Here is a 72,089-nt window from a genome sequence, read left to right on the forward strand (position 1 = left end):
GGAAGATTAGCAGTGGAAGGGTAACCGTTCATTAAACTTGGTTACCTTGCTCCTTAGCAGGGGCTACTTCCCACATCTAGAATATTTATCTCCCAGCTTCTTGCATGGCCGGGTCATCCTCAAAATTTACCATCATCTCAAATGAGTCTCTCTCAGGCTTGCTTTCCCTGGCCACTGCACTCTCACAAGCACAGACCCTGATACAAAAAGTGCCTAGAACCTTCCCTCTGTCAAAACAATAATTATAGTTATAAAAGTGGATAGATGGAGAGGGATAAATTGGGAGTTTGAAATCAATATATGTATACTACTTTATTTAATAGATAATCAACTAAGACCTACAGTATAGCACACGAATTCTGCTCAATAATCTGTAATATCCTGTATGGGAAAAGAATCTAAGAAACAATGGATACATGTCTATGTATAAGGAAATTAATTTCTCATGCAACTAATATTAATACAATGCTGTAAATCAACTACACTCCTATATAAATTAAAACCTTTTTTTTTTTTAATGCTTACATGTAGAAACTCATGGAGTTTTTTAGACTCGCAGGATTTCTGATATGATGCTGGATATGGCAGAATGGGTGCAGAAATCTAGATATTATCTGAGGTTGCATTTTCCTGAGCTTTTGTGTCTTTTGCTTCTAGTGTTACCTTTGATTTGTCTTTAGAGGATCTAATACAAGAGCTTCGAGACACCAGCTGGTTGTTAGTTGAAGAATGAGAGGGTGGCGCTAATGGGAGGCTAGCTCCCTAGCCTTGGGTTGGGGCAAGTTTGAGGCACGACTTATATCCCAATTTCCCTGTGAAAACAGGTTGTAGGTTCCCTCTCCATGACTTGCATGATATCAGACCCAGACTTTTTTTTTTTTTTTTTCCTTTTTCATGTCCTGTTTCCCCTGAGACCTCACTGCTTTCTCCTGGAGAATTTTTTTTTGGGGGGGGAAGCACTAGGTCTTCATTATATAGAAGGCAATGGCACCCCACTACAGTACTCTTGCCTGGAAAATCCCATGAAAGTAGGAGCCTGAAAGGCTGCAGTCCATGGGGCCGCTGAGGGACAGAAAGGACTGAGCTACTTCACTTTCACTTTTCACTTTCATCCATTGGAGAAGGAAATGGCAACCCACTCCACTGTTCTTGCCTGGAGAATCCCAGTGATGGCAGAGACTGGTGGGCTGCCGTCTATGGGGACGCACAGAGTCGGAGACGACTGAAGTGACTTAGCAGCAGCAGCAGGTCTTCATTGCTGCTCAGGACTTCTCTATTTTCAGTGAGTAGGGGCTACTCTGTAATTGCAGTGCGCTGGCTTTTGAATCCTCTGCTTCTCTTGATGTAGATCACAGGCTCTAGGGCACTCAGGCTCAGTAGTTGTGGCCCTCTGGCTTAGTTGCCCTGGGGCATTTGCAATCTTCCGAAACCAGGTCTCAAACGCACATCTTAAGCTCTGGATCAAAAGGGAAAGTGCTGGGAGCCAGGATGAGGAATCCTGCCCATGGCAAAGGTCATGAGGAAGGGGCCTGATATGCAAAGGCGGGATCAGGCCTTGTGGAGCCCCCCTGGAACTTCTCGAGCATCTACCCCAAAACCACAATCTGTCTGTCTTATTATTTTTTGACTTTTACCAACTCCTCTGATATTAACAGGGTCTATCTCCGACCCCCTTTCTCGGGGAGCTTCAGTTAACAGTCTCCTGCATATAAAAGGAGTGTGTCAGCTCAAATCCCTCTGATGGCTCTCTAACTTGCCTATCAGGTTTACCCAGACTTTTACAATTATGCATGTGATTGTTTACAGTCCCCCAACTGCAAGAGGCATGAAGCTTAAAACATCTTAAAGATATAGAGCCTTTTTTTAACAGCTAAGAATTATATTGGCAAAGGGCTTTCATTGTTGAGTTAATGATTGCTGCCAGGCCTCTATATCCTTTATCTTTTAGGCACCTGGAGGATATTAATCAATGTAATCAGGATGTAGAAAAAGGAATATAGTAGTTTTGATGTTAGCAATACTAGACTTTGAGTTAATGAATTTTCTCTTTGTTATAAATCACTGTACTCCTCTTTCCTTGTTGTAAATTATTGTATCCTTGCTATGTAAGAATGTAACCTTAATTAGTGCTTTCTGAGAGTGGCACCAGACTTTAGTAAGAAAAACACGTTTAGGGCAAAAAAGTTTTCTGGTTGACTGACCCTTATCAAAAAAGGACCATAAAATGCTAATAGGCCTCCTGGCCAGAAGATGATGTAAATCACCTAAGACTTGTGTATACAGCTAGGTATACAGAGAGAAAGCCTGGTCTCGATAAGCTCAGGGCTGCTGACCCTGCATGACTTTGTATTATCCATTGATCTCTATGTACAACTTAAAGTATAAAAGCTTTCAGGAAAATAAAGAGACGGACTAGTTTCTCAGAAATCTGGCTTCCCCTGTGTCTTATTTTCTTTCTTACTCTATTTTCTGGATGATCCCTGGCTGGAGCATAGAGGCGCGAAGTGTCTACTTATTTGCCTGGGCTTCTAAGGCCCATGCGAGAGGGAGCCCAAGGCGGGGCACCCTCCGCTATTCAAGCGGGTGCCTGCAGTCCACATAGATGGTGCAAGACCCTTGTCTCCAGCTTTATTGGCTTTCTATGTAAACAAAGGAAAACAGCCTCTTTTCCTCCTCTGTTTTCTCTCCTCTCTCTCACTACACTATTCTACCCTAATCTCTCTTTATATCTCTAATTAAATCATTCTTTCTTAAATGCTGACTCCGGCCCCGCTTCGAATTACCCTGGATCCACCGGGGCTGGACTCTGGCAGGAAAGCACTCTGGAAGGATTTTGAAATAAATCACTTTTACATGAAACTTGGCACCATGGACTATTTATGAGGAGACTGATAGAGAATTGTCCCTGTTTCAAGCAACCTCCTGAGGTCAGGACTGATTGAGTTTCCCCTCCCCAGGGTTCCTACAGGATCTTGAAGCTCTCCTGCCATGTGGCTTTGTTCACTCTTCAGTTACTAAATCCCACACTAGACCACAGCTTCCAGAGAGCAGGGCTGTCACTTGACTCACTTCAAAGTATACATCAGTAGATACCGTCTCATTCAGACCCTAATGTCAAGACAAGGCTAAGACAAAGATCAGCTATTCTATGATGAGTGTTATGTTACAGGTTCAATGATTGTAATCAAAAGCTAAGTAACATTGTCTTAACTACAATACAATTTCAATTCTCTTTCATATAATGTTAGTGCAGGTCTCTCCACAGAGATGAGGGCCCACTTCTTTCTTGTCACATCTTCCACCTGTGCTACTTACCTCTGGTCTAACATGGCTGCTCCAGCTCCTGTCATTATATCTGCATTCCATCTAGTGGGACAGAAAATACTACTTCCATTTGGAAGTGACATATCACCTTACTCAAATTCCACTGGCCGAAGTATCTTCCATGATCATGGCAAAGCTGAGGTTGGTGGGCACACAGAAGGGCAGAGGAATGTGATCCTACTTCAGAACATTCATGATGAGTAACAAGGGCCACAACCCTTCATTCATGTCTCTGTAATGTGTTCTTCTTTGGTTCTCCCCACACAGCTCTCAGTCTGTTTTAGCTTGCAGATATGGCTGTGGATGAGGTTATAAGAGAGGACATGTTACAGGCTGTACAAATATGGGAAAAACAAGAATTGAAAGAAGATAAGAAAGTATAAAAATTCAAATCCATTGAAAGCATGCTTACAATAATAATTTTGCATTTATACAATTTAGGTGTAATGGTTGATGAACTAATTTATAAAATAAAAAATTAGAGAAATGTAAAATATAAATATATTCACTAAACCCAACAAAATAATAAGACAATATCATAATAAACACATAGTAGTATCAGGATTAAGTTGGGAAGCACATTGCAAAAAAACTAAAACAACTATAACTTTAGCAAGATAAATTTGATTTTTCTCTCCCACTGAAACACAGCTGGAGGTGGGCCAGCCAGAGCTTGGGTGGTATCCATCTCCAAGGTTCAGTTCAGTTCATTTCAGTTCAGTCGATCCATCATGTCCGACTCTTTGTGACCCCATGAATCACAACACGCCAGGCCTCCCTGTCCATCACCAACTCCCGGAGTTCACTCAGACTTACGTCCATCGAGTCAGTGATGCCATCCAGTCATATCATCCTCTGTCGTCCCTTTATCCTCCTGCCCCCAATCCCTCCCAACATCAGAGTCTTTTCCAGTGAGTCAACTCTTTGCATGAGGTGGCCAAAGTACTGGAGTTTCAGCTTTAGCATCATTCCTTCCAAGGAAATCCCAGGGCTGATCTCCTTCAGAATGGACTGGTTGGATCTCCTTGCAGTCCAAGGGACTCTCAAGAGTCTTCTCCAACACCACAGTTCAAAAGCATCAATTCTTCGGCACTCAGCTTTCTTCACAGTCCAACTCTCACATCCATACGTGACTACTGGAAAAACCAAAGCTTTAACTAGACGGACCTTAGTCGGCAAAGTAATGTCTCTGCTTTTCAATACGCTATCTGGGTTGGTCATAACATTCCTTCCAAGGAGTAAGCATCTTATAATTTCATGGCTTAAGTCACCATCTGCAGTGATCTTGGAGCCAAAAAACAATACAGTCTGACACTGTTTCCACTGTTTCCCCATCTATTTCTCATGAAGTGATGGGACCAGATGCCATGATCATTATTTCCTGAATGTTGAGTTTTAAGGAAACTTTTTCACTCTCCTCTTTCACTTTCATCAAGAGGCTTTTTAGTTCCTCTTCACTTTCTGCCATAAGGGTGGTGTCATCTGCATATCTGAGGTGATTGATATTTCTCCTGGCAGTCTTGATTCCAGCTTGTGTTTCTTCCAGTCCAGCGTTTCTCATGATGTACAATGCATATAAGTTAAATAAGCAGAGTGACAATATACGGCCTTGACGTACTCCTTTTCCGATTTGGAACCATTCTGTTGTTCCATGTCCAGTTCTAACTGTTGCTTCCTGAGCTGCATACAGATTTCTCAAGAGGCAGGTCAGGTGGTCTGGTATTCCCATCTCTCTCAGAATTTTCCACAGTTTATTGTGATCCACACAGTCAAAGGCTTTGGCATAGTCAATAAAGCAGAAATAGATGTTTTTCTGGAACTCTCTTGCTTTTCCATGATCCAGAGGATGTTGGCAATTTGATCTCTGGTTCCTCTGCCTTTTCTAAAACCAGCTTGAACATCAGGAAGTTCACGGTTCATGTATTGCTGAAGCCTGGGTTGGAGAATTTTGAGCATTTCTTTACTAGCATGTGAGATGAGTGCAATTGTGCAGTAGTTTGAGCATTCTTTGGCATTGCCTTTCTTTGGGAATGAAATGAAAACTGACCTTTTCCAGTCCTGTGGCCGCTGCTGAGTTTTCCAAATTAGCTGGCATATTGAGTGCAGCACTTTCACAGCATCATCTTTCAGGATTTGAAACAGCTCAACTGGAATTCCATCACCTCCACTATCTTTGTTCATAGCGATGCTTTCTAAGGCCCACTTGACTTCACATTCCAGGATGTCTGGCTCTAGATTAGTGATCACACCATCGTGATTATCCAGGTAATGAAGATATTTTTGGACAGTTCTGTGTATTCTTGCCACCTTTTCTTAATATCTTCTGCTTCTGTTAGGTCCATACAATTTCTGTCCTTTATTGAGCCCATCTTTGCATGAAATATTCCCTTGGTATCTCTAATTTTCTTGAAGTGATCTCTACTACTACTACAAAGCTGCTTCAGTCGTGTCCGACTCTGAGACCCCATAGACGGCAGCCCACGAGGCTCCCCCGTCCCTGGGATTCTCCAGGCAAGAACACTGGTGTGGATTGTCATTTCCTTCTCCAATGCATGAAAGTGAAAAGTGAAAGTGAAGTCGGTCAGAAGTGTCCGACTCTTAGCGACCCCATGGACTGCAGCCTACCAGGCTCTTCCGCCCATCGGATTCTCCAGGCGAGATTACTGGAGCAGGGTGCCATTGCCTTCTCTGGAAGTGATCTCTAGTCTTTCCCATTCTGTACTTTTCCAAGGTTACATTATTGTCAAATACAAGTGCAGGAGTTCCAGACATCACAACTAAAATCCAGACAACAGTTAGGAAGACAGTAGGGAAGAAAAGAATCCCATCACTCAGCTACATCAGCTCCTTGAAGGCAGTCTTCCAAGAAATCCCTCTTACAGATCTGCTTGCATTTTTAAGTCACCAGTCATGACTAAGAGCACGAGTGGGTAGGGAGTGCAGTCTTGTAGCTATTGAGCTCATGGCTATATAACAAACTATTTTCAGTTTTGAAAGAGAAGCAGAGAATAGATCATTTTGTACGTAGCCTGCTGCACTTGCCTTAAAGAACAACAACAACAACAACATTAGGGTGTTGTTGATTAGGGTGAATGTCTGGGCACAGTGTGGAAGCCAGGAGAAAGGAGCAGCAATGAGAAAGAGCTAGATGGATCTGCACTGTGCTCCAGAAAATAGAGGCAGACTGGTCAGTAGAGATCTTCTAGGGACTGAAGTGAAGATTACACATACCACATGACCCAATCTGGTTTGAAAACTGCTTTTTCAACTCAGGTCTCAAATCTCTCTCAATTCTTCACCTTCTAAATACCTTGTCTTTGTTACCTCACATTCTGACCTACCTGTCTCACCTTCCTTATTTCTGTTCACATCACTTCTCCATCTAGTCCACCAGCATTACAAGATCCAGCATTGAGAACTTAGCAACACTTTCTAGAGGTGGGTAGAAACACAATGACTATTTCTACTTTGGTATTTGTTTGTCCTGATCAAGGTCTTTTGAAAAAAACTGAAATGACTAGAATTATGGAGATCTCATGTTTCCTGTAAAATCCCAACCAAGAATGTGACTTCCTTGGACCTGGAGGGGCTGTGTTCACTTTTGGATCTACAGGTCTTAGCAGAACAGTAAGTCCCCTTTATATGAACAAGTTACATTTGAAAAAGGTGTTCAAAACTCCCAATTTCTTCAAAAATCCAGCAAAGTTACTTAGGTAGCCAACTAAGACAATTGGCTATATATTGCTGTAGTCTATTAGCTTTATAACACTTTTCACAGAAATAATACATTAAAAAACAAACGCAAACTTTAAAAGAAACATTTTACTCTTGCAGTACCTGGATAGGGCATGGCAACCCACTCCAGTATTCTTGTCTGGAGAATCTCCATTACAAGAGGAGCCTGGCGGACTGCAGTCCATATCTTGAAAATCAGACACAGCTGAGCAACTCTGCACACCTTTAAAAATAGAAAAGTAGTACCATCTTCACTACCACTGCATTTATGCTTCTTTGCAGACAGTGTAGGCTTGAAGTAGTGCACTATTGTACTCCATACTGTTCTGTACTGTAAAGTACACAAATGCATGCCAACTTTTTTTAGATGTGCCCGCTATAAAATGTGTCAGATCTGTGAACTAACTAATGTGATTGCACATGCAAATGCACTTTTACATTTTGAAAGCTTTATACATGAATGTTTATATGTAACAAACTTGCTACACAGGTTTTCAGTGAATGTATGTAGTGAAGGAACAAGAGAGGAGAATAAGGAGCTGCCTGGTTTTTCCCCTTTTGGATGTATTATGGCCTCTCTAAATAGGAATTTCATTGGGTGTAATTGAGGCCTGGTGTATGGGAACATTGCTGCAATTGACAAGACTGGAATCCCAGGAGGTAGGACAAGAGCTGTGGTTTCTTGAAAAGAGCCAAGAGTACGAAATAGGAGGAAACAAGTTTTCACTGGTTCATGTGAAGGATGCTGCAAATGTCATCTGGCTTTGTGTGTATTTATTGAGCTGTGTGTTAAAGCAGAAGTCCCTCTTGCCCAGGATGAGCAAGCGAGAAGAAGAGAGAGGAGACTGAACCGTGAAAATCAAACATGAATGTCTAGTATTGTTTATGCATGTCACGTATGTCTAGTATTGAAGAGATGTAAGTCCTGTCAATTTTTCTGTTCCCTTCTGAGAAGAATTAGAGTTGTAAAAGAGGGAAGGTCCACACTATGCTAGCACCTTATTCTTCTGTCCAGTGAACATTGATTTCTAATGCCATCTCTTTATAAACAGAAGATGTACTTTGTATGATTGAAGTCTTCTAATTTACTGTTCCATATAAACTTTTGGTGCTTTTCTGCGCCCAGGCACACAGGGCCCTGTTGCCTGACAGGCTCTGTTCGGCTACACTGTGCAGTGTATGGGGATCTGCTGTCGTCTGGGCCCTGGGTTATATCTTCAATCTGGGTTCACATCTGAGGGGGTAACTCTAGTTGGCATTAATTTGATCATCTTGCTCTTTATCTTCAGTTTGTCCCAGGTTCTTTCTTTCCATGTCTCTTTTTATCCCTGACTTCTTTGTGATAGAGTAGTTTTTCTGATTCCTTTTTATGTCCTTTGTCACTTTATTAACTGTAATGGTTTTTTAAGTGGTTTTTAAATCCATGGTATGCATATTTAACTTCCTAGTCTATAATTATTAACTATGATAATTTAAAATGTTTTATTCATTTATCATTTCTTTGTCTGTACTGGGTCTTAGTGTGGCATGCAGGATCTTCCTTGTGGGAGGGACTCTCTATTTGAGGAGGGCATGCTTAGTACTAGCAGCATGTAAACTATATTTGAGACATGCAGGCCTAGTTGCTCAGTGGCATGTGGGATCTTAGCTCTCTGGCAAAGGAACATACCTTTGCCATTTTCAAATGCTTTGCATTGAAAAGCAGATCCTTAACCACTGGACCAAGGAAGTCCCTATATTTACCTTTTAATACATATAACATGTTTATCCTTTTGGGTACTGTTCATTCCCCTTGTAGATCTAGAATTTCACTTGGTTTTAAATTCCTTCTGACTTGAGACCTTTTAGAAAACACTTGTTACGTTGGTCTGTTGGTGGAGATTCAGTCTTGTAGTTGTTGTATGTCTGAGAATGTATTTTATCTTGTTTTTGATATGTATTTTTCTTGGGTATAGAATTCTGAGTCAATTATATTTATCTCAGCAACTAAGATGTGGCACCAGTGTCCTCTGGCTAACATTGTTTCATTTGCCTAATCTGCTGTCATCCCCATTTTTTGTTCTACTGTGTCTGTCTTTCCTTCTAGTTACATTTCTTTGGTTGATTGTCTTAAACCATGAATTATGATGTGTCTTTGTATAGTTGTCATATTTCTTGTCCTTGAATTAACTGAGCTTCTGTGTTAATGGGTTACAAGCTTTCATCATACCTGGAAAATTTTTCAGCCAGTAATTATGAAGTCCTTCATTTATTCTCCCATCTTTCACTTCCTGTGGGATTCATTTTTACATACATTTTAGCATTCTTAAATTTACTTCAAAGCTCTCTGTTGCAAAATTAGTTTTTCCCATAGTTTCTGCATTTCTATTTTACATGTCTCTATTTAACATACTCTATATTCTTCAGCTTCATGAATATAAGGATTATTGTTGTAGTAAATTCTGAAAGAGATGGGAATACAGACCACCTGACCTGCCTCTTGAGAAATCTGTATGCAGGTCAGGAAGCAGCAGTTAGAACTGCACATGGAACAACAGACTGGTTCCAAATAGGAAAAGGAGTACTTCAAGGCTGTATATTGTCACCCTGCTTATTTAACTTATATGCATAATACATCATGAGAAACTCTGGGCTGGAAGAAACACAAGCTGGAATCAAGATTGCTGGGAGCAATATCAATAACCTCAGATATGCAGAGGACACCACCCTTATGGAAGAAAGTGAAGAGGAACTAAAAAGCCTCTTGATCAAAGTGAAAGTGGAGAGTGAAAAAGTTTGCCTAAAGCTCAACATTCAGAAAACGAAGATCATGGCATTCGGTCCCATCACTTCACAGGAAATAGATGAGGAAACAGTGGAAACAGTGTCAGACTTTATTTTGGGGGACTCCAAAATCACTGCAGATGGTGATTGCAACCATGAAACTAAAAGACGCTTACTCCTTGGAAGAAAAGTTATAACCAACCTAGATAGCATATTCAAAAGCAGAGACATTACTTTGCTGACTAAGGTCCGTCTAGTCAAGGCTATGGTTTTTCCTGTGGTCATGTATGGATGTGAGAGCTGGACTGTGAAGAAGGCTGAGTGCCGAAGAATTGATGCTTTGGAACTGTGGTGTTGGAGAAGACTCTTGAGAGTCCCTTAGACTGCAAGGAGATCCAACCAGTCTATTTTGAAGGAGATGAGCCCTGGGGTTTCCTTGGAAGGAATGATGATAAAACTGAAACTCCAGTACTTTGGCCTCCTCATGTGAAGAGTTGACTCATTGGCAAAGACTCTGATGCTGGAGGAATTGGGGGCAGGAGGATAAGGGGACGACAGAGGATGAGATGGCTGAATGGCATCACTGCCTCGATGAACGTGAGTCTGAGTGAACTCCGGGAGTCAGTGATGGATAGGGAGGCCTGGCGTGTTGTGATTCATGGGGTCGCAAAGAGTCGGACACGACCGAGTGACTGGACTGAACTGAACTGAACTGAACTGAAACATTTTAATGTACTTCCCTGCTAATTATGTAGTATATATTTTACTTGTGTTTTTACTAACTGATTTTTCTTTGTTATGGATATGTTCATGCTTCTTTACACATCTGGATTTTTTTTCTTTTTAAATGTAATTATTTATCTTAATCAAAGGATAGTTACCTTACAAAATTGAGATGAAACTGGGACAAATACTTTCACAGTTTATATGGAAGTTTTAAATTGGTTTGTGGATGTGGTCAATTTACCTTTGGATGCCGGAGATTTTAAATTTTTATAAATTATTCCTTTCACTGTTTGCAAACACTGTTAATTTCTTGGAAACAAATGCATTTTTTGTAGGCTTGCTGTAGCGTGTTTTAAGCTGAGATGAAACCAGCCTTTAGACCAGGTTTACTATTCCCCACTAGCAAGGCAATATTGTCTTCAGGGCCCTATTGATCTCATGAGAATTATGAGTAATTTCAGGGGCAGTCCTAAGATGCTAGAGGAATAGGACAAAGAGACCACTTTCTCCCCAACAAATTTATCAATAGAACATTTGAACTTGGAACAAATTCCACAAAACCACTTATGAATGCAGGCAGAGGACGTCAGGCACCCAGGGAAGCAGCTCATTGTCTTCAAAAGGATGTAGGAAAAAATGTAAAAGATAAAAAGAGAGACAAGAAAGGTAGGCATGAAGATGTGTCCCAGGAAGGGAGTCTTAAAATTACAGAGGTTTCCAAACACCAGGAAACACTCACTGGTGAGTCTGTGGTGAGCCTTGGAACCTCTAGGGCAACATAACTGGGAGGAAAAATAAATAAATAATTTAAACCCACAGATTGCATGCCCAAAAGTAACTCCCAGCATAGAAGCTGTGCAGATGCCTGCATCCAAACCTAGCAAGTGGGAGCTGGGCAAGGAGGTGTGGGCTGCATTGCTTAGAGTAAGGACAGGGCCTGTATGGCCAGAGGGCAATCTGAGGGAACTAACATGAGATAGCAAACCAGATCCTGGGATAGCTACCCCAGCAAAAAGCGCTAAACTAAGACACCACCAGGCCTGCTCACAGAACAAAGGAGTGAGCAGAGGTAGCTGGCTGCAGACTGGCACATTCCCTGCCCGGGACGGGGGAGCGAGGGCAGCCAGAGCTGGAAGGGGGCAATTGCAGCCTCAGAGAGACATCATCTACCAAACTGCAAACAGGCTTCATTGCTAACCTAGATTTCATGAGATTCTGAATGGTCAACCTCCACCTGAGAATGTGAGCCAGTTGTACACTCAGAAAACCAAGCAGAAGGAACAGGAGAGGTGACAAGTAAGAGTGACTGAACTCGCCAAACAGCTGGTCACCTGAGCAGCTCAGACCAGGGAAGGGCACAAAACGAAGGCCCAAAAGTGTCTGCACCTTTGAGGTGTACCCGAGTACCTGAACCTGAGCAGCTTAGACCTGGGAAGCACATGCAACCCAAGGGCACACTGCAGACATTTCCCAGCAGAGCAGCTTAGAACCTGAGCAGTGTAGACTGGGAAAGCATACACGTCATGAATGGGAGCAAACTCAGTGTGGCCAAATTACTGTGAGCATACGCCAGTGTTATCTGTTTGCAGTGTCCCTCCCTCCCCACACCACAACTGAACAAGTGAGTCTAAAAAATTGTCCACCACCACCCCCTTGGGTCAGGGTGGAAATTAGACACTGAACAGACCAGCAAACAGAAGAAGCTACAACAGAGGGAACCACCTTGGAAGTGACAGGTGCAATAGATTAAAACCCTGCAGTTAGCACTGACTACATAAGAAGGGGCCTATAGATCTTGAGAAGTATAAGTTGGATCAAGGAACTATCTGAAAGTGAACTGACGCCACATTGTCCAAAACAACACCAGAGAAATCCTAGATATATTTTTACAGTTTTCATTCTTTAAATTTATTGTTTTTTGAAGTCTTCTACTACTCCTTTAAATTTCATTTTTATAACCTACTATTACTTTGGGGAAAAAAAAGGACTCTATTTCTTAAAGCAAACTTATATATATATATATATATATATAATTCTTTTGATTTTTTCTTTAATATTATATTTTTGAGAATCTAACCTCTACTCTAGATTTTTAATCTTTGCTTTTATACCTTTAAGAACTGAATCTTCAGTAACCATTTGTACTTGGGAGCAAGATCACTGGCCTGATTGCTCTCTCCCTCTTTGGCTCTCCTTTTTCTCCACCAGGTGGCCTCTATCGCTTCCCTCCCCCTTCTCTTCTCCACCCAACTCTGAATCTCTTTGTGTGTTCTGGACTGTGGAGAACACTTAGGATGGATCTGTCTCTCTCCTTTTGATTCCCCCTTTTATCCCCCTGGCCACCTCTGTCTCATTTCTCCCTCTTCTCTTCATAACTCTGTGAATGTCTCTGAGGGATCCAGACTGTGGAGAGCACATAAGGAAGTGATTACTGGCTAGCTTACTCTCTCCTCTTTTGATTCACCCTCTTCTACTCCTGGGCTTCCCCGGTGGCTCAGAGGTTAAAGTGTCTGCTTGGAATATGGGAGACCCAGGTTCGATCCCTGGGTTGGGAAGATCCCCTGGAGAAGGAAACAGCAACCCATTCCATTACTCTTGCCTGGAGAATCCCATAGAGGGAGGAGCCTGGTAGGCTGCTAGTCCATGGGATCACAAAGAGTCTGGTCACCTCTATCTCCCTCCTCTGTCTTCTCTTGTAACTCTGTGAACCTCTCTGGATGTCCCCCACTGTGGAGAAACTTTTCATCTTTAACCTAGATGTTTTATCATTGGTGCTGTGTAGATGGAGAAGTCTCGAAGCTACTGTAAGAATAACACTGAAAACCAGAGGCAGGAGGCTTAAGTCCAAATTGTGAGAACACCAGAGAACTCCTGACTCCAGGGAACACTAATTGATAGGAGCGCATCAAATGCCTCCATACCTACAATGAAACCAAACAGCACCTAAGGGCCAACAAGTTCCAGAGCAAGACATACCATGCAAATTCTCCAGCAACACAGGAACATAGCCCTGAGCTTCAATATACAGGCATCCCAAAGTCAATCCAAACCCACTGACATCACATAACTCATTACTAGACACTTCATTACACTTCAGAGAGAAGAAATTCAGCTCCACCCACCAGAACACTGACACAAGCATCCTTAATGAGGAAAGCTTGACAAGCCACCCATCCAATCCACCCACAGCAGGGAATCTCCACAATAAAGAGAACTCCACAAACTGCCAGAATACTGAAAGGTGACCCCCAAAACAGCAATATAAACAAGATGAAGAGTCAGAGAAATACCCAGCATGTAAAAGAATAGAATAAACGTCCACCAAACCAAACAAAAGTGGAATAGATAGAGATCTGCCTGATAAAGAATTCCAAATAATGATAGTGAAAATGATCCAAAATCTTGAAAACAAAAAGGAATTACAGATAAATAGCCTAGAGACAAGGATTGAGAAGATGCAAGAAAGGATTAACAAGGACCTAGAAGAAATAAAAAAGAGTCAATATATAATGAATAATGCAATAAATGAGATCAAAAACACTCTGGAAGGAACCAAGAGTAGAATAACGGAGACAAAAGATAGGATAAGTGAGGTAGAAGATAGAATGGTAGAAATCAATGAAATAGAGAGGAAAAAGAAAAACGAATTAAAAGAAATGAGGGCAATCTCAGAGACCTCTGGGACAATGTTAAACACTCCAACATTCGAATCATAGGAGTCCCAGAAGAATAAAAAAGAAACACCATGAGAAAATACTTGAGATAATAATCAAAAACTTCCCTAAATTGGGGAAGGAAATACTCACAAGTAAGTCCAAGAAACCCAAAGAATCCCAAACAGGATAAACCCAAGGCCAAATACCCTAAGATACATATTAGTCAAATTAACAAAGATCAAACAGAAAGAAGAAATATTAAAAGCAGCAAGGGAAATAACAACAAATATCACACAAGGGGATTCCCATAAGGGTAACAGCTGATCTTTCAATAGAAACTCTTCAGGTCAGGAGGGAATGGCAGGGCATACTCAAAGTGATGGAAAAAACAAAAAAAACCCTACATTACTGTACCCAGCAAGGATCTCATTCAAATATGAAGGCAAAATCAAAAGCTTTACAGACAAGCAAAAGTTGAGAGAATTCAACACCAGCAAACCAGCTCTAAAACAAACATTAAAGGATCTTGTCTAGACAGGAAACACAGAAAGGGTGTATAAACTCGAACCCAAAACAATAAAGTAAATGGCAATGGGCTCATACTTATTAATAATTACCTGAAATATAAATGGGTTGAATTCCCAAACAAAAGACAAAGACTGGCTGAATAGATACAAAAATAAGACATGTAAATATGTTGTCTATAAGAGACCCACCTTGAAACAAGGGAGGCATACAGACTGAAAGTGAAGGGCTGTAAAGAAATATTCCATGCAAATAGAGACCAAAAGAAAGCAGGAGCAGCAATCCTCATATCAGATACAACAGACTTTTAAACAAAGGCTTTGAAAAGAGACAAAGAAGGAAACTACATAATGATCAAAATATTAATCCAAGAAGATATAACAATTATAAATATAAAGGTACCCAACATAGGAGCACCACAATATGTAAGACAAATGCTAACAAGTATGAAAGGGGAAATTAACAATAACACAATAATAGTGGGAGACTTTAATACCCCACTCACACCTATGGCTAGATCAACTAAACAGAAAATTAACAAGGAAACACAAACTTTAAATGATACAATAGACCTGTTAGACCTAATTGATATCTATAGGACATTTAACCCCAAAACAATGAATTTCACCATTTTCTCAAGTGCACATGGAGCCTTCTGCAAGATAGATCACATCCTGGGCCATAAATCTAGCCTTGGTAAAGTAAAAAAAAATTTTTTTGAAATCATTCCAAGCATCTTTTCTGACCACAGTGTAATAAGATTAGATGTCAATTACAGGAGGAAAACTATTAAAAATTCCAACATATAGAGGCTGAAAAACACGCTGATAAATAACCAACAAATCACAGAAGAAATCAAAAAAGAAATAAAAATATTCATAGAAAAGAATGAAAATGAAAACAAAACAAGCCAAACCCTATGGGACAATGTAAAAGAAGTGCTAAGGGGAAGGTTCATAGCAATATAGGCATACCTCAGGAAACAAGAAAAAAGTCAAATAAACAACCTAACTCTACACCTAAAGCAACTAGAAAAGGAAGAAATCAAGAAACCAAGTGTTAGTAAAAGGAAAGAAATCTTCAAATTTGGGGCAGAAATAATTGCAAAAGAAACAAAAGAGACCATAGCAAAAATCAACAAAGCTAAAAGCTGGTTCTTTGAGAGGAAAATTAAAATTGACAAACCATTAGCCAGACTCATCAAGAAACAAAGGGAGAAAAATCAAATCAATAAAATTAGAAAGGAAAAGGTAGTGATCACAACAGACAACACAGAAATGCAAAGAATCATAAGAGACTACTATCAGCAATTATATGCCAATAAAATGGACAACTGGGAAGAAATGGACAAATTCTTAGAAAAGTGTAACTTTCCAAAACTGAACCAGGAAGAAATAGAAAAGCTTAACAGATCCAACACAAGCATGGAAATTGAAACTGTAATCAGAAATCTTACAGGAAACAAAAGCTCAGGACCAGACGGCTTCATAGCTGAATTCTACCAAAGATTTCGAGAAGACATCTATCCTACCCAAACTCTTCCAGAAAATTACACAGGAAGGTACACTTACAAACTCATTCTAAGAGGCTACCATCATCCTAATATCAAAACCTGACAAAGAAGCCACAAAAAAAGAAAACTACAGGCCAATATCACTAATGAACATAGATGCAAAAATCCTTAACAAAATTCTAGCAATCAAAATCCAACAACACATTAAAAAGATCATACACCATGACCAAGTGGGCTTTATCCCAGGGATGCAAGGATTCTTCAGTATCTGCAAATCAATGTAATACACCACATTAACAAATTGAAAAATAAACGCCATAAATGATTTTCTCAATAAATGCAGAGAAAGCCTTTAACAAAATTCAACATCCATTTATGATTAAAAAAAAAAAAAAAACTCTCCAGAAAGCAGGAATAGAAGAAACATACCACAACATAATCAAAGCTATATATGACAAACCCAGACCAAACATTATCCTCAATGGTGAAATATTGAAAGCATTTCCCATAAAGTCAGGAACAAGACAAAGGTGCTGACTCTCATCACAACTATTCAACATAGTTTTGGAAGAATTGCCTACAGCAATCAGAACAGAAAAATAAATAAAAGGAATCCAAATTAGAAAAGAAGAAATAAAATTCTCACTCTTTGCAGATGACATGATCCTCTACATAGAAAACCCTAAAGACTCCACCAGAAAATTACTAGAGCTAACCAAAAAATATGGTAAATTTGCATGATATAAAATCAACACACAGAAATACCTTGCATTTCTATACACTAATAATGAAAAAATAGAAAAAGAAATTAAGGAAACAATTCCATTCACCATTGCAATGAAAGATGAAAATACTTAGGACTATATCCACCTAAAGAAACAAAAGACCTATATACAGAAAACTATAAAATGTTTTTGACAGAAATCAAAGAGGACACTAATAGATGGAGAAAGATACCGTGTTCATGGATCAGAAAAACCAATATAGTGAAAATGAGTATACTACCACAAACAACCTATAGATTCAATGCAAACCCTATCACGAAACCAACGGTATTTTTCATAGAGCTAGAACAAGTAATTTCACAATTGGTATGGAAATACAAAAAACCTCCAATAGCCGAAGCAATCTTGAGACAGAAGAATGGAACTGGAGGAATCAACCTGCCTGACTTCAGGCTCTACTACAAAGCCACAGTCATCAAGACAGTATGGTACTGGCAGAAAGACAGAAATATAGGCCAATGGAACAAAATAGAAAGCCCAGAGATAAATCCAGGCACCTATGGACACCCTATCTTTGACAAAGGAGGCAAGAATATACAAACACATGAAAAGATGCTCAACATCACTCATTAGCAGAGAAATGCAAATCAGAACCGCAGTGAGGTACCATTCCATGCCAGTCAGAATGGCTGCTATTCAAAAGTCGACAAGCAGTTAATGCTGGAGAGGGTGTAGAGAAAAGGGAACCCTTTTAAACTGTTGGTGGGAATGCACACTAGTAGAGCCACTATGTAGAACACTGTGGTTATTCCTTAAAAAACTGGAACTAGAACTGTCATATGACCCAGCAATCACACTGCTGGGAATACACATCACGGAAAATATAATTGATAGAGACATGTGTTTGTTATCCATCTGTTGTCTTCTTTGGATTAATGTCTGTTTATTTCTTTGGCCCATTTTTTTATTGGGTCATTTATTTATCTGGACTTGAGGTGCAGGAGTTACTTGTATATTTTTGACATTAGTTCTTTTCAGTTGCTTCATTTGCTATTCTTTTCTCCCATTCTGAAGGCTGTCTTTTTACCTTGCTTATAAGTTCCTTTGTTGTGCAGAAGATTTTAATTTTGATGAGGTTCCATTTGTTTATTTTTGCTTTTTTTCCCAACATTCTGGGAGGTGCGTCACAGAGGATCCTGCTGTGATTTATGTTGAAGAGAGTTTCGCCTATGTTCTCCTCTAGGAGTTTTATAGTTTCTGGATGTACATTTAGATTTTTAATCCATTTTGAGTTTGTTTTTGTGTATGGTGTTAGAAAATGTTATGGTTTCATTCTTTTACAAGTGGTTGACCAGTTTTCCAAGCACCACTTGCTAAAGTGATTGTCTTTATTCCACTGTATATTCTTGCCTCTTTTGTCAAAGATAAGATGTCCATAGGTGTGTGGATTTATCTCTGGGCTTTCTATTTTGTTCCACTGATCTATATTTCTGTCTTTATGCCAGTGCAATGCTGTCTTGATGACTGTGGCTTTGTAGTAGAGCCTGAAGTCAGGCAGGTTGATTTCTCCAGTTCCATTCTTCTTTCTCAAGATTGCTTTGGCTATTTGAGGTTTTCTGAATTTCCATACCAATTGAGAAATTATTTGTTCTAGCTCTGTGAAAATACCATTAGTAGCTTGATAGGGATTGTATTGAATCTAACAAACACATGAAAACATGCCAAACATCATTCATTATCAGATAAATGCAAATCAAAACCACAATGAGGTACCATTTCCCACCAGTCAGAATGGCTGCGATCAAAAATTCTACAAGCAATAAATGATGGAGAGGATGTGGAGAAAAGGGAACCCTCTTACACTACTGGTGGAAATTAATCTAGTACAGCCACTATGGAGAACAGTGTGGAGATTCCGTAAAAAACTGGAAATAGAACTGCCTTAGGACCCAGCAATCCCACTGCTGGGCATACACACCGAGGAAACTATAATTGAAAGAGACACGTGTACCCCAATGTTCATCACAGCACTGTTTATAATACTAGGACATGGAATCAACCTAGATACTCATCAGCAGATGAATGGATAAGAAAGATGTGGTAATAAAATGTCAGATAAATAACCTGAATCTACACCTAAAGCAACTAGAAAAGGAAGAAATGAAGAACCCCAGGGTTAGTAGAAGGAAAGAAATCTTCAAATTCAGGCAGAAATAAATGCAAAAGAAACAAAAGAGACCATAGGAAAAATCAACAAAGCCAAAAGCTGGTTCTTTGAAAGGATAAATAAAATTGACAAACCATTACCCAGACTCATCAAGAAACAAAGGGAGAAAAATCAAAGTAATAAAATTAGAAAGGAAAATGCAGAGATCACAACAGACAACACAGAAATACAAAGGATCATAAGAGACTACTATCAGCAATTATATGCCAATAAAATGGACAACGTGGAAGAAATGGACAAATTCTTAGAAAAGTACAACTTTCCAAAACTGGACCAGGAAGAAATAGAAAATCTTAACAGACCCATCACAAGCACAGACATTGAAACTGTAATCAGAAATCTTCCAGCAAAAAAAAAAAAAAAAAAAAAAAGCCCAAGTCCAGATGGCTTCACAGCTGAATTATAACAAAAGTTTAGAGAAGATCTAACAACTATCTTACTCAAACTCTTCCAGAAAATTGCAGAGGAAGGTAAACTTACAAACTCATTCTATGAGGCCACCATCACCCTAATATCAAAACCTGACAAAGATGCCACACACAGACACAAAAAAACTACAGGCTGATATCACTGATAAACAGAGATGCAAATATCCTTAACAAAATTCTAGCAATCAGAATCCAACAACACATCAAGAAGTTCATACACCATGACCAAGTGGGCTTTATCCCAGGGATGCAAGTATTCTTCAATATCCACAAATCAATCAATGTAATATGCCACATTAACAAATTGAAAAATAAAAGCTATATGAGTTTCTCTATAGATGCAGAGAAAGCCTTTGACAAATTCAACATCCATTTATGATAAAAACTCTCCAGAAAGCAGGAATAGAAGGAACATACCTCAACATCATAAAACCTATATATGTCAAACCCACAGCAAACATTATCCTCAATGGTGAAAAATTGAAAGCATTTCCCCTAAAGTCAGGAACAACTACAAGGATGACCACTTTCACCACTACTATTCAACATAGATTTGGAAATTTTGGCCACAGCATTCAGAGCAGAAAAATAAATAAAAGGAATCCAGATTGGAAAAGAGGAAGTAAAACTCTCAATGTTTGCAGATGACATGATCCTCTACATAGAAAACCCTAAAGACTCCACCAGAAAATTACTAGAGCTAATCAATGAATATAATAAAGTTCCAGGATATAAAATCAACACACAGAAATCCCTTGCATTTCCATACACTAAGAATGGGAAAATAGAAAGAGAAATCAAGGAAATGATTACATTCACCATTGCAATGAAAAGAATAAAATACTTGGGACTATATCTACTGAAAGAAACTAAAGACCTATATATAGAAAACTATAAAACACTGGTGAAAGATATCAAAGAGGACACTAATAGATGGAGAAATATACCATGTTCATGGATTGGAAGAATCAATAGTGTGAAAAATAGTATATTACCCAAAGCAATCTACAGATTCAATGCAGTCCCTATCAAGCTACCAATGGTGTTTTTCACAGAGCTAGAACAAATTTCACAATCTGTATGGAAATACAAAAAACCTCGAATAGCCAAAGCAATCTTGAGACAGAAGAATGGAACTGGAGGAATCAACCTGCCTGACTTCAGGCTCTACTACAAAGCCACAGTCATCAAGACAATATGGTATTGGCACAAAGACAGAAATATAGATCAATGGAACAAAATAGAAAGCCCAGAGATAAATCCACACACCTATGGACACCTTATCTTTGACAAAAGAGGCAAGAATATACAATGGAATAAAGACAATCACTTTAGCAAGTGGGTACTTGGAAAACTGGTCAACCACTTGTAAAAGAATGAAACTAGAATACTTTCTAACACCATACACAAAAACAAACTCAAAATGGATTAAAAATCTAAATGTACAACCAGAAACTATAAACTCTTAGAGGAGAACATAGACAAACCCTCTCCGACATAAATCACAGCAGGATCCTCTATGACCCACCTCCCAGAATGTTGGAAATAAAACAAAAATAAACAAATGGGACCTAGTTAAACTTTAAAGCTTCTGCACAACAAAGGAAATTATAAGCAAGGTGAAAAGACTGCCTTCAGATTCGGAGAAAATAATAACAAATGAAGCAACTGACAAACAAGTAATCTAAAAAATATGCAAGCAAATCCTGCAGCTCAATTCCAGAAAACTAAACGACCCAATCAAAAAATGGGCCAAAGATCTAAATAGACACTTCTCCTAAGAAGACATACGGATGGCTAACGAACACATGAAAAGATGCTCAACATCACTCGTTATCAGAGAAATACAAATCAAAACCACAATGAGGTACCATTTCATGCCAGTCAGAATGGCTGTGATCCAAAAGTCTACAAGCAATAAATGCTGTAGAGGGTGTTGGGAAAAGGGAATCCTCTTACACTGTTCATGGGAATGCAAACTAGTACAGCCACTATGGAAAACACTGTGGAAATTCCTTAAAAAACTGGGAATAGAACTGCCTTAGGACCCAGCAATCTCACTGCTGGGCATACACATCAAGGAAACCAGAATTGAAAGAGACACGTGTACCCCAATGTTCATCGCAGCACTATTTATAATAGCCAGGACACTAAAGCAACCTAGATGTCCATCAGCAGATGAATGCATAAGAAAGCTTTGGTACATATACACAATGGAGTATTACTCAGCCATTAAAAAGAATACATTTGAATCAGTTCTAATGAGGTGGATGATGCTGAAGCCTATTATATAGTGTGAAGTAAGCCAGAGAAAAAAAACACCAATACAGTATACTAACGCATATATATGGTATTTAGAAAGATGGTAAAGATAACCCTGTATGCGAGACAGCAAAAGAGACACAGATACATAGAACAGTCTTTTGGACTCTGTTGGAGAGGGAGAGGGTGGGATGATTTAGGAGAATGGCATAGAAACATGTATAGTATCATATAGGAAATGAATTGCCAGTCCAGGTTTGATGCATGATACTGGATGCTTGGGGCAGGTGTGCTGGGACGACCCAGAGGGATGGTATGGGGAGGGAGGAGGGAGGAGGGTTCAGGATGGGGAACACGTGTATACCTGTGGCGGATTCATGTTGATGTATGGCAAAACCAATACAATATTTAAAGAAGTTAACCTCCAATTAAAATAAATAAATTTATATTAAAAAATACATTAAAAAAGAAATATAAACCCCACTACCTATGAAAAGAAAATGACTGAAACACAAAAGTTAAGTAATTTAACCCTCTGTCCTTAAAAGATTGTGAGGTAATGTGAAATGCTAAAAAAATAGGTAGAGATAACAGTTTGGATAGCTTTAGATAGCTTTCTGTGGTAACCTCTAAATCCCCATGGTTCTGGATGATTTTGACAGAGAATTGTACCCTGAATGGGTTTCTCTTGCTTTGCTTTGAATGTGACATTGGTTATTCAGCCATGTTTGGAAACACCAGGGGGTGATTGGCAATAAAGTTTACTGGTTTTTAAACCCTTCTCTCACCAAAAAGAGTAATGGATACAGCTGGAATAAACTACTCCATCAAAAGATAATATAAAAAATAAATTTAGTTAGCCTTGTTATAAACTGAATAGTATCCCCCAAGTTCACAAGTTGAAGACCCACTGCCAGAACTTTATAATGTGACTGCATTTGAAGATAGGGCCTTTAAAGAGTTTGAAATAAAGGCATATGGGTGGGACCTAATGTAATATGACTGGTGTCGTTAGATGAGAAGGACACAAACAACATAGACAGAGGGAAGAACATGTGAAGACACAATGAAAAGGCTTCTATCTGTAAACCAAGGAAAAAAGCCTCAGGAAAAACCAACACTGTCAACACTTTGATTTGGGACTTCCAGCCTCCAGAAATGTGAGGGAATAAAGTTCTGTTGACTCAAAAACAAAAACAAAAACAAAAAGAAAAGAAAGAAAGAAAGAAAGAAAGCCGTGCTACATATACACAATGGAGTATTATTCAGCCATTAAAAAGAATACATTTGAATCAGTTCTCATGAGGTGGATGATACTGGAGCCTATTATACAAAGTGAAGTAAGCCAGAAGGAAAAACACCAGTACAGTACACTAACGCATATATATGGAATTTAGAAAGATATTAACGATAACCCTGTATACGAGATAGCAAAAGAGACACAGATGTATAGAACAGTCTTTTGGACTCTGTGGGAGAGGGAGAGGGTGGGATGATTTGGGAGAATGGCATTGAAACTTGTATAATATATATGAAACAAATCGCCAGTCCAGGTTTGATGCATTTTACAGGATGCTTGGGGCTGGTGCATTGGGATGACCCAGAGGGATGGTACAGGGAGGGAGGTGGGAGGGGGGTTCAGGAGGGGGAACACATGTACACCCATGGCGGATTCACGTTGATGTATGGCAAAACCAATGCAATATTGTAAAGCAATTAGCTTCCAATTAAAATAAATAAATTTATTTATTTTTAATGAGTAATTTCCACCCTGGTGGGTGGGGGCAGAAGTAGACATGGTGCAATTTGAGACTCAATGATTGTTCCCTATAATTCAGACCAGTAATATCAACTCTCTGCAGAAAACTGGAAGGGTATCACCTATACCTTCCTACAGTTCTCTGCATGTAGCTCTCTCCTGTGAACTCTAAATATATAGAGTCATAAATCTCTCTTCTTGGGGAGACTGTTTGTCTCTGCCTAGGTACACCTTCCATGTATATGTTGGAGACTAATTCTAGAGTTGGGGCAACTGTAGAACTCTCTTTGCTTGCTCCCTACCTCAGAAATCCATTCTCTGATGCCAGATGTTTGATGTAAAACAATGCTCTTCACTTGTCTTTTCTACTTTGGAGTTAGTTGAGACAGGAGGATAAATGCGTCCTTTATTCCTTTATGTTGACTAAAATGGAGGTCCCCCTGCAATCAGAACTCATTGAATGTCTTGTGAATGCTAGGCAATGACCTCTGTGCATGGGTGCAAATTTGATTGAGGATATGTGTTGGGGCCTTAGGGAGCCCCAGTCTTGCTGGAGAAACATGCACATTACAAAAAGTATTTGCTATGTGGTATGTTCAGTTCAATTCAGTCACTCAGTCATGTCCAACTCTTTGCAGCCCTATGGACTGCAGCATGCCAGGGCTCGCTGTTCTTCACAAACTCCTGGAGCTTGGGCAAACTCATGTCCATAGAGTAGGTGACTCCATCCAACCATCTCATCCTCTGTCATCTTCTTCTCCTCCTGGCTTCAAGCTTTCCCAGTAACAGGCCCTTTTCTAATGAGTCAGTTCTTCACATCAGTTGGCCAAAGTATTGGAGGTTCAATTTCAGCATCGGTCCTTTCAATGAATATTCAGGATTGATATCCTTTAGGATGACTGGGTGGATCTCCTTGTAGTCCAAGGGACTGTCAAGAATCTTGTCCAACATCAAAGTTCAAAACCATCAATTCTTCATTGCTCACCATTCTTTATGGTGCAACTGTCACATCCATACATGACAACTGGAAAAATCATAGCTTTTATTATACTGAACTTTTTCAGCAAATTAATGTCTCTACATTAAAAAAAAAATTGTATAGGTTTGTCATAGTTTTTCTTCAAATGAGCTTCTTAATTTCATCCCTGCAGTCATCGTCTGCAGTTATTTTGGAGTCCCCGAACATAAAAAGTCTCTCACTGTTTCCATTGTTTCCCCATCTATTTGTCATGAAGTGATGGGACCAAATGCCATGACTTTCATTTTCTGAATGTGAAGTTTAAACCAGATATTTAACTCTCCTATTTCACTTTCATCAAGAGGCTCTTTAGTTCCTCTTCAATTTCTGCCATGAGGGTAGTGTCTTCTGCATATCCAAGGCTATTGATATTTCTCCCAGCAATCTTGAATCCAGCTTGTGCTTCATCCAGTTGGGCATTTCACATGATGTACTCTGTATATAAGTTAAATTACCAAGGTGACAATATACAGCCTTTATATACTCCTTTTCCTATTTGGAACCAGTCTGCTGTTCCATGTTCAGTTCTAACTGTTGCTTCTTGACCTGCATACAGATTTCTCAGAAGGCAGGTAAGATGGTCTGGTATTCCCATCTCTATAAGTGCCAGGAGGCAGCAGATGGAGTCCCGCCCGTGGCAAAGGTCATGAGGTTAGGGGGTCTGACAGGCAAAGGCAAGCCGGGACTTAAGGGAGCCTCACTGAATTTTCTCGAATATCTACACCCAAAACCAGAGTCTGCCTGCCTTACTGCATTATGCTTTCACCAACTCCTCTCACATTGATAGGGGGCTGTCCCCCACCACCTTCCTCTAAAAAGAATTAACTTAGAGCTCCAGTTAATAGTCTTCTGCATATAAAAGGAATGTCTCGGCTTAAATCCTTCTGATGGCTTTAACTTACCTGACTGGTCTGTCCGGATTTTTACAACTACAGGTGATTGTTTACGCTCCCCAACCGTGAGAGGCATCTTAAAGATATAGAAAGCTTAAAGCATCTTAAAGATATAGAGCCTTTTCTAAAAAGCAAAAAATTATATTGGTGATGGGTTTCACTGTTGAGTCATTGACTGCTTCCAGGCCTCCATATTCTTTATCTTTTAGGCACCTGAAGGATATTAATCAATGTAATTGTGATATAGAAAAAGGAATATAGTAGTTTTGATGTTAGCAACACTAGACTTTTGAGTTAATGAACTTTCTTTTTGTTATAAATCACTGTACTCCTCTTTCCTTGTTATAAATTGTTGTGTCCTTGCTATGTAAGAATGTAACTTCATTTAGTGCTTTCTGAGAGTGGCACCAGACTTTGGGAAGAACAACACTATTAAGGCAAATAAGTTTTCTGGTTGACAGACCCTTATCAGAAAAGGGCTGTAAAATGCTAATAGGCCTTCTGGCCAGAAGATGATGTAAATCACCCAAGACTTGTGTATACAGCTAGGTATTCAGAGAGAAAGCCTGGTCTCGATAAGAGTCAGGGCTGCTGACACTGCATAATTTTGTATTCTCCATTGATCTCTATGTACAAGCAAAAGTATAAAAAGCTTTTCCAGACAATAAAGGACGGGCCAGTTTCTGGAATGACTGGTTCCCCTGTGTCTTCTTTACTCTATTTTCTGGCTGAATTCCCATCTGGGGCATGGAGGCTTGCCATGTCTACTTACTTGCCCTGGCTTCTAAGACCCACGTGAGAAGGAGCCCAAGGCAGGGCACTCTCCACTATTCGAGTGGGCACCAGTGGCCTACGTAGATGGTGCAAACCTCTTGTCTCAAGGTTTTATTAGCTTTCCACGTAAACCAAGGAATACAGCCTCTTTCTCTCCTCTATTTTCTTAACTGCAAACTCTTTCTTTATCTCTTTCTAAATCTATACATCTCTCTTGCCAAGCCGTCCCTGCTTCAAATTACCCTGGATCCACCGGGGCTGGACCCTGGTAATTTTCCCTTTAGTAGGGAATATGAGAGTTCATCCACAACCAAAAAGGGCCAAGATATGAGGTTGACATGAGGAAGGGTGTGGGGGAGTGGTGGACTCAGCGTTGAGGACATAGAGGAATGATAAACAACAAAGTCCTACAGCAAAGCATAAGGAAGCATATTAAATATCCAGTCATATACCACATGAAAAAGAATAAGAAATATATGTGTGTGTGTGTGTGTGTGTGTGTGTGTGTGTGTAACTGAGTCACTTTGCTGTGCAGCAGAAATTAACCCAACAATGAAGATTATCCCCAGTTCAATGAAATTTTTAGAAAAGAAAAAGAGTGTCCATAGTTCCCCTCTCTCCCTGTTTCTTTACTTCTGACTCCTGCTCCTTGTTTTCTTTGCAGAGAATGCTGGTCCTCCTCCTGCATCCCCAAAATCCATACTTTATTTAAAAAAACTTTATTTTGTATTGGAGTATAGCTGATTAACCATATTCTGAGTTTCAGGTGGACAGGAAAGTGACTCAATCATATGTATCCCTGTATCCTGGTCCCAAAGATACCCCTCTTATCCAGGCTGTCATATAACTGAGTGGAATTCCCCATGCTACACATTAACTCATTGTAGGTTATCCATCTTAAATAGAGCAGTGCCCACAACACGTTCTTGAAGACTTAACTTAGGAACTCTGGGAATCCTCCTTTGGCCTGCATTCACCCACTTTGGCCACTCCAGGCTTGGTTGGGTAATGTACTCTGGTTCCCCATCCCCACCGGTCAGTCTGTAGCCCTCATCACCCTGAGTAAGTCCCCAGTGCCCCAATGCAGAGCACCATGGGATGCCATTTGCATGGAATCCAGGGCAGTTTTCCCTAGAACCAGGCAAACCTCCATATGGCTCCACGAGTTTACAGTTTTAGAATTCCTGAAATTCCATCTCTTCCTCAAAGCCTTCTTTGAGCCCATCAGCCAGCTCTGAACTCCCCTAGGGAGCTGACATGAAGCCTCCACCCTGTGCTGGGGCTGAGTAGTCACTGTGCACCCTTTATTCACATTAGCATCCAGCCTCCCCACAGAGAGGTCAGGTAGCCTGACTGACAAAGGGGGCACCCGACCAGAGCTGGGGGAAGATGCGTCTGAGAACTAGGGTGACAATGTAATTTATCATTGAAACAAGGAAAACTGAAAGAAGGGAAGGGAGACTGTTAATCCTTATGGTGGGACAGCACACTAGGAGTGTCCCCAGCCATTCTCCATGTCACATGACTTATTCAAGGACTGCTAGAGCTGACTTTCCGTGTTCATCCATCTGAGGGTTCAGATAGAACTGAAACTCTTTGAGGACTGAGCACCTGAGTGTTCACCTCTCCTTGTGACTCCCACCATGCAGCATGGTGGGGTGTCTCTACATTTATTTCAGGATGATCAGTGTCCCAGACAGCCATTTACTCTCAAGTGGTTCGTCTTATGGGAGGCTCTGACCAGCCCCAGGGCTCAGCAACATGTGCAATAGTGTGAGAAGGCCTGAAGAGGGAGCCCTCCTTTCAGCTACAGCCCAAAGTTTCCTGCAAGTTCCTATTTGAGAACCACCCCTCAGGGTTCTCCCCTCTTCTTGAGGATGGAGGCTTGAGCTGGGACAGGGTAGTTGATACCATTAATGGTGAAGATATTAGAGGGCAGGGTGTTGACCACAAAACATGAAACGTAGTGATGTTAGAGAGAGAGGGAGAGAGGTTGGCCCTGGAGATACTTCTTGTGTGTGGAGACTGGGAGTGACCCTGGGGCATGATCTTTCACCTCGGAACCTCGTGGCATGGCGCTGGTGAGCTTCTGGATGTTACTGACCAGTCTTCTTGGGCCAAGGATCAGTGATGTCCTGGCATCCACAAGGGCATTGCAGCTGCCAAAACAAACAATAACCTTTCTTTTCATGGAGGTGCTGAGAGACATTGTGACAAAGCAGGCATCAAGGTCACTCTGAGCCTCCCCAGAGCTGCCCCCTTCCTGAATGTCTTCTAAACAGCCCTTTGTCTCTTGCCTTCTTTTCCTTTGCTCCTGACACAGCACCTTTCTTGACATTTTTGAATGCAGTACTTGAATACACCAGGCTCTTTTGCACTTTGCCACAAGTTGGTCTTTCTTCCTAAAGGAGCCCCCTGCTCTTTGACTGGCAAATTTCTTCTCATTTTCCAGATTCCAGCTTAATTGTCATGGTTTCAGGGAAGTCTTTCCCCCGGTGTTTATCAGTCTCCTTTCTTGACAGTCTCTGTAGACACTTCCTTATATCTAGCATGTACCAAAATCACAATTCACTATGTGCATATCTCAATTCCTGTGCATCTGCCTTCTTAGATGTGAGGGCAAGTTTTATTCTCATTGCCTCCCTAAAGTGCCTGGCACACAGTAGATCCCCAAAGCTTGTCTGTTTAGTGAGTGAATAAAGACTGTGAAAATAATGAATGAGAAACTTCCAGAGAGCTGTATCTGGTGGGGAACAAATAATGGGTCAATCACAGAGTGAAGATGGAGATTTGTGAGGGCAGCAGATTCTCATAGTGGTGGGAGAGAGGGGCTCCTCTGGGAGATGGTGTCTCCCAGCACTGCTCCTACAACCAGTTCAGACCCTGAGTCCCTGGCCAGGAAATATATGACTAGCCCACAGAAACTCCAAAGGACAGGTCACCTTTTTCCTGTGGGTATCACACAGAATCCTATCAATTATGCCTCTTGTCTATAGGTCACTACTGGATCCCACCTTCCTGGTTCTCTGTTATAGCCCCTGCCCCACTGAGTGCCCATGAACTTGTGGTGTCTTTTTTATTAGTTATTTCAAATCTTAAGACATCAGCAAATCTCTCTACACTTCTCAGTCGTTGCTCCCTTAGGAGACTAGTTCTCCCCATTTGCTCAGGACTTTCCCTGTTTTTAAACTGACATTTATCTGTACTGAGAACTTCCTATGTCCCAGGTAGCCCCGGAAAGTTGGTCATCATATCTCTGTTCAGGTTGGAGAAATTCTCCCTGATCCTCTGTTCAGCACACTGTAAAGTCCTCCATCCATGCTCCATGTCTCACAGGGCAGTAGGTGCAATACTCTCCCAGCTGCACCGACCTCTCCAGACCCTTTTAAGACCCTGGTCCGACCCCTGGTCAGAAGGCCGGGGATTATGAACCCATTGGTTGTTTGCATATCTATCTGCTTGTGTGTTTTTTTGTATATGTGTTTGTATGTGTGTTTCTATGTGTCTCTGTGAGTGCTTGTGTGTCTCTGACTAGCTATGCATGTTTATAGGTGTCTCTGTGTATGTTTATATGTGTCTTCTTGTGTGTTTCCATGTGTCTATGTGTCTGCCTGTGTCGTCATGGGTGGTGTATATGTCTGTGTGACTGTGTGCATGAGAATGTATTTGTGTGTGTCTGCCTGTGTCCATGTACAGTAGTGGGAGCATCACCTGGGCTGACTGTCAGAGGAAGAGGTTACCAGTCCATGTGTACACTCCAGTCACCCACTTTGATCAATGATATCCAGTTGAGTGCTCCCTGGAAGTAGGATTTACCCACCCCACAAAACATCACCACACTGCCTTTCGTCCTGCATGTGTAGAGAGAAGAGAGTAGGGGGATCCTTGGAAGACAGTAACAGCAGCAGTGTCTGAGAGCTGTGCTGGTCCACCCATCAAGGCCCTAATAAGGTCCCCATGTACAGATGCAGAAATCGAGTCTAGGAATGATTGAGATCCAAACTAATGTCGGTTCCTGGCTAATGAGCGGCACAGAGGAGTTTAGAAGCTGAGTCACCTGGCTGGGCTCCACCCACTATATCTTCTGAAGATGTCCTACCTCCTGCCACCTGAGTTCTCAGACACACTCAGTGGATACAGTGCTGAAGTATAATGGGTTTCTCCTTGTCCAGATTGTCATTTTTCAGGAAAATCAAAGCCTGGGAGTTCTAAGGATGTGGTTTCAGGTCACCCAGAGTTGGCTCGGCTGGCCTGTGACCCCTACTGTCCAAAGGGCCCCACACTAGAAGGGACCACATCTCTGCTCTCTACATGTGTGCCTTCAGCAAGGCCCTTGCTGTCTGCTCCTCAGTTTCCTCATATGTCTCATGAGCTAATCAGACCACCTGTTGTGTGCCGTTGTTGCAGGATTAAACCAATTATTATCTGAAATGCAAGGAACAGTCTGTGAATATAAATGTGGATGCTTTTCCCCCCTCTTCTCGCTAACAGCAAAATGAACCTTGAACTGCTCATGGCCAGAGGAGCTGCAAGTCCACACCTCAAGCCACTCTCTGGGTTAGCTAATCCATTTGCTCATGTGTCACCATGGGCACTGCCTCCCCATGCAGAGGATCCTGTGAGTAGGATGGCCAATGTCTATGGGAGTCAGGCTAGGAATGGTCCTGCCAGATGGTCCTGCATCTGTTTTGCAAGCAGGTATCACTCCGCAGCCAGTCCTGACTCAAATTCTCTTTACATGTTACCTGAATAGTGTCATAAACAAGAAATACCTTCATGCTCCCAGATCCATAGGCGATCGTGAAGATCTCTTGGGTAGGTCGGAAGGTAGAAGACTTGTAATGTCTGAACCTAACCTGTGTAGCTGCAGACACAAGACATGAGTGTCATCAGGTGCCAAGGGTGGAAACAAGGTGACAGGGCAAGTGAAGGATGGTCCGGGTATGGGGTGTCTGTACTCACAAAAAGCTAGGCTGGGGCAAAAGAGGGAGGGCACCCACAAGTCAGATGAGCCTGTGTCAAAGATAACCTGGAAATCCTGAGGGGGTGTTCCAACAGTAATGTTACAGTCAAACAGCATCTACAGGGAGAAGGAGGGAGTGTGGGTTAGTGCAGAACTGTCTACCCTCTAATCACACACTGGTGTCTCCCTCTGGGTGCTATATATCTCTTGAGATCACTTTCCAACCACTGTGAAACTCACAGAATTGATCACAGAGGTGCTTGTTTTTGATATTTTTTTCATATGCTACATTGTATGCAGGATATTGATTCTATGACCAGGTGTTGAAGTGGTACTTCTTGCACTGGAAGCACAGAGGCATAACCACTGGACCTCTAGGACCGTTGGACACCTAGAGAAGTCCTGGTGCCTTCATTTGAGAAACTCTGTAGTCTCTTCAAACACAGCCTTAGCACCCTTTTCTCTAGGAGGTCCTTCTAGATCAACCCCAACCACTCCCTCTAAATTCTGACCGCATCCAATTAACAACAAACATGTGACCCTTTCATGTGACATGTGTTTACTCTTTGCCTATCTCTCAGGATGGCATGCTCATTCTTGAAAACAAAATAAGCCCCTTTTCTAATCTAAAAACAGTAACCACTATGTTAGACTCTGATGGCCTTACATGAAATACAGGTTCATTAACTTTTTACTGCTGTGGTTCTTGCTTCTGTGGAAACTGAATTCCTCTACCTGGTTATTCACAAGTGTTTTGCAGTCGGTTCTACCTTCTGATCAGAGATGGTTCACTCTTCACCTGTAACTAGTTGACTCCCTTAGTTCAGAAGGAACTGCTGCTGCTAATTCACTTCAGTAGTGTCCGATTCTGTGCAACCCCATAGACAGCAGCCCACCAGGCTCCACCGTCCCAGAGATTCTCCAGGCAAGAACACTTGAGTGGGTTGCAATTTCCTTCTCCAATTCACGAAAGCGAAAAGTGAAAATGAAGTTGCTCAGTCATGTCTGATTCTTAGTGACCCCATGGACTGCAGCCTACCATGTCTCTCCATCCTTGGCAAGAGAACAGAAGTGGGTTGTCATTGCCTTCTGCTCAGAAGAAACAATCTCCCTCAAACTAATGACACATCTTTGACACAGAAATGAATGTTTACCTGCCACCTGGTAATTTTTGGGCCCAGCCACCAAGACCAAGAGTTGAGGATGATAGTGTCTTCTCCTCTGTCTGGGGCCACAGCTGCTCAGTGTTTCTGCCTCTTGCAGGTGCCCCAGCCCCAACACCTCACGTGGTATCTCCAGAAGAGCCCCAGTGCTAGGCTAGAGCACCAGGGGGTGCTTGGAGCACCTCCCAAAACACTCACATCCATGATGTTCCTCAGGGGGTGAATAGTTATATTAGAGCCATGAGAAGAAATCTGAGACAGTCTGTAAGCATGTTCCTTGAGGAAATTGTCCATAATGTTTTTTTTTTTTTTTCACTTAATGTATTTCTCATGGTCTTCACTTTCCTTAAAGGTATTCTTTCACCGAACATTTGACAAAGAAAACAAAGAAGATCCTACAATCAGCTGTCAGTGTTAAGCTATAACTGTCATTGCAATAGCACTGTGTATTTTCTAATCATTTTTATGAGTCACCTTATTATAAGAATTTTATGCATATTCCATGGCAAAGACGTAGGTTTGAATAAAGATTCTGTTCTGTAATATTGGGTAAGCCATAGGACCATGTGCGGTCTCATTCTCCCCTTCGATAAAATGGTGGAATGTAACGATTCAAACCCTCCAAATAGAATATCTTGGGGATAAGTGAAGTGATGGATATAAGGTACCTGATAAATAGGAAGTCTCAACAATGACAGCCATTGGCACTGCTGTTGCCATCCCACTGTATCCTTATCATAGAAACTCAGGGAAGGAGGTAGAGGGGGATTCCTATCCTCTTTTACAAGGGAGGAATTTGAAATGCAAGAGGCTTGTGAATTGGCTGTGATCACACTGCTTGTCAGATATAAAACAGTGTATAAGTAGCTCTCCTAATCTTTCTCCAAGTTGAAAGAGAAGAGAGAGTTGAAAAAAGAATCCAGGAGATAGGGAACAAGTTCAGGGAATGTAGAAAGTTAAAAGAAAACACCACAGAGAGAAATCCACTCACAGAGACTTCCAAAGGGATGGAGAGATAAGTGATAGTGATACAGAATGCAGACATAGACATATACACACTGAAGCAGAGAGGGAACAAAGAGGTCATGCTAAATAAAAGGTAGAAAAGTGCTATTCCACAGGACCAAACCTACATCTGCATTGACTGTGCACTGAACAATTGCAAAGCATTCCAATTTCAATAGGTCATGACCTGATTGGACCCCAGAGTTGTGTAAATATGCAAATCTACACCAAGAACCTTGGGTCCCACATTTCCTATAGTTAAGTACTTAGCAGGAAAGGGTTGAACTTTAAGATTGTCAGGGAACTATTCCATTCTGTTCTAAACCTGATGAGTAGAAGGATAATCAGATGGAAAGAAAAATCACAGAAAGGAAGATGATGTGGCTTACAGTCTCAATTCATACATGACTCTCCAATCTGAGGAGGCCACTGGCCCAAGGAGGACAAGCCACTTCATGTTTCTTTCCTGGTTCCAAGGACTCAGGGAAGTTCAGGTTCTTAGTAGTAGTGGTGACCAGGAGCCCCTAGTTATATATGCTCTGGCATGCCCTACTTTAGCCCTTTAGGCCAATAACAGGTCTGAAAAAAAAAACCACAAAGCTCTCGATAAAACCTTTATCTTCATCAGTGTCCTTGGTGAGTGGACTTTGAAGCTTCTCAGAATACAGAGCATTGAACTGTAACCTCTTCCTTGAAGTTTGACTGGAAAATCAAACTGATCTGCATGGACACCTAAGAAGATGGAGAACCTTGCCTACTTGGAGAAAAAAACTGTTAAGAACATCATAAATATGGATACTAAGGGCCATGCTCGACATTTGTCAATTCATGTCATCTTCCTAGCCACTTCATGAGATATGCATTACTTTTTTCATTGGAGAGGAGATTGCTAGGAGGATAAGTTGTCAAATGGCAAAGTGAAGACTTCAGGGACAGCCTAGGGACACGCAATTGGCTTTAGGTAGTGGGTCTAATGGCAGACATCAGGGACAGTTATATTGCCAGTCTACGTCAAAGATTTAGGGCTGAGCAGTACTTCATATCTATTTTTTCAGTATGGGAAGAAATGTCATATGCATCCACAAGATATTTTATAGCATCCAACAAATGTACAAGGAAGAACTGTGTGCTAGGCTCTGAGTTAAAGGTTTCAAAGTCAAAGTTGATGAAGACAAAATTAGTCTTTATCTTAAGAGTGCTAGCAGTCTAGTTCTCACAAAGTCATGGCCCCCAGAGTAAGGAGATATGATACTAGGACTAGGTGGCCATGTTGAACCATGGGCTGCACAGACTTTGCCACTGGGAGCAGCCTTTCCTCCACTTCACCCATGCTGGACAGCAAGCCAGTTGGCCATGTTTTCAAGCAAATCGGAAGTCTGGATATTTATGTACAATCTACTGATTTTAATGTTAGCAACCATTTTTTTTTTTTTTTTCAAAAAACAATGGGAATGAAATCTCCACAGCGATGTGCTGGAATCAGCCTTCAGTCTCTGCAGGTTTTTATTTCTCACCTAGAGTTGCGAGTGCAGTGGGGACAGAGAGGAATTTAATTCATGTTGGTTGATTTAAAAAGACACTGAATGCATATTCAACATCTGTGTTTCCTTTCTATTTATAAAGAAAGAACATCAGGGGCATACAAGCCAACAAAGTTTAACGCTTTGCGATTATTCAGTGCACAGTCAATGCAGATGTAGGTGTGGTCCTGTGGAATAACACTTTTCTACCTTTTATTTAGCATGACCTCTTTGTTCCCTCTCTGCTTCAGTGTGTATATGTCTATGTCTGCATCTCTGTATCACTATCACTTATCTCTCCATCCGTTTGGAAGTCTCTGTGAGTGGATTTCTCTCTGTGGTGTTTTCTTTTAACTTTCTACATTTCCTGCTGAAGATAAATGGATATATTTCTGATATAATTTCCCCTAGGGTATATGTCATGAAAAATTTTGTCTGCCAAACCAAACATACAAAAGAAAAAAAAATTGAAATGCCTTCACAATTAAAGAAGACAAAACAACTGTGGCCGCCAAAGTAAAGGCAATAGTGTTTAATGACTCATTCATGACTCCCAGGGCCTATTCCTGCATAAGATACATCCATGCCTGTCCCTTGAATACAACAGGAAACTCTCCTGTTGCTAGGTGTGTTTAGATGGAGAACTGTGACTTAATCCTCATGTTTGCATGTTGTTTAATGGCACCCCACTTCAGTACTCTTGCTTGGAAAATCCCATGGATGGAAGAGCCTGGTAGACTGCAATCCATGGGGTCGCTAAGAGTTGGGCATGACTGAGAGACTTCACTTTCAGTTTTCACTTTGATGGATTGGAGAAGGAAATGGCAACCCACTCCAGTGTTCTTGCCTGAAGAATCTCAGGAACGGGGAGCTTGGTGGGCTGCTGTCTATGGGGTCGCACAGAGTCGGACACAACTGAAGAGACTAGCAGTAGCATGGTGGTTAAATTCGAACAGGGGGAATATGACAGCACTGACAAATGACACACATATATGCCCTTTAAACTATGGTGTTGGAGAAGACTCTTGAGAGTCCCTTGGACTGCAAGTAGATCAAACCTGTCCATCCTAGAAAATAATCAGTCCTGAATATTTCCTGGAAGGACTGATGCTGAAGCTGAAGCTCCAGCTATTTGCCCACCTGATGGGAAGGACTGGCTCATTGTAAAAGACCCTGATATTAGGAAAGATTGAAGGCAGGAAGAGAAAGGGAAGATAGGATGAGATGGTCCGATGGCATCACTAAGTCGATGGACATGAGCTTGAGTAAGCTCCGGGAGTTGGTGATGGATAGGGAAGCTTGGCATGCTGCAGTCCATGGCGTTGCAAAGAGATGGACACGACTGAAAGGACTGAACAGAACTGAACAAATTGAGAACAAAGAGACTGATAAATCTAATTACATCAAGCTGGTGACTAGCTGCCCATAACAACATATTACTTAAGTGGCTTTAAAATTCAGAATTATGACTACATTCAGAGTGGAATATCTTCTAAGGAAAAACAAAAATACTGTCCATCCAAAACAAAACCAAAGAAAATCAAAAGAAAAACAGGAAAGAAATCTGAAACTATATTCAGCAACTTACTGTTTCTCATAACTTCTGTTATTGCGACAGAATCATATGCATGTTAACAGGTAAAAGCAAGACAATACTTAAAACTAATGTTCTGAAGTAAGCCTTTCAGTGGCTAGAAAAAGAGGTTCACACATACCATAAAGAAGTTTAATTAAAACCCTGCTGTCTTAATCTGGAACTGAAAGCAAGTTTGTAACAGAAAATTATATTCATTCTTATTTTATTTTTTTAAGGAAAATGTGTACTTCCTACTCTGACCAGTGTAGAGCCTACTAGTAATGACAGCTTGATAACAGTGACTATTCTGAGGTCTATCATGCAGCTTCTAAATACGTTTCCCATCAGATGATGCATGGATTCTCAAAGAGATGGCTGATTTCAGGACTGGGTAAAGAAATGCACAAAATAATCTTGGGAGTTGTGAAAGACCAGAAAGCTAAAGGGCTTCAAAGACCAATGGGGACTGGACAGAAAGTTGAGGAATCCAAATGAAAAGGCAAAATATCTACCAGTCTGTTGGGCAGAATGATGTTTCTGCTTCTCAACACACTGTTTATGTTTCTCATAGCTTTCCTGCCAAGAAGCAAACGTCCTGTGATTTCATGGCTGCAGGAAAATCCACAGTGGTTTTAGAGACTGAGATGAAGAAATCTGTCACTGCTTCCACCTTTTCCCCTTCTATTTGCCATGAAGGATGGGGCTGGATCCATGATCTTAGTTTTCTAAAATTTAATTTTAAGTGGCCGAGTGTGTCCAAATGGTAATAGGCAACATCTAATTTGTCACTGTGATAGATTCCTGGGGCACCAACTCACCATTCCAAGCAATGAGAAAGGAAAATAATCATCAATATTTATGCTATTTTTGTTTCTATTATCATGTTATGTAACTACAAACAGTTCCAGGAGAACAAGCTAGAATGTCCCTTCTCGGGGTGATGAGAGAGTGATGGGGAGCAACTATAATACAGATGAAGCCTCACTCAGTGGCCTGCAGCTCAGCTCCTTCTGTGGAGGTCTGGTTCCTAATAGACCAAGGACTGGTACTGGTCCTGACGACTGTGCTGGTATTGTGGACTCCTGCTCTAAACCCAATAGTGGGACATTGTGTAAGAAAAACCACCGTGCTTCTGCCCAGTTTCTGAACAAATAAATGACATTAAAATTGGGAGAGAAACAGTTATTTAGTCTCAAAGGAGACCAACCAAGTGCAACATATGACAACATTCTTTCAATAAACTGTGAACTGCTTTTTGAGAATCAGGGGAATTTGTACATGGACTGGATATTAGCTGTTATTTTTATTGGGAACAAATGAGCATTTTTTTTCACATCCTATCATTTTACCCCAAATACTCATTATATATATTTTTTGAAATGTTCATCTTTTCCTTAAAATACTTCAGGAAAAATGAATAGGGAGTAAAACAGTGAATGAAATGAGGGTCTGTCTTGATTTAAAAATAGATCTGCATAGCTGCTATGGATTGAATTGTGTCCACCCTTGACTCCCAATGTGATGATATTAGGAAGTAGAGCCTTTGGGAGGTATGCAAGTTGACATGGGGTTTTGATGGTGTCCCTCTAGATGGGATTACCCTCTCCTTTTTCTCTCTCATCCTCCCTCTTCCTTCTTCCATTCCCCCACCACAAATGAGAACATAGCAAGAAGAGAAAGACCTGATGTAAGTCAAGAATATCTTCACCAGGAACTTAATTGTCCAAAACATTGATATTGTATAGTCTCTGGTTTATGACAACCTGTGGGACTAAGAGGTTAGTTTTGTAGTTACTGATGCCGAATGATGAAATATAAGGTTCATGACTCTCTTCTTTCTTATATTTGTTATGTTTGAAATCGTTTTGTAATAAGAAGTTTATAGAATGAAGTTTCTGTCTTAGTGATATCCTGAGGGGCCCAAGATGACAGATTTAGGCAGGTCCCCGATGAGTGAGTGGTTGGAGGACCACATGCTCCTTACTCCAACTCTTCTCTTGTCATCTGAAAACCATCCCCCCCCAAACCTGAAAACCGTACCTCCAACACTATCTGCATCTTTACTCCCCTGTTAAGCTACTGGGGCATCTAGTTGAAGATCTTGATCATTCAAGACAAGGTCTGGAAGGAGACGGAATGCCGACATTTTTTAGAAAGAATGATCTGGGCAACCCTTCCTTGGTTTTCCCTTCTTTATTGCCATCTGAAGGAGAGGGATAGGGCCTGGGTAGAGAGGAAGCCACAAGTGAGACTGCATGGATATTTGCAGGAGAAGGGAGGAGGAATTCACAACCCAATAACCAGGACGTGGGCAGCTGCACAGGACCCAGGAAGGAAGGAAGAAATACTGGGAAAAGAATAGTGCCTACCTGAGGGTCAGACCTACCTGAATCTTCCTGTTAAACTTGGAGGTTGTGTCCTTCCTGATTTAATTTCTGCTCCAGATGTGGAGGGGATAGAGCTGTACTCATTGTTAATGAGTTATGGGGAGAGGGACATCCTCCCCCAGGAGCCCTTTGATTCCATTCTAACTGTGGGTATCATCCCAAGCCAGAGAGCAAATGGCAGGTCATCCAAAAGAGGACCTACTTTAAATAGTATTTAAAATACTACAGCATTTGTCTAAGAGTCCTGGCATATATTTTCCCAGAGGGTTTTTTTTTTTTTTTTTTAGGAGAGATGATTAGTTATCCTAATTTGGGTTTCTGCTGAGAAATCTACAAGCTTCCCCATTGGTAACTTCTGATTTATAAACACCTGATCTCATCCCACAGAACCCAAATCATGGTAAGTTCCAGTGGAAAAGGCCTCTAAGGTCCTCAGTGTCCCAGCAGCTGTGTGCCAACTGGTCTACCACTCCCAGTCCTGAACTCAGGACCCATGAACATCACCAGACAGTTACAGCCCCCTGCCCACCAGAGGCAGCCTCAGCATAGTCAGCAGCACCCACCTTTGATCCACTTGTCCACTGATTGGCACTGAGCTTCAGTCTGGAACAAGTGTTCTGGAGCAAGTCTAGTCTCTCTCATCTAAGAGATGGGAAATTGAACCTTGGGGTGTATGACTCACCTTGGGCTGCAGGTAAGTTAGTGAAGACTTGGGACCAAGGAACTCTACTTCCCAGGCTAGGAGACTTCAAGGAAGGGAAAGATGAAAGAAAGCTCGATTGCATCCACTGCTGGGTAGCTCTCAGATGTCTGCAAGCACCCAGAGTGGAAGTTCCTTTCCCTTTGCCCCTCAAGTCTCATTCTGATTTTATCTGCAGACCTGCCTTCTTGTACCAGCAGGAAAGCAAAATTCAGGGCTGTTTCTTCTGGGTTCCAGGCACAGTGGGGGCAGCCCAGCTGTAGTGACCCAAGGAAGTAGTCCTGCAGGTGGTGACTGACTCACTCCCAACTCTAAATCCAAAGAGCTCCCACTTCTCATTCACACAACACAGACCTTGGGTGACTGGATAACATCCACCTGCATTCAAGTGAGAAACATTCCTTTCTTAGCCTTCTGGTAACTTAGATAAGTGCCATATATTTCCTGAGGGAACCCCTGGCTGACCGAGGCTGGGGTAGCCTGGATGAAACGGATGTGTTACCTCTTTGATGCTCAAAGTAGACCTTGGAGCTTCAAAGGCCTTTGGAAGGTTACAATCACACTTATGTTTTTTCAGGACTTTGTTTTATGAATCTGGTTGGAGAAAAGGGATAGAAACACAGCACAAGGCTGGACATCACTGGGTCCCAGCTGACTCTGAGTTGACTTCCAGCAACCAGGCTTCAAAGTTAGGTGGTGCTGTTATTCATAAGCCACCTTTGAAGAAGGAATAGAGGAAAGAGTTTTTGGACAGACAGCAGTGTGGTCAAGGGGCCATGGGAATCACATGGGGCAAGATGAAGCAAGAGTCATTACTTGTTTCTTTGCTCTATCAGTTCCTTGGCGTTTCTACTCCTGAGAACAAGTACATGGAGATAGTCAGAGTCATTGGTGTTGCCCCTGGCACCTGATGCTCCTGGTGATAACCAGTTTGTGGATATGTCCCTGAGTTCATAGCATATTCAGCCTCGTGATAGCCCCAGTTTCTCCCTTCTTGCGGGGGCATGACATGGCTCATTGCTTATAACTCACAACTGAAGCATGGGATGAGGTTATGGTGGTTGACCTGTAGGCCAAGTTCCAAGCATGGAAGGAAGGCTGGCAGTGGAAGGGTAGCCATTTATTAAGCTTGGTTACTTTGGTCCTTAGCAGGGGCGATTTCTCACATCTACAATGTTTTTCTCCCAGCTTTTTGCACGGCCAGGTCCTTCTCAACACTTAGTATCATCTCAAATGAGTCTCTCTCAGGCTTGCTTTCTCTGGCCTCTGCACTCTCATGGTACAGACCCTCATCCAAAAAGTTCCTAGGCCCTTCCCTCCATCAAAACAATAATTATAGTTAACAAATTGGAAAGGTGGGAGAGGTTTGAGATTAATGTATGTATACTATATGTATACTATTTTATTTAATAGATAATCACCAAGGACCTACTATACAGTACAAGAATTCTGCTCAATAGTCTGTAATATCCTGTATGGGAAAAGAATCTAAGAAACAATGGATACATGTGTATATATGATGGTATTCATTTCCCATAAAACTATTATTAATACAATGCTGTAAATCAACTACACTCCTATATAAATTAAAACCTCAGTTTTTTTGTTAAAAAATGCTGACATGTAGAGACTCATGGAGTTCTTTAGACTCACAGGATTTCAGATATGATGCTGGAGAAGGCAGGCTGGGTGCAGAAATCTAGACATTATCTGAGGTTGCATTTTCCTGAGCTTTTGTGTCTTTTGCTTCTAGTGCCACTTTTGATTAGTCTTTGGAGGATCTAATACAAGGGCTTGGAGACACCAGGTAGGTGTTAGTTGAAGGATGAGAGGGAAGCGCTAGTGGGAGAGTGAAATCCCAGCTACCTAGCCTTGGGTTGGGGAACTTTTGAGGCACAACTTATATCCCAATTTCCCTGTGGAAACAGGCTGTAGGTTCCCTCTCCATGACTTGCATGAAATCAGACCCAGACTGGTTTCATCCTTTTTCATGTCTTTCTTCCCCTAAGACCTCACTGGTTTCTCTAGGAGAATTCTTTTTTCTTTTTTTTAAGTTTGGTAGCACTAGGTCTTCACTGTGGAGAAGGCAATGGCACCCCACTACAGTACTCTTGCTTGGAAAATCCCATGAATGGAGGAGCTTGGAAGGCTGCAGTCCATGGGGTCGCTGAGGGTCAAACACGACTGAGTGACTTCACTTTCACTTTTCACTTTCATTCATTGGAGAAGGAAATGGCAACCCACTCCACTGTTATTGCCTGGAGAATCCCAGGGATGGGGGAGCCGGGTGGGTTGCCATCTATGGGGTCATACAGAGTCGGACGCAACTGAAGTGACTTAGCAGCAGCAGCAGGTCTTCATTGCTGCTCAGGACTTCTCTATTTTCAGCGAGCAGGGACTACTCTGTAATGGCAGAGCACTGGCTTTTCAATCCTGTGCTTCTCTTCTAGTTGGGTTTAATTTGATCCTCTTGCTCTTTATCTTCAATTTGTCCCATGTTCTTTCTTTCCATGTCTCTTTTTACCCCTGACTTCTCTCTAATTGAGTAGTTTTTCTCATTCCTCTTTATATCCTTTGTCACTTCATTAACTGTAACATTTTTATAAATACTTTTAAGATCCATGGTATGCATCTTTAACTTGCCAGTCTATCATTATTAATTATGATGATTATAAAATTATTTATTTATTTATCATTTTTTGTCTGGGTCTTAGTGTGTCACGCAGGATCTTCCTTGTGGTAGGAATTCTCTATTTGAGGAGGGTAAGCTCAATACTTGCAGTGTGTAAACTCTATTTATTTGAGACATGCAACTTAGTTGCTCAGTGGCATGTGGGATCTTAGTTCTCTGGCAAAGGAACAAAACTTTGCCATTTGCAAATGCTTTGCATTGCAAAGCAGATCCTTAACCACGGGACCACCAAGGAAGTCCCTATATTTACCTTTTAATACATATTATATGATTATATTTTGGGGTACTGTTCATTCCCCCTGTAGATCCAGATTTTCACTTGGTTTTAAATTCCTTCTGACTTGAGACCTTTTTAAAAAAATTATTACATTGGTTTGTTGGTGATGATGCAGTCTTTTTCTTGTTGTATGTCTGAGAAAGTATTTTATCTTGTTTTAGATATGTATTTTTCTTGGGTATAGAATTCTGAGGCAATTATCTTTCTCTCAGCATCTTTATGTGGTGCCAGTGTCCTCTGGCTAACATTGTTTCATTTGCCTCATCTGCTGTCATCCCCATTTTTTGTTCTACTGTGTTTTTCCTTATGGTTATATTTCTTTGGTTGGTTGTCTTAAAACATGAATTATGATGTGCCTTTGTATAGTTGTCTTATTTCTTGTCCTTGAATTAATTGAGCTTCTGTGTTAATGGATTTAAAGCTTTCATCATTCCTGGAAATTTTTCAGCCAGTAATTATGCAGTTCTTTGCTCTATTCTCCTGTCTTTCACTTCCTGTAGGATTCCATTTACATATATTTTAGCATTCTTAAAGTTACTTCAAAGCTCTCTGATGCACAATTAATTCTTTTCCCACAGTCTTTGCATTTCTATTTTACATGTCTCTATTTAACATAGTCAATATTCTTCAGCTTCATGAATATAAGGATTATGTATGTAGCAAGCATTTTAATGTCCTTCCCTGCTAATTATGTAATATATATTTTACTTGTGTTTTTACTAATTGAATTTCCCCTCGTTATGGATATTTGTTGCTTCTTTACACATCTGGATTTTTTTTCTTTATAAATTTATTTATTTGTCTTAATCAGAGGATAATTACCTTAAAAAGTTGAGATGAAACTAGGACAAATACTTTTACAATTTATATGTAAATTTTAAATTGAATGGTGGATGTGGTGACTTTACCTTTGGATGCTGGATATTTATTTAATTTTTATAAATTGTTCCCTTCATTGTTTGCAAACACTGTTAATTTCTTGGAAACAACTGTATTTTTTGAAGGCTTGCTATAAAGTTTTTTAAGCTGAGATGAAACCAGCCTTTAGAACAGGTTTACTATTTCCCACTAGCAAGGCAATATTGTCTTCAGGGCCCTGTTGATCTCATGAGAATTATGAGTAATTTGGGCGGTGGTCCTAAGGTGGCAGAGTAATAGGACAGGGAGACCAATTTCTCCCCAACAAATTCATCAAATGAACATTTGAATGCTGAGTAAATGCCACAAAACAACTTTTGAATGCAGGCAGAGTACATCAGGCACCCAGAAAAGCAGCCCATTGTCTTCAAAAGGAGGTAGGAAAAAATGTAAAAGATAAAAAGAGAGGCAAAAGAGGTAGAGACAGAGATCTGTTCTGGGAAGGGAGTCTTAAAAAAGACAGAAGTTTCCAAACACCAGGAAACACTGTCACTGGCGAGGCTGTAGTGAGCCTTGAAACCTCAGAGGGCAACATAAGTGGGAGGAAAAAGAAATAAAAAGACTAAACCCACAGATTACATGCCCAATGGTAACTCCCAGCAGAGAAGCAGTGCAGAGGCCTGCATCTGCACCTAACAAGAGGGGGCTGGGCAGGGAGGTGTGGGCTGCATTGCTTAGAGTAAGGACCAGGCCTGAATGCCCCAAGGGCAATCGAGGGAACTAACTTGAGATAGCAAACCAGACGCTGGGATAGCTACCCTGGTGAAAAGCCCTAAACTAAGACACCGACAGGCCTGGTCACAGAACAAAGGACTGAGCAGAGGTATCCAGCTGCAGACCAGACCATCCCCTGACAGAGACAGGGGAGTGAGGGCAGCCAGAGCCAGAAGGGGGCAATCACAACACCAGAGAGGCATCATCTACCAAACTGCAAGCAGGCTTCATTGCTAACCAAGATTTCTTGGGATTCTGGATGGTCAATATCCGCCTGAGAAGGTATGCTGGTTGTACACCCAGAAAACCAAGCGGCAGGAACAGGAGAGGCAATATGTTGCAACGACCGCACATATTGACCACACATCTGGTCACCTGAGCAGCTCGGACCTGGGAAGGGCACAAAACTCAGGCCCAACCGAGTATGCGTCTTTGTGGAGTACCCGAGTACCTGAACCTCAGTAGCTTAGACCTGGGAAGTGCATGCAACCGAGGGCCCGCCTCAGACAGTTCCCAGCAGAGCAACCTAGAGCCTGAGCAATGTAGACAGGGAAAGCATGCACGCCATGAGTGGGGGCAAACTCAGTGTGGCCAAATTACTGTGAGCAAACACCAGTGTTATCTGTTGGCAGTGTCCCTCCCTCCCGACAGCGCAAATAAACAAGTGAGCCTAAAAAATTGTCCACCACCACCCCCTTGGGTCAGGGTGGAAATTAGACACTGAACAGACCAGCAAACAGAAGAAGCTAAAACAGGGAACTGCCCTGGAAGTGACAGGTGCAATAGATTAAAACCCTGATGTTAGTACTGACTACATTGGAAGTGGCCAATAAATCTTGAGAAGTATAAGTTGGATCAAGGAACTATCAGAAAGTGAACTGACCCCACACTGTCCACAACAACACCAGAGAAAATACTAGATATATTTTTACTATTTTCATTATTTAATTTTTTTAATTTTTAAGTCCTCTACTACTCCTTTAATTTTCATTTTTATAACCTACTATTACTTTGAAAAAAAGACCCTATTTCTTAGAGCAAAATTCATGTATATATATATATATATACACACACACACACATATATATACAATTTTTGTGACTTTTTTCCTTTAATATTGTATTTTTGAGAATCCAAACTCTACTCTAGATTTTTAATTTTTGCTTTTTGTTATTTTTTTGCAATTTTGTACCTTTAAGAACCCAATCTGCACTAACGATTTTTACTTGGGAGCGAGATCACTGGCCTGATTGTTCTCGCCCCCTTTGGATCTCCTTTTTCTCCACCAGGTCGCCTCTATCTCCTCCCTCCCCCTTCTCTTCTCTACTCAACTCCGTGAATCTCTTTGTTTGTTCTGGACTGTGGAGAGCACTTAGGGAACTGATTACTGGCTGGATATTTCTCTCTCCTTCTGATTTCCCCCTTTATCCCCCTAGCCACCTCTGTTTCCTTCCACCCTCTTCTCTTCTCTGTATAACCCTGTGAACATCTCTGAGGGATCCAGACTGGAGAGCACATAGGGAAGTGATTACTGGCTGGCTTGCTCTCTCCACTTTTGATTCCCCCTCTTCTCCTTCTGGTCACCTCTAACTCAATCCTCCCTCTTCTCTTCTCTGTGTAACTCTGTGAACAACTCTGAGGGATCCAGACTGTGGAGAGCACATAAAGAAGTAATTACTGGTTAGTTTGAGGAGAGTGAAAAAGTTGACTTAAAACTCAACATTCAGAAAACTAAGATCGTGGCATCTGATCCCATCACTTCTTGGGAAATAGATGGGAAAACAGGGGAAACAGTGTCAGACTTTATTTTGGGGGGGCTCCAAAATCACTACAGGTAGTGATTGCAGCCATAAAATTAAAAGATGCTTACTCCTTGGAAGAAAAGTTATGACCAACCTAGATAGCATATTGAAAAGCAGAGCCATTACTTTGCCAACAAAGGTCCATCTAGTCAAGGCTATGGTTTTTACAGTAGTCATGTATGGATGTGAGAGTTGGACTGTGAAGAAGGCTGAGCACCAAAAAATTGATGCTTTTGAACTGTGGTGTTGGAGAAGACTCTTGAGAGACCCTTGGACTTCAAGGAGATCCAACCAGTCCATTCTAAAGGAGATCATGCCTGGGTGTTCTTTGAAAGTAATGATGCTAAAGCTGAAACTCCAGTACTTTGGCCACTTCATGCAAAGAGTGGACTCCTTGGAAAAGACTCTGATGCTGGGAGGGCTTGGGGGAGGAGGATAAGAGGATGACAGAGGATGAGATGGCTGGATTGCATCACCGTCTCGATGGACGTGAGTTTGAGTGAACTCTGGGAGATGGTGATGGACAGGGAGGCCTGGCGTGCTGTGATTCATGGGGTCACAAAGAGTTGGACACTACTGAGTGACTGAACTGAACTGAATTGAACTGAAGTTTCTCTCGCCCTTTTTGATTCCCCCTCTTCTCCTCCTGGTCACCTCTATCTCCCTCCTCTCTTTTATCTTCTCTATGTAACTCTGTGAACCTCTCTGGGTGTCACTCACTGTGACTAAACTTTTCATCTTCAACCTAGTGTTTTATCATTGGTGCTGTATAGATGGAGAAGTCTTGAGGCTACTATAAGAATAAAACTGAAAACCAGGAGCAGGACACTTAAATCCAAATTCTGAGAACACCAGAGAACTCCTGACTCTGGGAAGCATTAATTGATAGGAGCTCATCAAACGCCTCCATACCTACACCACCCAAGGGCCAACAAGTTCCAGAGCAAGACATACCACACAAATTCTCCAGCAACACAGGAATATAGCCCTGAGCTTCAATATACAGGCTACCCAAAGTCACTCGAAACCCACTGACATCTCATAACTCATTACTGGACACTTCATTGCACTTCAGAGAGACTAAATCCAGCTCCACCCACCAGAACACTGACACAAGCTTCTCTAACCAGGAAAGCTTGACAAGCCACCCGTCCAACCCCACTCACAGTGAGGAAACTCCACAAAAAAAGAGAACTCCACAAACTGCCAGAATACAGAAAGGTGACCCCAAACACAGCAATATAAACAAGATGAAGAGGCAGAGAAATACCCCGCAGGTAAAGAAACAGGATAAATGTCCACCAAACCAAACAAAAGAGGAAGAGATAAGGAATCTACCTGATAAAGAATTCTGAATAATGATAGGGAAAATGATCCAAAATCTTGAAAACAAAAAGGAATTACAGATAAATAACCTGGAGACAAGGATTGAGAAGATGCAAGCAAGGTTTAACAAGGACCTAGAAGAAATAAAAAAGAGTCAATATATAATGAATAATGCATAAGTGAAGTTGCTCAGTCGTGTCCAACTCTTTGTGACCCCATGGACTGTAGCCTACCAGGCTCCTCTGTCCATGGGATTCTCCAGGCAATAGTACTGTAGTGGATTGCCATTCCCTTCTCCAGGGGATCTTCTGGACCCGGGAATTGAACCCTGGTCTCTTCATTGTAGACAGATGCTTTACCGTCTTAGCCACCAGGGAAGTCCAGAATAGTGCAATAAATGAGATCAAAAACACTCTGGAGGGAAAAAAGATAAAATGGAGGCAGAAGATAGAATAAGTGACTTAGAAGATAGAATGGAAGAAATAAATGAAACAGAGAGGAAAAAAGAAAAACAAATCAAAAGAAATGAGGACAATCTCAGAGACCCCTGGGACAATGTTAAATGCCCCAACATTCGAAACATAGAAGTCTCAGAAGAAGAAGACAGTAAGAAAGACAATGAGAAAATACTTGAGATAATAGTTGAAAGCTTCCCTAAATTGGGGAAGGAAATAGTCAAGCAAGTCCAAGAAACCCAGAGAGTCCCAAGAAGGATAAATCCAAGGTGAACCACCCCAAGACACATATTAATCAAATTAATAAAAATAAAACACAAAGGACAAATATCAAAAGCAGCAAGGGAAAAATAACAAATAGCACACAAGGGGATTTCCATAAGGACAACAGCTGATCTTTGAATAGAAACTCTTCAGGCCAGGAGGGAATGGCAGGGCATAGTTAAAGTGATGAAAGAAAAAAACCTATAGCCCAGACTACTGTATCCAGCAAGCATCTCATTCAAATATGAAGGAGAAATAAAAATCTTTACAGACAAGCAAAAGCTGAGAGAATTCAGCACCACCAAGCCAGCTCTCCAACAAGTCCTAAAGGATCTTCTCTAGACCGGAAACACAGAAAGGGTGCATAAACAATAAAATAAATGACAATGGGATCATACTTTTCAATAATTACCTTAAATGTAAATGGGTTGAATGCCCCAAACAAAAGACAAAGACTAGCTGCATAGATAGAAAAACAAGACCTCTTTATATGTTGTCTACAAGAGACCCACATTGAAACAAGGGACACATACAGACTGAAAGTGGAGGGCTGGAAAGAGATATTCCACGCAAACAGAGACCAAAAGAAAGCAGGAGTAGCAATCCTCATATCAGATAAAATAGACTTTAAAACAAAGGCTGTGAAGAGACAAAGAAGGACACTACATAATGATCAAAATATTAATCCAAGAAGATGATATAACAATTATAAACATAAATGCACCTAACATAGCAGCACCACAATATGTAAGGCAAATGCTAACAAGTATGAAAGGAGAAATTAACAATAACATAATAATAGTGGGAGACTTTAATACCCCACTCACATCTATGGCTAGATCAACTAAACAGAAAATTAACAAGGAAACACAAACTTTTCCTGGAGAAGGAAATGGCAACCCACTCCAGTATGCTTGCCTGAAGAATCCCATGGACAGAGGAGCCTGGTGGGCTACAGACTGTGGGGTCGCAAAGAGTCAGATACAACGGAAGCAACTTAACATGTACACACAATGTTTAATTATATGGATAATACCACATTTGATTTGTGTATTCATCCAGTAGACACTGCATTATTTCTTCTTTTTTTTTTTTCCTATTACAAATAATGCTGTTATGCATGTTTTATAGAAGTTCTTGTGTGGATATGTGCTTCATTTCTCAGGGTATACACCTAGGAACATAGCTCAGTTGGTAAAGAATCTGCCTGCAATGCAGGAGACCACGGTTCAATTCCAGGGTCAGGAAGATCTGCTGGAGAAGGTATAGGCTATCCACTCTAGTATTCTTGGGCTTCCCTGGTGGTTCAGCTGGTAAAGAATCCGCCTGCAATGTGGGAGACCCATGTTGGATCCCTGGGTTGGGTAGATCCCCTGGAGAAGGGAAAGGTTACCCACTCAGTATTCCAGCCTGGAGAATTCCATGGAATGTATGATCAGTGGTTGCAAAGAGTTGGACATGACTGAACGACTTTCACATACCTAGGAATGAAATTGATGATTTGGTAACTCTATGTTTCACATGAGGAGTAATTGTCAAACTGTTTTCCAGAGTTTCTCTACTATTTTACATCCCCCACCAGCAACATAAAAGGGTTTCAGTTTCTCCACATCCTTGCCAATGCTGGTTTAATTTTGTCTTTCTGATTATAGCCATCATAGTGGGTGAAAAATGGTATCTCACTGTGGTTTTGACTTGTATTTCTCTATTACTTGCATTATGTTGAAAATCCCTCAATGTTTATATGGTCAGTTGTATATTTTCTTGGAGAAATTTCTATTCAAATCCTTTACCCATTTTAATTAGATTATTTGTGGTTTGAATTATTGTTATTTGTATTTTGTGAAAACAAGTCCACTTATCACATATACAGTTTTTTCAATTTTTTTTTTAAATTCTGTGGTTGCCTTCTACTTTCTTGATGGAATTTTTGCAACACAAAAGTATTTAATTTTGATATGGTTCTATTTATCTTTTGTCACTTGTGCTATTGGTATTACATATAACCTATAAACTCAAGGCCCCAAATATTTACTCACATGTTTTTAGTGTCATAATTCATAGTTTTCTCTATCACATTTAGGTTCATGCTCTATTTTGAATTATTTTTTGTGTTTGTTTTAAGATAGGTGTTCAGCCTCTTTGCCCATGGATATACAGTTGCCCTAGCACCACTGTTCGAAAAGACCACTTTTATCCCTCATTGAATTGTTTTGGCACTGTTGTTTAAAGTCAACTGACCATAAATTTATGGGTCATCTCTGGATTAAAATTGATGTTTGAAAATTCTAAAAGCCTATTAAGTATAAGGTAGAGGTCTAATTAATCTTCTTTTATGTGAATATCCAATTCATCTGAATCAGCATCATTTATTAAATAGACTATGTTTACATTTTCAATGTCAAAAAAAAAAGAAAGGAAACACAAACTTTAAATGATACAATAGACCAATTAACCTACTTGATGTTTATAGGACATTTCATCTCAAAACAGTGGATTTCACCTTTTTCTCAAGTGCACATGGAACCTTCTCCAAGATAGATCACATCTGGGCCATAAATCTAGCCTTGGTAAATGAAAAAAAAAAAAATTGAAATAATTCCATTCATCTTTTTTGACCACAGTGCAGTAAGATTAGATCTCAATTACAGGAGAAAAAACTTTTAAAAATTCCAACATAGGGAGGCTGAACAACACGATGCTGAGTAACCAACAAATCACAGAAGAAAACAAAAAAGAAATCAAAACATACATAGAAATGAATGAAAATGAAAACAAAGCAACCCAATCCCTGTGGGACACTGTTAAAGCAGTGCTAAGGGGAAGTTTCTTTTTTTTTTTTTTTCTTTGGTTTCTTTTCTTTTATTATTGGCATCAGCTAGGACTATATGTGGCAGTAAATGTCATGCATTGATGGACAGAAGAGGAAAAAGGACGAAAAAGGACAGAGGAGGAAGAGCAGGAGCAGCAGTGAAAATCTGTAATAAAAACTCTTTTCTTAATTTATAGGTAAGTTTTGGCATTGTTATATCCAACTCCCCCTCCCACCCCCCCGAGTTCCAACCAATGTGAGCCGGTCACCAGGTGACCCAGCCAGGTGCTCTGAGCTCCCTCACAGGCTGCTGACAGAGGCAGCTCGTGGGTTTAATTCTTTTGTGTGTGTTTAAAATTTTTTGCTTTCTTTAAATAATCTCTTGACTCTTAGACGTTCCGGTTCACGGGGGTGACGTAATTGCGTGGGAACATGCCGGTCTGCCCGTGGCAAGCCCCTTTCCACCAGTTGGGGTCTGAGTTATCCATGACGTGGATAAAGTCTCCCCGACGGAATCCCAGCTCTCCATCCTCCTGGGGGTCAAAGTCAAAGAGGGCTTGGACGTATGTCGGCTGCTGTGGCACCTGCTCTATGTCCCGGAGAAATATCTGCTGGTTTCTGGAGACGGATGTAGATCTGTGATAATCTACCAGCTCATTCAAAGAGTTGAACTTGACCACCCAGAGGAAATACTTTCCAGCCCCATCTCGGAGCACCTTGAAGTGCTGTACATCATTTCCAAACTTGACGGAGAGGGAGAAATCCCCAGGAGCACTCTCGCTCTCTCGGATAAGAAAGGCCCCATCATGCCGCTGTTTGCTGAGCATTTCTTCTGCTTTGGCTCTGGGGATTTTGCCAAAAAACCACGGATGTGGTTTCATTTCTATGTAGTTCTTGGGGATGAAGCCGTCTTTCCCATTGAGCTCTGCCTTGTACCAGTTCTGGTCACATTCTTCATTCAAAACCTTGAGGATGTCCCCCCTTTTGAAGCTCAGCTCGTCGTCTGCGGTGGCTTTGAAGTCATATTTGGCGATGGCTTCCATTCTGAGCGGGGCTCAGGGCTCAGCAGCCTGGAGCAGGGGGGAAGGGAGTCTTCCCTGCTGAAGCGACCCAGCGCTCTGGGCTCAGCCTCGCCTCTCTTCGGGGACTGGCTCCCGCACGCCGGGACACACAATGCCACCCGTGGCGCAGCTGCTCGGCTTCTGGCCCGGCCGGCCCCTCTTCAGCGGTGCGAGCGGCTGCCGACCCCGCTGCGGCTCCCAGAGGGCAGCGCCTGTCCCCGCCGCCGTTACCGCCACAGTCCTCCCCGTCGTCGTCGTCGTCCTCGCCGCCGCCGCCGCCGTCCGGTAGCTGAAGCTGCACAGCCGCCTAGCTTCCGCTCCTCCTCGGGGTCCCGCGAGAACTTGCGCGCGCGGCCCCGCCCCGCCCCGCCCCACCCCCGCGAGACTTTCCCCGGCGGAAAAGGCCCAGAGCGCAAGCGCCCCACCCCGCCAGGCCCCCGCAGGTAGACCGGCGACGGGCCGGGGCGCAGGCGCCGGGCCGCCCCCTAAGGGGAAGTTTCATAGCAATACAGGCATACCCCAGGAAACAAGAAAAAAGTCAAATAAATAACCTAACTCTACATCTAAAGTAACTAGAAAAGGAAGAAATTAAGAACCCCAGGGTTAGTAGAAGGAAACAAATCTTCAAAATTCTGGCAAAAATAATGCAAAAGAAACAAAAGAGACCATAGCAAAAATCAACAAAGCCAAAAGCCGGTTCTTTGAGAGGAAAAATAAAATTGACAAACCATTAGCCAGACTTATCAAGAAACAAAGGGGGAAGAATCAAATCAACATAATTAGAAATGAAAATGGAGAGATCACAACAGACAACACAGAAATACAAAGAATCATAAGAGACTACTCTCAGCAACTATAGGCCAATAAAATGGACAACGTGTAAGAAATGGACAAATTCTTAGAAAAGTACAACTTTCCCAAACTGAATCAGGAAGAAATAGAAAATCTTAACAGACACATCACAAGCATGGAAATTGAAATTGTAATCAGAAATTTTCCAGCAAACAAAAGTCCAGGACCAGACAGCTTCACAGCTGAATTCTACCAAAAATTTAGTGAAGAGCTAACATCTATCCTACTCAAACTCTTCCAGAAAATTGCAGATGAAGACAAACTGCCAAACTCATTCTATGAGGCCACCATCATCCTAATACCAACACCTGACAAAGAAGCCACAAAACAAAACAAACGAAACAAACAAAAAAAAAACTATAGGCCAATATCACTGATGAACATAAATGCAAAAATCCTTAACAAAATTCTAGCAATCAGAAGCCAGAAAGAAAAACATGAATATAGTATACTAATGCATATATATGGAATTAGAAAGATGGTAACAATAACCCTGTATGCGAGACAGCAAAGAGACACAGATGTATAAAACAGCTTTCTGGACTCTGTGGGAGAGGGCAAGGGTGGGATGATTTGGGAGGATGGCATTGAAATATGTATATTATCATATGTGAAATGAATCGCCAGCCCAGGTTTGATGCATGATACAGGACGGTTGGGGCTGGTGCTCTGTGATGACCCAGAGGGATGGTATGGGAAGGGAGGTGGGAGGGAGGTTCAGGATGGGGAGCACATGTACACCCGTGGTAGATTCATGTCAGTGTATGGCAAAACGAATACAACATTTTAAAATAATTAACCTCCAATTAAAATAAATAAATTTATATTAAAAATATGAGTAATTTCGACACTGGTGGGTGGGGACACAATTAAACTTGGTGCAATTTGAGACTCAAGTATTGTTTCCTGCAATTCAGACCAGTACTATCATCTCTATGCCGAAAACTGGAAGGGTATCACCTGTACCTTCCTACAGTTCCCTCTATGTCCCTCTCTCCTATGAACTCTAACTATATAGAGTCATAAATCTCTCTTCTTGGGGAGACTGTTTGTCTCTGCCTAGGTACACCTTCCATGTATGTGTTGGAAACTATTTCTAGAGTTGAGGCAATTGTAGAACTCTCCTTGCTTGCTCCCCGCCTCAGAAATCCATTCCCTGCTGCCAGATGTTTGATGTAAAACAATGCTCTTTCATTTGTCTTTTCTACTTTGGAGTTAGTTGAGACAGGAGGATAAATGTGTCATTTACTCCTTTATGTCGATTAAAATGGAGGTCCCCCTGAAATCAGAAATCACAGAATGACTTGTGAATGCTAGGCACTGACTTTTGTGCATGGGTGCAAACTTGACTGGGGATATGTGTTGGGGCCTTAGGGAGCCCCAGTCTTGCTGGAGAAACGTGCACATTACAAATAGTATTTGTTATGTGGTATGTTCAGTTCAATTCAGTCGCTCAGTCATGTCTGACTCTTTGCAACCCCATGGACTGCATCACGACAGGGCTTGCTCTTCTTCACCAACACCTGGAGCTTGGGCAAACTCATGTCCATCGAGTTGGTGACTCCATCCAACCATCTCATCCTCTGTCATCCTCTTCTCCTCCTGCCTTCAAGCTTTCCCAGTAACAGGGTCTTTTCTAATGAGTCAATCCTTCACATCAGTTGGCCAAAGTACTGGAGGTTCAATTTCAGCATTGGGCCTTCCAATGAATATTCAGGTTTGATTTCCTTTAGGATGACTGGGTGGATCTCCTTGTAGTCCAAGGGACTCTCAAGAGTCTTGTCTACACCACAGTTCAAAACCATCAATTCTTCATCACTCACCATTCTTTATGGTGCAACTGTCACATCCATACATGGCAACTGGAGAAATCATAGCTTTGATTATACTGAACTTTTTCAGCAAATTCATGTCTCTACTTAAATATATATATATACGTCTCTCAGAGCTTTTCTTCAAACAAGCAAGCATCTTATAATCTGACTGCTGCAGTCATCATTGGCAGTGATTCTGGAGCCTCCGAATATAAAGTCTCTCACTGTTTCCATTGTTTCCCCATCTATTTACCATGAAGTGATGGGACCAAATGACATGATCTTTATTTTCTGAATGTGAAGTTTAAACCAGATGGTTCACTCTCCTATTTCACTTTTATCAAGAGGTTCTTTAGTTCTTCTTCAATTTCTGCTGTAAGGGTGGTGCCTTTGGCATATCTGAGGCTATTGATATTTCTCCCAGAAATCTTGATTCCAGCTTGTGCTTCATCCAGTTGGGCATTTCACATGATGTACTCTGCATATAAGTTGAATAAGCAAGCTGACAATATACAGCCTTTATGTACTCCTTTCCCGATGTGGAACCAGTCTGCTGTTTCATTGTCAGTTCTAACTGTTGCTTCCTGACCTGAATACAGATTTCTCAGAAGGCAAGTAAGATGGTCTGGTATTCCCATTGCTGTAAGTTTTCCACAGTTTGTTGCGATCCACACAGTCAAAGGCCTTTGCATGGTCAATAAAGCAGAAGAAGGTGTTTTTCTAGAATTCTCTTCCTTTTTCTATGATCCAACGAATGTTGACACTTTGATCTCTGGTTCCTCTGCCTTTTCTAAATCCAGCTTGAACATATGGAATTTCACAGTTCATGTACTGTTGAAGACTTGCTTGGAGAAATTACTTTGGTATCATGTGAGGTGAGTGCAACTGTGTGGTAGTTGAACATTCTTTGAAGTCACCTTTTTGAGAGATTGCAAGGAAAACGACCTTTCCAGTCCTATGGCCACTGCTGAGTTTTCCACATTTGCTGGCATATTGAATGCAGCACTTTAACAGCATCATCTTTTGGGGTCTGATATAGCTCTACTGCAATGCTGTCACCTCACTCTTTGCTCTGATTGATGCTTCTGAAGACCCATTTGAATTCGCATTTCAGGATTGTCTAGCTCTAGGTGAGTGATCACACCATTGTGGTTATCTGGGTCATTAATCTTTTTTTGTGCAGTTCTTCTATGTAGACATTACTATGTAGACATACTTCTAAGAGACATTACTTTACCAGAAAAGGTCTGCATAGTCAAAGCTATGATTTTACCAGAAATCGTGAGTGGATGTGAGAGTTGGACCATAAAGAAAGCTGAGGACCAAAGAATTGATGCTTTTAAGCTGTGATGTTAAACAAGACTCTTGAGAGTCCCTTGGACTGCAAGGAGATTCAACCAGTCCATGCTAAAGGAAATAAGTCCTGAATATTCATTGGAAGGACCGATGCTGAAGCTGAACTTTCAATACTTTGGCCACATTTGGGGAAGAACTGATTCATTAGAAAAGACCTTGATGCAGGGAAAGATTAAAGGCAGGAGGCAAAGGGGAAGACAGTAGATGAAATTGTTGGGTGGCATCACTGACCTGATGAAGATGAGTTTGAGCAAGCTCCAGGAGTTGGTGATGGACAGAGAACCCTGGCATGCTGCACCCATGATATAGCAAAGAGTAGAACATGACTGAGAGACTGAACTGAACTGATATACACAGGACATCAGGGAGCATGCAGAGGTCTTTGGGGTCCAGTCAAGCCTGTGTCCCTGGTGAGAGTGTTGAAAGATTTAGGTGGAAGGGAATGCTTCCCATCCTCTAGTGCAGGTCCTTGAATCCAAGGAAGGAGCACAAGATTTTGAATGTGTTACCAAATATTGTTTTCTTAAAAAACGAAAAACCTATTTTCTGCAGGAGTGAGAACTTTGACTGAGTCTGTTCTTTAGATATTACTGAGGGATATGGAGTGGGCTGAGTCTGCAAAAATTATGTGAACAGCTGCTGGAGGGCCAGGCTTATGCCTGGCATTCTGCACTAGATGGAAAACAAATCTAGAGAAAAAGTGTCCCTTCTGGAGTGTACATGCCAATGTATCCCATTGTTTCAGCAGATCACTTCAATGGTGTTTTGGACCAAGCAAGAAATCTATGAAGGGTGGTTTCTTTTGTCAATTCCTGTGGGTAGTTAGATGACTAAATGTTTGGTTACTTCATTGCATGGTTGAAATCACGCTTGGAAAAGAAAACTAGATGAGGTCCACACATATTTTGACATTAAACAGCAAGCATAGGAAGGTTACTAAGGCAACTATACATAATTTAAACATGAGGGGCCAAATGGGGAAAGATTCATTTAACAGGCTGATATTGGACTGTACAGGTTGCCATAGTTGTTGGTATGACAAGTAGCCATAATAGCTACTTGTTGCTACGCTGGAGATGTGGGAAACTGGCAAAGAGAAAGAGCCTTTAGGACCCTCCTTGCAGTGTGATTTCAGGGGAGAAGTAGTTGACAAGGAAAGGCTGATTGGTAAGGCCGAGGAAGGGAGTAATCTGATCAGTAATCATTAGTTCTTGTGGAAGCCCAGAAAACAGAAGCATCGGCTCAGTCAGAATTCTGGGTCAGGGTTCAGAGATAGATGTCATTTGGCTTGAATCAATATTTAGCCTTGGGGATGGCAGCCATAACCTCCAAACAGAAGATTTCCTTCTCCCCAGGGGGCAGAATAATTCATATTTGTTCCAGACTCAGGAACCCAGAAAGCCCTCTCAGGGCCACTTGTTCTTAGCAGGCACACATGTAATCTAGAAGGTGGAATTATCATCATGGTGCATGAAAAAACTGAGGTTAAGAGACTTGATCAAGCTCACACAGTGAAGCATGTGAAAAGCCAAGCAGAAATCCAGGGTAACAGTCCTCAAATTGTGTGTTTTTGCTCCACACCCACTGGGAGTGGTGGGTGGTGATATGGAAGCAATGCTTAGGCAGAAGCAAACAATATTCACATTTAAATTGAAGAAAGTAAGGAAAACCACTAGCATTCAGCTATGACCTAAATCATATCCCTTATGATTATATAGTGGAGATGAAAAATAGATTCAAGGGATTAGGTCTGTTAGCCTGAAAACTATGGATGGAGGTTCGTAACATTGTACAGGAGGTGGTCATCAAAACCATTCTCAACAAAAACAAATGTGAGAAGGCAAAGTGGTTGCCTGAGGAGGTCTTAAAAATAGCTGAGAAAATAAGAGAAGTGAAAGGCAAAGGAGAAAGGGAAAGATATATCCAATGGAATGCAGACTTCCAGAGAATAGCAAGGAGAGATAAAAAAGTCTTCATAAGTGAATAGTGCAAGATTTAGAGGAAAACAAATAGAATTGTAAAGATTATAGATCTCTTCAAGAAAAGTGGAGATACAAGAGGAACACTTCATACAAACATTGGCACAATAAAGGACATAAATTTAAAGACATAACAGACGCAGATGAGATTAAGAAGAGGTGGCACAAATGCACAGAACTATACAGAAATGGTCATAATGACCAGGATAGGGATGATGCTGGGGTCACTCACATAAAGACAGATATGCTGGAGTATGAAGTCAAGTGGGCTTTAGGAAGCATCACTACAAGAAAAGCTAGGGAGGGTGATGAAATTCCAGCTGAGCTGTTTAAAAATTCTAAAGAATGAGGCTGTAAAAGTGCTGCATTCAATATGTCCGCAAATTTGGAAAACTCATCAGTGGCCGCAGTGCTGGAAAAAGTCAGTTCTCATTCCAATGCAAAAGAAAGGCAACTCCAAAGAATTTTCAACCTATCAGCCATTGTGCTCATCTCACTTGCTAGCAAGGTGATGCTCAAAATTGTTCAAGCTAAGTTTCAACAGTACATGAAGTGAGAACTTCCAGATATATAATATGGTTTGCGGAACCAGAGATCAAATTGCCAACATCCATTGGATCATAGAGAAAGCAAGGGAATCCCAGAAAAACATTTCCATCTGTTTCACTGACTATGCTGAAACCTTTCACTGTGTGGACCACAACAAACTGTGGAAAATTCTTAAGGAAATGGGAGTACCAGATCACCTTACTTTTCTTCTAACAAGTCTCTTTGTAGGTCAAAAAGCAGCAGACATGGAACAAATGAAAGATTTAAAACTGGGAAAGGAGCATGACAAGGTATACATTGTCACTCTAGTTATGTAATTTATATGTAGGATACATCATTCAATATGCTGGTCTGGATAAATCCCAAGCTGGACTCAAGATTGCTGGGAGAAGTATCAACATCCACAGATATGAAGATAACACTACCCTAATAATAGAAAGCAAAGGACTAAAGAGCCTCTCAATGAGGAGAGGAGATGAAAAAACTAGCTTAAACTCAACATTCAAAAAACTATTCACAAAAAGATACTCAACATTCATGGCATCCAGTCCCACCACTTCATGGCATATAGGTGAGGGAAAAGTGGAAACGGTGGCAGATTTTATTTACTTGGGCTCCAAAATCACTATGGACCTTGATTACAGCCACAAAATTAAGACACTTGCTCTTTGAAAGGAAGAAAGGCTATGAAAAACCTGCACAGTGTATTAAAAAGCAGAGACTCACTTTGCTACAGAGGTCTGTAGTGTCAAAGCTATGGTTTTTCAAGTAATCAGGTAAGATGTGCAATTTGGACCATAAGAAATGGTGAATGCCAAAGAATTGAGCTTTAAACTGCGGTTCTTGAGAAGATTCTTGAGAGTTCCTTATACAACAAGGAGATCGAAACAGTCAATCTGAAAAGAAGTCAAACTCTGACCCCTGCTGTCTCAGCTGAGGCATCTACTGAGGGCCTCCAGGTGGAAAGAATGGATGCTCCCACTGTAAAAGTACCTAACCATGGCAGCTCCAAGCAAACAGTTTGTAGCCCCACCCATGGAGAAGCTCAGAAAGGCTGAATGCTCTGTGTACCCTGGGTCTCCAGATACATGCGTTGCATTCTCCCCAGCAGCACTGAAGTCCAAGTAAGGGGCATCGTGTGCCCTGGAGGAGAAGGATGGCTCATGGATCCACTGGGGCCATCACTTACCAAGTAAGATTGGAAAGGAAAGAGCAGGCATACGTGCAGAGACCTGGTGACTGGGTGTGGGACAAAAGGGAAGCAGCTCTCCATGAAGCACCTCACCCAAACTCCCCTAGAGGCGAAGCCAAGTGATAAGCTCATGTCAGGTGGGATGAAGAGAGTCTATTTCATTACCCCTTATATTTCCTCTGAATGAGGAAGTGGTAGAGTTGGTGAGTCATCTCAAACTCGTCCATGGCCTAGGCTATCTCCCAGTCACTTTCTTTGGGGCTGCCTCTCCCTAGCTTCAGTCATGTATTTCTGGAGGAAATTGACAATCATGTGTGCTGCTGCATCAGGACCACAAGACCATGGGATCATAAGATCCCATGGACCTGCCAGGACGGCTGATCTAGGTCTATACATGTGATCTGAGGTGGGTCATTCAGAGAAAACCCTTGAACTCTGATGTCTTCAGTATTTCTTTCCTTATTAGAGATGCCATCAGGATATAAAACCTTAGGGCAGGTATCTTGGACTTCCTCATTAGGTGTAGAAGCCTTAAGGAAGAAAGTTGTGAGGCTAAGACCATCAAAGAAGAGGGAATGAAAGAGTGAGTGTGTGAAATAGAGAACTGATGACTTCTGATTTCTTGGGTCCAGTCACAGAGATCTTTGTATTTGCTCTGAGTCTTGTGTCCTGGATTCCCAGAGTCATTTCAATGAGTCTCCCATTTCCTGGAAGCCATGTGGAGGTGGGCTCCTCTGAACTGTGATTCAGACTTTGTTCTAGATCCTTCCAGATCATTGTACACCTCCCAGACACAAACAGTGGCACCCATTTGTTTCAGCACCGTTACGAGTGAAACCCTTTATTCTTTACCACAATAGGATCTGCAGACCACCAAATACAGTTCACCAACATCCTGGGCAGGAGAACCCTAAGTGTGATTTAGTGTTTGCTTGGAGTGGCCTTACTGATTCTTGAACCATTCCAAGCATTTACACTGCCTGTGCCAGGCCAATCCTGTCATTTCCTCAATCAAAGACAGAAATACTGCCTCAGGAAGATGTCACCCAGGATCCAGGTCTCTCTAGATGCCCTCACTTTGTTCTCTTTAAAGGTGGTATAGAAGTGGCCTCTAGAAACCTGGAGGAATCAGAGACACACACCAGTCAGCCTGAGCCTTTACATGTGACTCCCACAGATATCCAGACCCAGCACAATTGTTGATTTTACTTCCCTCTTTTGATAAGTATCAAGGGATTTTCTCATTAGCAGGGGATATGAGAGTTCATCCACAACCAAAAAGGGCAAAGATTGAGGTTGCCATAAGGAAGGGTGTTGGGGAGGGGAGGACTGGGAATTGGGGATACAGAGGAATGATAAAGAACAAAGTCCTACTGTAGAGCATAAGGAAATATATTAACTATCTAGCCATAAACCACATGAAAAAGAATAAGAAAAAGAATATATATATTTCTGTATGCTTATAACTGAGTCACATTGCTATGCGGCCAAACTTAAATCAACACTGAAGATTAGCCACAGTTCAATAAAATTTTTAGAAAAGAAAGAGTGTCCATAGTTGTCCTCTCTCCCTGTTTCTTTCCTTCTGACTCCTGCTTCTTGTTTTCTCTGCAGAGAATGCTGATTTTCCTCCTGCATCCCCACAATCCATACTTTTTTAAAAACGTTATTTTGTATTGGAGTATAGCTGACTAACAATATTCTGAGTTTCCCATGGACAGTATATGGACTCAACCATATGTATCCATGTATCCTGGTCCCAAAATACCCCGCCCATTCAGGCTGTCACATAATTAAGCATAGTTCCCTGTGCTACACAGTAACTCGTTGTTGGTTATCCATCTTAAATAGAGCAGTGCCCACAACACGTTCTTGAAGACTTAACTTAGGAATTCTGGGAAGCCTCCTTCAGTCCGTACTCACCCTCTTTGGCCACCCCAGGCTTGGTGGGGTAACAACCTCTGGTTCCCCATCCCCACCGGTGAGTCCGTAGCCCTCATCACCCAGGTAAGTCCCCAGTTCCCCAAGGCAGAGCACCTTGGGATGCCATTTGCATGGAATCCAGTTCAGTTTTGCCTAGAGCAATGCAATCCTCCCTATGGCTTCATGAGTTTAGGCTTTAGAATTCCTGAAATTCCCTCCCTTCCTCAAAGTGTTCCTGGAGCCCATCAGCCAGCTCTGAACTCCCTCAGGGAGCTGACATGAATCCTCCACCCTGTGCCGGGGCTGAGAAGTCACTGTGCACCGTTTATTCACATTAGCATCCAGCCTTCCCACAGAGGGGTCAGGTAGCCTGACTCACAAAGAGGACTCCTGGCCAGAGCTAGGGGAAGATACATCCGAGAACTAGGGTGACCACGTAATTTATCATCCAGGCTAGGAAAATTGTGAGAAGGAAAGGGAGACTGTTAATCCTTATGGTGGGACAACACACTGGGAATGTCCCCAGCCATTCTCCTTGTCACATGACTTATTTCAAGGACTGCTAGAGCTGTCTTTCCATGTTCATCCATCTGAAGGTTTAGATTGAAGTGAAGCTCTTTGAACACTAAGGACCTGAGTGTTCACCTTTCCTTGTGACTCCCACCATGCCAGCATGGCGTGGTGTCTCCACATTTATTTGAGGATGATCAGACTCCCAGATGGCCCTTTACTCTCAGGTGGTTCCTCTTGTGGGAGGCTCTGGCCAGCCACAAGGCTCAGCAGCATCTGCAATAGTGCGAGATGGCCTGCAGAGGGCGCCTTCCTCCCAGCAGCAACCCAAGGGTTCCTGCAAGTTCCTGTTTGAGAACCACCGCTCAGGGTTCTCCCCTCACCTTGAGGATGTAGGCTTGAGCTGGGACTGGGTAGTTGATGCCATTGATGGTGAAGATAATAGAGGACAGGGTATTGACCACAAAACATGAAACGTAGTTCTCTTAGAGAGACAGGGAGAGAGGTTGGCCCTGGAGATGCTTCTTGTGTGTGGAGACTGGGAGTGACTCAGAGGCATGACCCTTCACCTCAGAACCCCGTGGCATGGCACCGATGAGCTTCTGGATGTTATTGATCAATCTTCTTTGGCCAAGGATCAGTGATGTCGCAGTATCCACAAGGGCCTCGCAGCTGCCAGAACAAGAAATAGCTTTTCTTTTCTTGGAGATGCTGAGAGACAGTGTGACAAAGCAAGCATCAATGTCACTCTGAGTCTCCCCAGAGCTGCCCCCTTCCCAACTGTCTTCTAAACAGCCCTTTGTCTCTTGTCCTCTTTTCCCTTGCTCCTGACACGGCACCTTCCTCGACATTCTTGAATGCAGTACTTGAATATACCAGGCTCTTTCGCACTTTGCCACAAGCTGGTCTTCCTTCCTAAAGGAGCCCCCTTCCCTTTGACTGGCAAATTTCTTCTCATCTTCCAGATTCTGGCTTAATTGTCATGGTTTCAGGGAAGTCTTTCACCTGGTGTTTATCAGTCTCCTTTATTGACAGTCTCTGTAGACACTTCCTCATGTCTAGCATGTACCAAAATCACAATTCACTATGTGCATATCTCAATTCCTGTGCATCTGCCTTCTTAGACATGAGGGCAAGTTTTATTCTCATTGCCTCTCTAAAGTGCCTGGCACACAGTGGATACCCAAAGCTTGTCTGTTTAGTGAGTGAAAGAATACTGAGAAAACAATAAGAAACATCCAGAGAGCTGTATCTTGTGGGGAACAAATAACAGGTCAATCGAAGAGTGAAGCTGGAGATTCGCAAGGGCAGCAGATTCTCATAGTGGTGGGAGAGAGGGCCTCCTCTAGGAGAGGGAGTCTCCCAGCACTACTCCTACAACCAGTTCAGGCCCTGAGACCATGGCCAGGAAATACATGACTAGCCCACAGAAACTCAAAGGACAGGTCAGCTTTTCTCTGAAGGTATCACAGAGAAACCTATCAATTATGCCTCTTGTCTACAGGTCACTACTGGATCCCACCTTCCTGATTCTCTGTTATAGCCCTTGCCCCACTGTGTGCCCATTGAACGTGGGGGTGTCTTTTTTATTAGTTATTTCACATCTTAAGTCTTCAGCAAATCTCTACACTTCTCGGTCGTTGCTCCTTTAGGACACCAGTTCTCCCCATTTGCTCAGGACTTTCCCTGTTTTTAAACTGACGTTTATCTGTACTAAGAACTTCCTTGGTCCAGGTAGCCCCGGACAGTTGGTCATTTATAACTCTGTCGAGGCTGGAGTAATTCTCCCTACTCTTCTGTTCACCACAGTGTAGAGTCCTCTAACCATGCTCCACACCTCACAGGGCAGTGGGTGCAATCCTTTCCCAGTTGCACAGACCTCTCTGGACCCTTTGAGGACCCTGGTCAGAGCCCTGGTCAGAAGGCCTGGGGATTATGAACCCATTGGTTGTTTGCATATCTATCTCCTTGTATGTTTGTTTATATATGTGTTTGTATGTGTGTTTGTATGTGTCTCTGTGAGTGCTTGTGTGTCTCTGACTAGCTATGCATATTTATATATGTCTCTGTGTATGTTTTTGTGTGTCTGCTTGTGTGTTTCCATGTGTTTGTGTGTCTGTCTGTGTCATTGTGGGTGGTGTATATGTCTGTGTGACTGTGTGTCTTAAGAGTGTATTTGAGTGTGTCTGCCTGTGTCCATGTACAGTAGTGGGAGCATCACTTGGGCTGACCCTCAGAGGGAGAGGTTACTGGTCCATGTGTACACTCCAGTTGCCCATGTGGATCAATGGTACCCAGCTGAGTGCTCCCTGGCAGTAGGATTTACCCACTCCACCAAACATCACCACACTGCCTTTTGCCCTGCATGTGTAGAGAGAAGAGAGGAGGGGATCCTTTGAAGACAGTAACAACAGCACTGTCTGAGAGCTGTGCTGGTCCACCCATCAAGGCCCTAATAAGGTCCCCATGTACAGATGCAGAAATCGAGTCTAGGAGCAATTGAGATCCAGACCGAGGTCGGTTCCTGGCTAATGAGTGGCACAGATGAGGTTAGAAACTGAGTCACCTGGCTGGGCTCCACCCACTATAGCTACTGAAGATGCCCTACCTCCTGCAACCTGAGTACTCAGACGCACTCAGAGGATACAGTGCTGTAGCATAATGGGTTTCTCCTGTCCAGCTTGTCATTTTTCAGGAAACTCAAAGTCTAGGAGTTCTAAGGGTGTGCGTTCAGGTCACTGAGAGTTAGCACCACTGGCCTGTGACCTCTACTGTTCAAAGGGCCCCACACTCAGAAGGGACCCCACCTCTGCTCTCCCTGTCTTGAAATGCCTAATATTTCTTGAACAAGGGGTCCCACATGTTTTTTTTTGTGTCCCACACTTTCATTTTTCCCTGGCTCCTGCAAATTGGGTAGCTGTTCCTGGGCTCCCAGTGGAATGCTAATGAGGCTGGAAAGATATCCACCATCCTTCTCCTTCCTTCCTTATCAAATTGATAAGCAAATCGTATTGCTTTTCCTCCAACTTGTTTCCTGTTGCCTTCCATTAGTCTTCCTCCTCACTCACCCCCACTAGACCAAGTTACTGGTTTTGAGCCCAGGAGCAGGGTTGTGTTCCAATAAAAAATTATTTATAAAAGCCAGTGGTGAAGTCAGGTACAGCCCAGGGCTATATTTATCCTGGGTTATATTATCTCTCAGGAATCTTCATCAAGTGTTCTATAATTTCGTGCAACTGAAAGCATCTTAAGGCTATTTTGGAGAAAGGGATTGTTCATCTAAGACTTACTTGCTCAAGTAGAAGGCAAAAGCAGGCTCAGCAATGGCACCTTGATTCTTCAGCTTGTCAAAGATGGGTATGGCTCCAGAGAAGGATTTGTTGGGGTAGTTCAAGCCCAAGATGCCATCATAAGCTCTGCCCTCAAACCCGTGATGAGGGGTTAATGTGGCCACAATAGGGAAAGTGGAGATGTGCCTGCAAACGGGACTCTCTGCCTGGGCTGAACGTGCTTGCAAATGAGGAGTTCTGCCAAGCAGTCTGGACACAGACTTGAGTTTAATGGTCCCTTGTAAATGAGGGAACATTTCCTTCTTGTGATAAGGAGAAAGAAAGGGCTCTGGACAGACTCTGTAGTAGCAGGAATTTCACTCCCTTTTGCTGTACAATAACATTTCTGCACATGTGCTATACTGAGAAGGCTTAATCATACAGTCTGGAATTCTGCCCAGGGACGCTATATAAAAGTAAACTGCAAGCTTGCTTGCTTGCGCAGTTCTTTTTCCTCTGGCCGGAGTTGTGTCTGACTCTTGTGTGTCTTGTCTTTGTGTCATTTCACTCGCAATCGCCAACATCTGGCACCCAACGTGGAGCTCAAGTGAAACCAAAAGGGTGAGTAACCCCGGGGGGATTTTGAATCCATAGCAGGGGAACTTTCAGGAAAATCATGGGGAATTCCTCATCATCATTACGGACACAATACATGGAGTTGGTCAAAGGACTTCTCCACTCCATAGGCGTTAAGGTCTCGACTTGTTGATTGAGTGAGCTCTTTCGCTTGGTGGAGCAACATTGCCATTGGTTTCAATATCAACTAAATTACAGTTAAATTTGAAGGAATGGAAAATAATTCAAAAAAATTTAAAAAGCAACATCAGAAGGATAATGTGATCCCTTTGAAGTTATGGACTTTATGTAATGCTATAACACAGGCTTTGACTTTGCTATCTACTGATAATGAAACTAAATCTAATGCTTCAATAAAGGGAGAGGCAATTTATGAAGATGTGCTAAACGTTGGTAGGGTTTCTGCATTGCCTGAAGGTAAAGATACAAGTAAGCCTCCTTTTGGAAATGATGAAACATCTGTTAGTTCAGAATCAGATTTGGAGGCTTCTTCAGTTTTGTCAGAGGAGGGCAAAGAGATTTAAAAAATGACCCATCTATTCCAGGAATGGTAAAAATCCCATAGGGAGGAGAAAATATCTGTGCCTTCTGCTCCTCCTTATGCTTCTCTTTTCCCCACTGCGGTTGATCAGCCCAATGTGGGCAGGGAACATTGTCTGTTCTCCTTTCCTTTGTCTATGCTTCATGATGATGACTTGCCTGCTCCCCCTGGTGGTTTTATCGATCCTCCACAATTATTTCCCATCCAGAGACAGCAAGATGACAAAGTGATAAATATTCAATACACTCCTTTGAAATATAAATTTTTTAAAGATCTTAAAGCTGCAGTAGTGCAATACGGTCCTCAATCTCTCTTTGTTTTGGCTATGCTGAAGTCATTGGAAAAAGGCAAATTAATCATTCTGTTAGATTGGAAATCTATTGCCCACACTGCCTTGGAGGGTTCTCAATGGTTGCAACTTCGTAGCTGGTGGAAAAAAGAAGCTAAAAAATAGTCTCAGATTAATAAAAGACAAAATCCCCCTGGTCCTCTCGAAGACAAATTAATGGGAGAGGGCCATTATCAGGCTTTAAAAAAAACAGGCTCAATACTCTTGATCAGGACTTACAACAAGTCTGCCAGGTCTTTTTACGAGCATGGCGCCGTGTGGTCCCTACTGGCCACGCCCAGCCCTCCTTTGTTAAAACAATGCAAGGCCTCAATGAGCCATATACTGATTTTCTAACAAGATTGAGGGTAGCTGTAAAATGAGCTGTAGGGAAGGATAAAATTTCAGAGATATTATTACAAACTTAAGCATTTGAAAATGCAAATACTAAATGCAAACATATACTGGACCATTAAAAGGACAGGGTATACCTATAGCTAAATATATCAGAGCCTGTTCAGGAGTAAGAAAAACAGAACATCAGACTAATGTCTTTGCTACAGCCTTGGCCAAAGATATAAAACCACAAAAGGGAGGTAACTGCTTCCATTGTGAAAAACCTGGTCATATAAAAAGAAAATGTCAAAAATTAAAAGCTGATCAAAGTGCAATTCCTAAAGAAAGATCTTTTGCTGGGAGAAATAAGACTCCTCCTAGATCTTGCCAGCGATGATGAAAATAAAAACAACTAAAGCACAAAGCAAAAAAGATCCAGACCATGCTACAATTTATTAAAGCAAATAAAAAAAAGGGGGAGATGAAGGGTTAATGCGGCCACAATAGGGAAAGTGGAGATGTGCCTGCAAACGGGACTCTCTGCCTGGGCTAAACGTGCTTGCAAACGAGGCGTTCTGCCAAGGAGTCTGGACACAGCCTTGAGTTTAGTGGTCCCTTGCAAACGAGCAAACATTCCCTTCTTGTGATAAGGAAAAAGAAAGGGCTCTGGACAGACTCTGCAGTAGCAAGAATTTCACTCCCTTTTGCTGTAGGATAACATCTATGCACATGCGCTATACTGAAAAGGCTTAATCATACAGTCTGAAATTGTGCCCAGGGGGCTATATAAATGTAAACCACAAGCTTGCTTGCTTGCAGTTATTTTTCCTCCGGGCAGAGTTGTGTCTGTCTCTTGTGTGTCTTGTCTTTGTGTCATTTCACTCACAATCTCCAACACGTATTCCACCACGCTTAGACCGAACGGCTGGTCAGCACTTATAAAGTCCCCAATCTGTGGGAGAGTAGTGTTCCCATTTACAGATATGTGAAGTGAGGTTAGGACTGGGCTGGGGTGCATTGCCATTCGATCCTCAGAGAAGAATTGAGGTTGGGCTGTGTCTTTGGTGGACCTCAGACAGTTAGACCAAGCTGGGAGGGGAATTTGATTTCCATTTGTGAGAGGCTGTGAATTTTAAAACATCTGCCCATCTGAAAAACACCACCTGAGTGAGTCAAATTGGCCTGTGTCTTCTGTACAGGTGGGGGAACCGAGTCAGGTCAGGACCCATTGCTGCCCCCTTGTGGAAAATGAGTCGAGAGCAAGGTAGCCTTCTCTGGCATCACTATGACCTAATGACAGGAATGGACTGAATTCTCTGTAAGGTACTATGGATTCTGCATCTGTCCAGGAAGACAGAAGCCAAAAACACAGTCTTGCTTGCAGGGATTTATGAAACTACTGCCTGGGAAATTCACTTTTGGGGATATGTGTGTATTTGTGTGAGTGTGTATGAGAGAGAGAGAGAGAGAGGGGAACTACTCAAGTACTTTGGGGAAACAGGCCATACATTTTATTAGACTCTCAAAAGCACCCTAGAGTGAGAACTCATATATCAGGCCCCTTGACATCTCTGGCCTCCAGTGTCCCACTATGGATACCTGAAGCCCTTGACTGCCCTCAGGGTCCCCAGATCACTTTTATCCTGTCCCTAAACACCCTACAGCAACTGCCGTCCTGAAAACCCAACCCAGCTCCAACGTTTACCACATGTGTGACCTCAGCAAGGCCCTTTCTGTCTGCACCTCAGTTTTCTCATATGTCTCATGAGCTAATCAGACCACCTGTTGTGTGGGGTTGTTGCAGGATTAAACCAATTATTACCTGAAAGTGCCTGGAACAGTCTGTGAATATAAAAGTGGATGCTTTCCCCCCCTCTTCTCGCTCCCAGCAAAATGAGCCTTGAACTGCTCATGGGCAGAGGAGCTGCAAGTCCACACCTCAAACCACTCCTTGGGTTAGCTAATTCATTTGCTCCTGTGTCACCACGGGCACTGCCTTCCCAGGAACAGGATCCTGTGGGTAAGATGGCCAATATCTATGGGAATTAGCTTGGAAGGGTCCTGACAGATGGCCCTGCATCTGTTTTGCAAGCAGGGGTCACTCCATAGCCAGTCCTGACTCAGCTTCTCTTTAAAAGTTACCCAAATGGTGTCATAAGCAAGAAATCCCTCAATGCTCCCAGATCCATAGGCGATGCTGAAGGTCTTTTGGGTAGGCCGGAAGGTGGAAGACTTATAATGTCTGAACCTAACTTGTGTAGCTACAGACAAAAGAGATGAGTGTCATCAGGTGCCAAGGGTGGAAACAGGGTGGCATGGCAAGTGAAGGATGGTCCCCAAGTGGGTATGGGGTCTGTACTCACAACAGGCTGGACTGGGGCAAAAGAGGGAGGTCATCCACAAGTCAGATGAGCCTGTGTCAAAGATAACCTGGAACTCCTGAGGGAGTGTTCCAATGGTGACTTTACCCATATAGAGCTTAACACAGAGAAGGAGGGAGTGGGTTAGTGCAGAACTGGCTACCCTCTGTTCCCACACTGCTGCCTCCCATTGGGTGTCACATATCTCTTGAGATCACTTTCTAACCACCATACAGCTCACAGTCTTTGATCACAGAGGTGCTTGCATTTGATATTTTTTTCCTGTGCTACATTGTATGCAGGATATTGATTCTATGACCGGGCGTTGGAGTGGCACAACCTGCATTTGAAGTGCAGAGGCATAACCATTGGAACTCCAGCCCCTTTGGACACCCGGGGAAGTCCTGGTGCATTCATTTGAGAAACACTGTAGTCTCCTCAAACCTAGCTTTAGCACCCCCTTTTCCAGGAGGTCCTTCTTGAACAACCCCAGTCACTCCCTCTAAACTCAGATCACATCCAATGAACACCACACAAGTGACCCTTTCATTTGACATGTATTTACTCTTTGCCTATCTCTCAGGCTGGCATGGGCATTCTTGAAGACAAAATAAGCCTGTTTTCTAATCTAAAATCAGTAAGTGCTGTGTTAGATTCTGATGGCCTTATACGGAATATGGGTTCAGTAACTTTTTACAGCTGTGGTTCTTGCTTCTGTGGAAACTGAATTGATCTGCCTGGTTACTCACAATTGCTTTGTACCTTCTGATCAGATATGGGTCACTCTTCATCCGTAACTAGATGACTCCCTTAGTTCAGAAGGAACTGCTGCTGCTGCTGCTAAATTGATTCAGTCATGTCCCATTCTGTGCAACCCCATAGACAGCAACCCATCAGGCTCCACCATCCCTGAGATTCTCCAGGCAAGAATACTGGAGTGGGTGCAATTTCCTTCCCCAATTCAAGAAAGTGAAAAGTGAAAGTGAAGTAGCTCAGTCGTGTCCGACTCTTAGTGATACCATGGCCTGCAGCCTACCAGGCCTCTCCATCCTTGGGTTTTTCCAGGCAAGAGGACTGAAGTGGGTCGCCATTGCCTTCTGCTCAGAAGGAACAATCTCCCTCAAACTAATGACACATCTTTGACACAGAAGTGGATGTTTACAGGCCACCTGATAATTTCTGGGCCCAGTCACCAAGACAAGAGTTGAGGATGATAGTGCCTTCTCCTCTGCGTGGGGCCCCTTTGGCCCAGTGTTTCTGCCTCCAACATCTCACGTGGCATCTCCAGATGAGCCCCAGTGCTAGGCTAGAGCACCAGGGGGCGCTGTGGAGCACCATCCTCCCAAAACACTCACATCCATGATGTTCTTCAGGGGGTGAATAGTTATAGTTGAGCCACGAGAAGAAAACTGAGACAGTCTGTAAACATGTCCCTTCAGGAAATTGTTCAGCATTTTTTTTCACTGAAGGTATTTCTCATGGTCTTCACTTTCCTTAGAAGTATTCTTTCACCAAACATTTGATACAGAAAACAAAGAAGATGCTACATTTAGCTGTCAGTGTTAAGGTATAACTGTCATTGTAATGGCACTGTGTATTTTCTAATCATTTTTATGAGTCACCTTATTATAAGAATTTTATGAATATTCCATGGCAAAGACGTAGGTTTGAATAAAGCTTCTCTTCTGTAATGTTGGGTAAGACATACGATCATGTGGGGTTTCAGTCTCCCCTTTGGAAAAATGATGGAATGTAACGATTCAAATCCTCCAAATAGAATATCTTGGGGATAAGTGAAGTGATGGATATAATGTATCAGATAAATAAGAAGTCTCAAAAATGACAGTCATTAGCTTTGCTGTTGCCATCCCACTGTATCCTTCTCATAGAAGCTCAGGGAAGGAGGTAGAAGGGGGATTCCTATCCTCTTTTACAAGGGAGGAATTTGAAATGCAAGGGGTTTGTGAATTGGCTGTGGTCACACTGCTCATCAGATATAAAACAGTGAATAAGTAGCTCTCCCAATCTTTCTCCAAGTTGAAAGAGAAGAGAGAGTTGAAAGAAGAATCCAGGAGATATGGAACAAGTTCAGGAAACATAGAAAATTAAAAGAAAAGTTAAAAGAATACACCACAGAGAGAAATCCACTCACAGAAACTTCCAAAGGGATAGAGAGATAAATGATAGTGATACAGAGATGCAGACATGGACATATACACACTGAAGTAGAGAGGGAACAAAGAGGACATGCTAAATAAAAGGTAGAAAAGTGCTATTCCATAGGACCACATCTACATCTGCATTGACTGTGCTCTGAACAATGGCAAAGATTTCCAATTTCAATAAGTCATGACATGACTGGACCCCAGAGTTGTGCAACTATACAAGTCTACACCAAGAACCTTGGGTCCCACAGTTCCTATAGCAAGGTACTTATCAATATTTAAGGGCTGAACTCTAAGGTTGCCAGGGAAATATTCC

At 41.9% G+C, this 72,089-nt stretch overlaps 2 protein-coding genes and 1 pseudogene across 2 annotated transcripts; all 3 read right to left on the reverse strand.

Annotated features, from left to right (window-relative positions):
- Positions 1–24,763: 24,763 nt before the first annotated feature.
- On the reverse strand, positions 24,764–33,916 carry LOC105604094 (pregnancy-associated glycoprotein 1-like; annotated as a pseudogene).
- A 17,010-nt stretch (positions 33,917–50,926) lies between these two features.
- Positions 50,927–52,307, reverse strand: LOC114110058 (growth factor receptor-bound protein 2). The gene has a single exon (XM_027959622.3). The coding sequence runs from the start codon at positions 51,943–51,945 to the stop codon at positions 51,292–51,294; it is 654 nt and encodes a 217-aa protein (XP_027815423.1). The 5' UTR covers positions 51,946–52,307; the 3' UTR covers positions 50,927–51,291.
- Positions 52,308–60,716: 8,409 nt separating this feature from the next.
- On the reverse strand, positions 60,717–71,062 carry LOC101105788 (pregnancy-associated glycoprotein 1-like). The gene is made up of 8 exons (XM_042238259.1): positions 70,964–71,062; positions 69,612–69,726; positions 69,391–69,509; positions 68,131–68,200; positions 65,429–65,552; positions 62,708–62,849; positions 62,522–62,620; positions 60,717–60,824 (listed from the first exon to the last, which is right to left on the reverse strand). Exons 1-8 carry the CDS (start codon positions 71,060–71,062, stop codon positions 60,717–60,719), a joined length of 876 nt encoding a protein of 291 aa, XP_042094193.1.
- Positions 71,063–72,089: the final 1,027 nt, after the last annotated feature.

Source organism: Ovis aries, chromosome 21, assembly GCF_016772045.2.
Source record: "Ovis aries strain OAR_USU_Benz2616 breed Rambouillet chromosome 21, ARS-UI_Ramb_v3.0, whole genome shotgun sequence".
NCBI lineage: Eukaryota > Metazoa > Chordata > Mammalia > Artiodactyla > Bovidae > Ovis > Ovis aries.

Excerpts from the sequence above, each read along its gene's own strand:
- LOC101105788 (XM_042238259.1), bottom strand. The coding sequence starts at position 71,062 with ATGCTGAACAATTTCCTGAAGGGACATGTTTACAGACTGTCTCAGTTT. Across the intron at positions 65,553-68,130 it reads ATACGTGTTGGAGATTGTGA|CTTATGATGGCATCTTGGGC; the intron begins GTGAAATGACAC and ends TTGAGGGCAGAG. Across the intron at positions 62,621-62,707 it reads CCATGCCACGGGGTTCTGAG|AACTACGTTTCATGTTTTGT; the intron begins GTGAAGGGTCAT and ends TCTCTCTAAGAG.
- LOC114110058 (XM_027959622.3), bottom strand. The coding sequence starts at position 51,945 with ATGGAAGCCATCGCCAAATATGACTTCAAAGCCACCGCAGACGACGAG.